Raw genomic sequence first — 72,089 nt, forward strand, 5'->3', positions numbered from 1 at the left:
CAAACATACTGGAGGTTTGAAGCTAGAAGTGTCAGGTCCCTCTGATCCTCACAGACTCCCTTTTCTACAGCTTGTTTTCTATTTAATGAAACCAAAGGCAAAAGGTGGAACTGCTTGTGCTCCTGTAACTTGGTGCTTGGGCATAAAGTATTTGTCTACCTTTTGGGGATATCCACAGAGCCTTCCAAGCACAAAGATTTCCAAGTTCTGAGCCTCACCTCTCCCCTGGGAAAGACACCATTGCAGGTTAAGGATTGTCCATGGAGTTTTCACTGAAGATCACAGAGATCCATTCTCTCCTGAACCATTAGCATTTCAGGAATATCAAATGTTGAAGATATACAAGTCTCCTTTGGTACCTGATAAAGGTATTAGTGCATTTATAGAGGGAGTGGGAATAGGGGACTGAGACTAACAATCTTTCTATTCATCAGCTACAGGTTTTCTGAAAACCCTATCAACAAGGTCTGATCTACTTGAGCAAAGCAAAGACTTTCCAGGGAAGAAGCTGAGAGGGAAATTGGAGGCCAGCAGTGAAGAGAATGGTTTATTTCCTTTTGAGTCTTAATCTCAGAAGCAGCCCTGGTGTCCTGAGACATGGATTTTCAGAGGTATTAGGAGACTTACCCAGTAGGGCTCAACCCCATACAATCCGCTACAGTTGCTTCGAAGCTGCCCAGAGGATCTTTATTATATTAACTCCTGGTAAAATCCCTTCCGTGGTTGATCACAGAGGCTCAATCTCCCTCCCCATTACCTCTGCTTTGAATCTGGAGGGATTTTCCATTTGTAGAAAAACTGCCATCAAATTATTCCGTGATGAATTTGGAGTTTAAATATTTTTAGAGCCCCTTGAAAATTTCTTTTTTGAAGTTATAGAAGTACCTTTCTCCTTTTAATTCTTGTTGCTGGATTATCAATGTTTACCTTTAAAGGCCTAACTTTTCAAAGTCTCCAGGTACCTTGCACCTACTGTACACCTCCCCAAAATTCACTTTCCCATCTGTCGCAAACTTGGCTTTGACCGGCTGGCTTTTGCTATGATTTTGCCGTGCTTTAGGCTCACCTGAGTTCCTGGTCAAACAACTTTTTTTCCTTTGGAAGGGATTCATGGCCTTGCCCATTTCTCCTCTATTGCTTGGAATCAGAAGTCATCTTAAGTTTGGTTCAATTTTTAAGCATTTCTGGAGCATTTATAATTATGGGGCACTGAACTAGGTGCTGGGAATACTAAGACAAGAACCAAACCAGCCATGCTCTCAAGGAGCTTATATCCCAGTGCATGGATGCCCTCCCTCCTAAGGGATCACAGAAGATACAGATATCTTGCCTCTGTCAAATCAGTCACTCCATCAAAAGTAATATAGCTGTCAATAAGTCCTAAGGAGAATTGGAGAACTCATGGGAGATTTGGTCAATGGCAATAAAACTGATGGCATCACACAGGAGATATGAGGAATTAGATAGAATTGGTCACATCCTCTACGGTTGTAGTTTAAAAAAAAACAACCCAACTAATTTGGGACCAGGCACTAGAATGGCGATGGGTTGTCAGAAGGCAAAAACCAATTAATGAAACCATTGGAGACAGAATAGTACTTGGTGGAAGGGAAAGGGGGAAGAGCGTTTTTCTGTCTCTTCTTAGGGGTAGTTTTGGTGGCACAGTGGATAGATCACTGGCCTGGAGGGATGGACCTGAATTCCAATCTGACCTTAGGAACTAGCTGTATGACTCTGGGCAAATCAACCTGTTTGCCTTATTCTTCTCAACTGTAAAATGCATATAATAATAATAATAATAATAATAACACTTACCTTTCAGGGTTGTGGTGAAAATCAAGTTAGATGATAATTAAAAAGTGCATGGTAGGCCCTATAGAAATGCTGGCCAGGTGATGATCTTGGGTCTTGCCCAAAATTCTCTGTTCACTAGAGTAAGCCCCAGACCAGGAGCGACCCACAGCTTCAGGAGCTGAGAAATGTGCTGAAGTAACAAACTGAGAGAGTTCCAGCATTCCCAGTCCAGAGGAAACCTCTGCTTGATGGGAATTTCTCAGAACTACACAAAGGCACAGAAAGATTTCCAATGATCAAGGACTCCTAGTCAGACCTTGATTCTGGGCTTCCTTGTGCTTGAGTCTTATTACAATTTTACCATAAATTGAAATTTAATAATTCTCACTTTAGCTGTGTTACTAATTTACTTTCTTCCTGTGACCCTCTCTGTAAAAGAGAATGGGATATTCCTATCTGCTTATTTGGGGGCTTTTTTGTTTTACATTTAAAAGATTACATAAAATTTATTACTAGTCATTTGACAGTAATTCAATTAAATGCATTTTCAAATGATTTTATCTAAAAAAAATGACTTTTTTCTTATGTTTGATATTCTATATTTCCTTAAGTTTTGATTTACCGCAATTATCCTCATTTGAGAACTAATGTCACTGTAAAGAGCACATTGCAATTAAGATTCAGTACAAATCAAATCTGGATTTATAATCACCAAAGGTAATCAATCATACTAAAATCTCATTTTTTACCCAAGGGTCATTAGCTGTCAATAGCTCAAATTTCAGAGGCCCATGTTTCAGTTAGCTTCTTTCCAACACATGTTTCTTTTATGAATCATATTGGGAGAGAAAAATCAGAACAAAAGGAAAAAAAATATGAGAGAGAAAAAACAGAAAAAATAAGTAAGTATAACATGTGTTAATTTACATTCAATCTTACATTCAATTTTAGTTCTCTTTCTAGATGCAGATGGTATTTTCTATCCAATATTTATTGAGATTGCCTTGGATCCCTGAACCACTGAGAACAATCAAGTCTTTCATAGTTGAGCATTACATAATCTTGAAATTACTGTATATAATGTATTCTGATTCTGCTTGTTTACAGTATCAGTTCATGAAAATCCTTTCAGGCCTTTCTAAAATCAGCTTATCATTTTTTATAGAACAGTAATAATCCATTACCTTCACAAGCCACAACTTATTCAGCCATTCCCCAATTGATGGGCATCCACTCCTTTTCCAATTCTTTGCTACCACAAAAAGAGATGCTGCAAATATTTTTGTGCACATGGGTCCTTTTCCCTCTTTCATGATTTCCTTGGGACACAGACCCAATAGTAGTAGGATATGCACAGTTTTTTTAGCCCTTTGGGCACAGTCCCAAATTGTTCTCCAGAATACTTGTTAGGGGCTGATTTTTAACAACTGTCCTTCCTTCTCATGCTTCTTTTCCAAATTCCCTTTATAGAAGTTAATCAAATCTGACTCATAATTTGTGGGAAGCAAATAATGGGGGATTCATAAATGAAAGGATTAGATGTTGCTCCCCTCCACCTATCCCCATCCTCTAAGAGCTATTGCTAGATCCTGAATAGAACAGTAGTAGTAGTCAGCCCCTGTCTATAAATCCAAACTGCCCATGGGAGTTCGGCTCAGAAGAATAAGTGCCATGGAGGTGCCATGTCAAGATAAATGTGTATGAGTGAATATATATGTGTGTGTGTGTGTGTGTGTGTGTGTGTATACTTTTCTATATATATGTACACACACACACATATATTAATTTGTCAATTGAAAAGTAGGATTTCTAACAGCCATCACAGAGTGCTTCACTACTTGAGGTGGTCTTCATGGTAGGACCCCCTCTTCCTTTGGCAGAACAATGTCTTTGGGTTATTTCTCAATAATAGGCACATTTAATCACAGTCTCTATAATAGAGAATACCGACTTTAAAATGTGAGTAACCAAAAACTTGGCCATTTGACAAGAACATGGTAAATGATTTCTCACGTCAGAGGGAGCAGAGACACTTCATTCTCCTGCCTCTACCCACTCTCAGCCTCCTCCTCTCCAGCCTCTGGCTGCCTCTTGGAACACCAATGCCTGTAACTTGCTTAATATATTCAATGATAATTTGGCACAGAAAACCAATTAACGGAGCTGTGGGGAATGAAAGTGGCCGGCTTAATTGGAGGTGAAAGGAGGAGGTAGACTTAATTCAGCCAAGAGAAGGGTGAAGTAGGAGGTAGCCTGACTATTTAGTGTTTGCTTTAGCCTTTTCTTCCTGCTGCCCTAATATGTGAGGCAGTTAAGTTTACTGTCATCTCCATCAATGTTTCATCCCAGATTTTCATCTAAATTTGACATCAAGGACATCGAGTGATAGATCTTTGATTCAAATAGTCTCAGGACTTCATTTTGATCATCAGAGTCATTTGGCAAAACTAAAGCTGGAGGGATGACTCAGGGAGCAGTCTCTGCTTTTGGCATTTGTACAGTCCACATCATTGTATAGTTAATTGGTTCTTGACTTTCTGAGCAAGATTGTGAAATAAGGAAGGCTATGAGTTGGAATTTTGGATCCTTCTTTTGGTTTGTGCTTTCCAAGTTTCCACATGGCCTCCAACTCCCACCTTTCCCCCAATCTGGTTTCCCTTCCTGGGCTGCACTCTGGATTCTAAAAGGATTTCCCTGCCCACCTGCTTATGTTTCTTGGACTCTCTAATGGGACAGTCAACTGTTTGGAGCCAATAAAGCATGTAACCGATGCTCTCTTTTCTGGGCTACCTTAAAGTTCACAGAATTATAGACAGTCTCAGAGTTACAATGGCCCACAGAGGCAGGAAGTTGAGTCCAACGCTCCCTAAACAAGTATCTCTTCTAGCCCATCACCAAGAAGTCGTCATCCACATTGGGGAACTTCATTGTTGTGTGAGGCCATCCCTTCCACTTTGGGTTACATCAAGCTGTTATAAAGTCCTGGGCTTGGAGGCAGAAACTCATCAAAGAGAACAATTCTTGGGTATCTACTCCCTCTCAGGAACTAGGATTTTTCAGTGAAAGGAATGCTGCATTTGGAGTTAATGAGATCTGAGTTTGAATCTTTATGCTGCTATTTATTGCCTTTATGCCCTTGGGACACCCTCGGCTTCCCCAACCAAAAAATAAGGGGTTTCTATTAGATTTCTGTGACTTTCTTGTCAGCTCTAGCTTTTGATCTCTTGTGATGACCACGTATTTTAAAATCAGCCGGAGTCAGGAATTCAGGTTAAGGGAAAATCTTCAATCTTTATTCTTTTTGAGGTGAAGGGAGATTAGCAATGTGAGCAGCTGCAACAAGATGCCAACCAGCAATCTCTTTCTGCTTCTCTCTCAGCCCCTCTGCCTCCACCCACCAAAATCGTCATTTCCTATACAACATATCAGGACTTGCACAAAGAGTAGGTGGGGGCCATTCTTTCTCCAAGCATGTATATTAATAGAGTATGGTCCAATTACTATTTAGCCTCACATGCTTGGGACCTCAGTGGATCAACTCGAGCTTTAGCCCATTACCATCTCTTGCTCCTGTTGATCCTCTGTTCTTTTTAGGCCTGTCTCCCTGGTGTATCAAGCAATCCAGGTAAGCCTTGAGCTTTGCCTTCTTTTTGTGGCCCAGCCATAGCATATGTAAAATCCTCTGTAAATATTGAAGTGCTGTCTAAATGCTGGATATTATCACAATTGATCCACGTCTAGCCTTGGTCTTTTCTCTCAGTTGATTCTCTTCAGTTTTACCCTCGAGATAGAGTTGGACAGGAGTACACACACTTACTCTCACAATCACACCATATCCAATACGAGCCAAGCCCAACCCACCATTTGTGTGATTCTTATAACACTCTTTCCTTGCAATCCCCTTCTAAAGTAGCATTTACTTTCTAGTGCTCTTGTGAGGATCTATGAGATCAAATTTGTAAAATACTCAGCAGTACTTAGCCTGGAACCTAATAGGTATTTAATAAATGCTGATTACTTTTCTTTAAGTGTCTGGGATTCAATATTTTAATCAGCTTTGATTTTGCTATTGCATTGATTTAAGGAGAGGTTTTCTCTGAAGATGCAGATCAGATCCTACTACCCCCTCTGTTTCTTGTGAGACAGTTTTCATTATGAGAGAGGAGTATTACTAAAAAGGGTGACATAGGTAAGGTTGTCCAGGTGGCCATAGGAGGAAAAGTACTGTCTATTTAGAAGATATACTTTTATGAACAGATCTAGAAGCTGAAATTCTCTTTGCCCAGAATAGTTAATCTGTTATTTTCCTTCCCTTGTAAAAGGTGGAGGAGAGAACAAGGGCATATACTCTTCACGTTATAATTTTCATCACTATGAAGGAACTTCTTGAAGAAGTAAACTTGATGGGAATTTTTTGAGTGGCTGGGCCAAAAGTATGGTTCTTAATCCTTTGAGATCAACCTCAAGAGAGGTTGAGGTCTCTGTCGAAGTACCTTAGGGACCAATGCATGGATGTGGGCTATGAAACATTTTCATCACTGATTTAGATGTTGTCATCATTTGTCCATCCTTCTCCAAGGGGATCAGAGACATCAAGAAGATGATATCTTGACTTGCAAATGAACTGGCTGAAGTGAGGTAGGACTATACAAAGTCACCAGCTTCATTCTCTCCTCCAGAGTCCATCTGGGTCCAATGTCAAGACATAGGTGAGGATGACTGGCAAGAGTCCCAGATGCAGGGAGGAGCCTTGACCTTTTAAGCTAAAGTCCCCCCCCCCACCCAAGGTTTCAGTTTGTCTGTGGCAACACCCATTAAAAGCCTGGCAAAAGATGATCTAGTTTGTCTTCCCAACACATTCAGTCTGGGAGGGGAAGCTCCTCAGAGTGTCTGGCCAGAACATCAACATTTCTGATTTAGATAAAGGCCAAGGTGACATGCCTTCTGAATTGCAGATAAACCAGTGTTTGAACAGGGAGCTAATCCATTATGTGCTTGCCATCATGCTTGTTACTCCACACATCAAATCAATTGTCAAGGCCATTCAATTTTCCCCTTTCCAATATCTCTGTATGTCATCTTCTTCACTTATTGGCCCCACTCAGGTCCTCATTACTTCTAACGTGAACTGTGGTGATGATCTTTCAGGAGTAATCCTTGCTGTCAATCTCTTCTACCTCCTATCTCTCCTCTGTACCACGGCCAAATGAATATTCCTGCACGAACCATATCAGCCTCCTAATTGACATTCTTCAGAGATTTCCTTATCTCCTTTAGGCTAAAATCAAACTTCTTGTTATGACATTCAAAAGCTCCATAAGCTGGCTCCGTCTATCTTTCTGGCTTTGTTTCATATAGTCAGATGGCCCAATAAACAGAGCACTAACTCTAGAGGCAAAAAGACCTGAGTTCAAATCTGTCCACAGGCACTTACTAAGTGTGTGGCCCTGAGTAAGACCTCTATCCACCTCAGTTTCCTCAACTATAAAATGATTGTTAGGATGAAATTGTTAGGATCCTTTTTTAAAACGCATTTTGTAAACCTTAAAGTATTGTAGAAATATTAGCTGCTATTATTATTATAAGTTGTTATTGATAAATATGGAGTCATATCAAGGTGAAAAATCGATCTCACAAATGCAAGATAGATAATTAGGTTGGCTGAAAATAATCCTAGGGCTGTAGAAGCTTCCTCCATAATTAGATAGCTAGAACATTTATTAAGCACTTACTGAGGGCCAGGCACTGGGCTAAGTGTTAGGAATACAAATATAAGCAAAAAAGAAAAAAAAACCAACTTCAGTTTTAGGAGGCAGAGGTAGCACATAAAAGGTAGCTCACTGAAAAGTTGTTTCTTGGCACTCTATCTTAGGAAAGATATTGATAACTTGGGGATCCTATGGATGAGACTGATCAGAATGGCAAAATGCCTTAAAACCATGCCTTGTAAGGCTCTGATGAAGCAACTTGGGCTATTTAAGGAAGGTCAGAGAAGACTGAAGAAGGCTGTGTTATTTGTCATCACATTTTTGAAAAGCTGCTGTAGTGATGAGGGATTAGATTTGTTTTGCAAAGTTTAAAGATTTGGTTTCTAAGGGTCAAAGCTTGTCAAAGCTTAAATACAATACCACAGAGAGCTGACGAAAAGTGGAACGGACCAACTCAGGCAGTCCTGCATTCCCTCTCTTCAAGGAAAGATGCTTAACCCATTGTTGTAATATTGAAAAGACAATTCTTGCTCAGGGACAAATTTGATATGATCATCTCTGCAGACCCTTGTAGTCCTGGCAGTCTTCACTATGCTCATGTTAGGGGATGAAGCCAGACTTTTGAATTCTAAGTTCCTCCTAAGGTGTTTATGAATGGTAGTGGATCCATGGGCTACTTTTGAGGAAACATCTACATTTGAATGGGGATTTTCTGGAGGTGAAGATGACTTACCTCCCAAAGATATTTCAGTTCCATCTAATTTTCAGTCTGACTGGTGAGAAACGTGGCCCCATGTGTTTGGAGGAAGTACATTGGCGTCATGGGTAGGACTTCTAGCACCTCTCAAACTACATTCAGAGCTGCTATTTGGCAGCAGAGTAAATAGTAGCAGGCACTGTTTTTTTTCTGATTATGGGATCCTCCTATAATACATCCTTCTCTCTGGTCCCACTTGTGCAATGACTGTGATTTATAAAATGATGAGTCCAAGTTGGGTTTAGAGAGGCACAAATTATGGTTGGAAGCAATTGGACCAGAGTCAAGTACTTCGGTTTCGTCATCTGGCAAATGGGTTTAGGAAGCCTCCTTCATAGGGCCATTGTTGGAAAAGTGCTTTGTAAATCTTGCAGGAATTTGAAGACATGTTGTGAACTGGGTTTTTTTTTTTTTTTTTTTTTTTTTTTTTTTCTGAAGCAATTGGAGTTAAGTGACTTGCCCAGGGTCACACAGTGAGGAAGTGTTATAAATTGGTAATATTTGACCTGATGGTAAAGCAGCTAAACAATCTGCAAAGCAAAGTGAGTGGAAACATCCTAGTTTTTCCATCACTTTGCTTTTGTGCCCATAGTGCCCTGGTTCTTTGGAGATGAGCTTTCACTTCATCATGAATGGAGTCATGGTTTTCCTTCCAGGCCATTTAACATTACAACAGCCAGGTCTTCATATTCATTTCATCCCAGATCTAATGGGCTGACTCCCAAATAAAATGTAACCTCCTCCAGAATAGGGACTGCTTAACCCACTTTTATTTGTATCCCCAGTGTTTAGCCCAATGCCTGGTACCTCATAGGTACTGAAAAAATGCTTTATTTTTCTATGTTTCTGAGAAAATGAGGCATGGTCAGTATAAATATCAGCCTTCTCCTAGTAAACTAGACCACATATAAAGAACCTTTCATTTAGGAAAGAGATTTCTTGTACATCATTTCAATTGATGTTCATAGAAATCATGAGGTCAGGAAAGTAGATATTACTGTTCTCATTTTACAGTTGTGGAGACAGGTTCGGATCATAAATTACAAGTATTGAGTTGAAAGGGATCTTTGAAGTTAGCTAAGTCATGTTTATTATTTTAGATATGGGATAGTTAAGACCCAAGATAAAAACGAAAATGATGTCTCTACAGGGAAGGCTCCAGAATTGGAACCAGTAGAGTTTTCACTCTAGCTCTCTTCTTTTCCAATGAGTGTGAAGACTTCACTGTCACTTTTTCGTTTTAAGTTCTATCTCGCTCATCACGGATTGATTTCCTTGGCAAAGATGCTCAGGGGAAGTAGTTTCTCATTTTCTTCTCCAGTGGATTAAGGCAAGTAGAAATTAAGTGGCTTGCCCAGGGTCACACAGTTAATAAATGTATGAGGCTGCATTTGAATTCAGTTCTTGAATCCTCCAATGCTCTATCCACTGAACCAATTAACTTCCTAGTGGGTGCTTTTTATGTTGGTCAATTGTTTTAATTGTGTTTAAATCTTTGTGGAGTTTTCTTGGAAAAGATATTGCCATTTTCTTCTCCATCAATTTACAGCTGAGGAAACTGAAGCAAATAGTAAAGGACTTGCCCAGGATCACACAGCTAGTGAGAGACTAGATTTGCATTTGGGTCTTTCTGATCCCAGACTCTGCATTCTATCCACTTTGCCACTTTTTTATTCTATAAATATATGTGTGTATGTGTGTGAGCATGTACATTTTTAATGACTATGGTAGCCCTTATTCAATAAAACTTTGTCTTTATGCCTCATCATGGCATCATGATGTAGAAGTCTTTTTTGGTGTTTCAAGGTGATGGCACAACACAATCACTGGCAAGTCCTAACCCACTGGAAGGGGTTCAAGTTCAAGCCCAATAATGGACCATATATCTATTGCTATAGTAACCTAGGGTTCAAAGGTGAACCCTGAGATTGATTACAAATGCTAGGTTGATTTTTTTTTTGTTGTTGTTACAACAACTAATGAAGACAATATAACAAAGTGGAAAGGGGTGATCATCTACACCAGTAAAGGACGTTCCTAAACCAAAGGAATCATGGGTCAAAGGAATATTTTAAAATAAGTATTAAGCCATTATTACTTGAAATGGAACATTTTAAAGTTATTAACCTCTCCTGAGTGGACCACCAGGACTGACCTAAAGGACTTAGCAAGAGAAGGCAGCTGGGTCATGCTCATGTTTCTGAAAGGGAGTGAGCTTCTCTCTGCATCCTGCCTCATTGATCCAGCCCCATGCTGTTCATAGCATGCCATTTCTCATAGCCTCATTTAGAGACAGCAGGACTGCTCTAATTGCTTCGCTCTCCCTTTTGGCCTTGCTGTTGCAGTCTTATTGATTAAATGGGTTATCTCAGCTCATTTATCATAAGATACAGGCTGTCATTTCATTCTGTGAGGTCAGCCCTCAATTTGTCAATCTTACTTGTGATTTTAATAATGGTCCTTTTAAGGAAAGTCTTTAGGATGGGATCCGTATTTCTTTAATATTTTTAGGCAGAAGTAAAATTATAACATGAAAACAGTGGAAAAGCTTATTGTTGAATCTCCTCCACCTGATCAGTAAACTCTGGCCAAAGAAGCTTAATGATGATGAACTGAACTGTTTTTTTTTTTTTGAAAATTGGAACATCTACTTAAAGATAACAATCAATGGAGCCAATATGGTAGCAAACAGCAGAGATTCACTTGATTTCTCCCCAAGACCTCCAAATGCCTTTAAATAACAACTCTAAACAAATTCTAGAGCAGCAGAGCCAACAAAAAGATGAAGTAAAACAATTTTCCAGCTTGGAAGCTTAGTAGGAAAGGTCTATTGCACTAGGGCAAGAGTGGATCCCAGTTCAATGCAGGTGGAACCAATATAGACCAGTTCCCCAACAAACCAAGAGCTGGTCTTGGGAGTCACCAAATCAGTAGCAGTGGTGGCTGCTTCCAGAGCTCTCAGCCCATAAATGGTAAAAGGGTCTCACAATGGTCAGAAGGAGAATACAGGAATGTATTTTGCTAACACTGAGGCAGGACCCTGTTGCTTTGTTCATACTTGGGTAAAAAATGCAGTCTTCGATGGCAGTCTTGGGGTGAGGAGGAACACTAGGACATCAGAGTTTATGGCCATAAGTGGAACAAGGATTCCTTTCACAATTCTAGGGCAGAAAAGATATCACACCACTTTTAGAAGAACTGAAAACTTAATATCTCTAGAAGTATCTCTGATAATAACTGCACAAAACTCTTGAAATTTGGGACAGTGCACCATCCACTGGGGAAGCAGAGCCCTTCTTTAACAAAGAGTTAAAAGTCAAGTAATAGGCTAGGAAAATAAGCAAAAACAAAAAAAAAAAAATGGCCATAGAAAATTACTATGGTGACAAGGTAGATCAAAACCTATACTCAGATGAAGATTAAAAAAATCAAAATTCCTACATCTAAAGTCTCCAAGAAAAAAGTTAATTAATCTCAACTTATGAAAGAGCTCAAAAAGGATTTTAAAAATAAAGTAAGAGAATAAGAGGAAAAACTGGAAATAGAAATGAGATTGATACAAGAAAATAATGAAAAACAAGTCAACAACTTATTAAAGAAGACACAAAACATACTGAAGGAATTAACACCTTAAAAACAGACTAGGCCAAATGGTAAAGAAGATACCAAAAAAAGTAGGGAGCTTAAAAAAAAGAATTGTCCAACTGAAAAGAGAAATACAAAACTTCACTGAAGAAAAAACTCCATTAAAAGTAACATTGTTTAAATGAGAAAAGAAGTAAAAAAAAAAAAAAAAAAAAAAAAAAAAAAAAAAAACTCACTGAAGAAAATAATTCCTTAGAAATTAGAATCGAGCAAGTAGAAGACAATGATCTTATGAAAAGTCAAGAAGCAATAAATCAAAATCAAAAGAATAAAAGAAAATAACATAACGTCATGTCTGATTAGAGAAACAACAACAACAACAAAACTGACCTGCAAAATAGATGCAGGAGAGTTAATTAAAAAAAAAAAATGAATGTCCTGAAAGCCATGATTAAAAAAGACCTATGCCTCATTTTTCAAGAAATTATGAAGAAAAGCTGCCCTGATATTCTAGAACTAGAGAGTAAAATAGAAGTGGAAAGAATCAACTGATCATCTCTTGAAAGAGATCCCAAAATGAAAACTCACAGGAACATTTTACTCTAATCCCAGAAATCTCAGATAAGGAGAAAATATTGCTAGCATCTAGAAAGAAACAATTCAAATATCATGGCATCACATTCAGTATAACACAAGAATTAGCAGCTTCTATATTAAAAGATCAGAGGGGTTGATATATGGTATTCCTGAGGGCAAAGGAGCTAGGAGTAAAACCAAGAGTCATTTTCCCAGAAAAACAGTATAATCCTTCAGAGGAAAAAAAATGGTCATTCAGTGAAATAGAAGGCTTTCAAGCCTTCTTAATGAAAAGACAGAAATGAATGAATGAATGAATGAAAAGCTGAATAGAAAATATGACTTTCAAATACAAGACTTAAGAAAAGCATAAAAAGACAAATAGGAAAGGGAAAAGTTTAAGCTGTTTACATTGCTACATCGATAGCTGATACTTATCACTTTCTCATTTTTAGGACAGTTATAAAATATATAAAGGACATAGCTGCAAGTTGAATAAAGTCATCATATGGAAAAAATAAAATTAAGAGCTAAGAGAGGAATGTACTGGGTCAAAGGGAAAGAGACAGGTAGAATGGGGTACATTATATCATACAAAAGTGACAAGAAAAAGCTTTCACATTGGAGGGGAAGAGGGTAAAGGTAAAGAGAAGTGAGATAACCTTTCTTTCATCACAATTAGCCCAAAGAGGAAATAACGTTATATTCAATTGCATGTAAAAATCTATCATACCTTACATGAAAGTAAGGGAAAAAGAAGAGAAGAGAAGGGGGAAATAATACAAGAGAGGGAAGATTGGGGAAGGGGATATTTAGAAGAAAAACACCTTTGAATAGGGGTAAAGTAGAAGGAGAGAGCAAGAATAGAATGAATGAGGATGGGAAACAAGTTAGGAGAAAATACAGTTAGCAATAGCAATTGTGAATAAAAATTTGAAACAAGTTTCTCTTATTAGGGCCTTATTTCTCAAACATGTAGAGAACAAAGTCAAATTTGTAAAAAATAGAATTATTCTCAAATTAATAAGTCATCAAAAGATATGAACAATTTTTAGATAAGGTAATCAAAACTAGCTATAATCACATGAAAAAAAAATTCCCTAGTTACTATTGATTGAAGAAATGCAAATTAAAACAATTCAGAAGTACTATCTCAGACCTATTATGTTGACTAATAGGACAGAAAAGGAAAAACAATAAACAATAAAGGAGATGTAGGCAAAAGAAGGCATTAATGCATTGTTGGTGAAATTACGAACTGATTCAAATATTTTGCAGAGCAATTTAGAACTATCCTCAGAGAGCTATAGGACCATGCATACCCCTTCACCTAGAAATACCACTACTAAGTCTGTATTTCAAAAGAGGCTATACCAAGTAAAAGTACTATCTATCTATCTGCACATCTATCTATCTAAGTATCTATGTAAATTTGAAAACATTTATAGCAGCTGCATTCTGGAAGCAAATAATTGGAAACTGAAGCAAAACCAATCAATTGAGGAATAACTGAACAAACTGACATGTAATTATAATGTAATATTATTATGCTATAAAAATGATGAGCAATATGCTATCAGAAAAATCTGGAAAGACAAATGTAATGTGATACAAAGTGAAATGTACTGCGTTTAAAGTAAAACCAATATTGTAAGATGATCAGCTATGGATGATTTAGCTAATCCCATCAATGATCTAAGACAACTCTCAAGGACTTAAAAACGCTATCCTAATGAAGAGAAAGAATGGATGGTGTCTCAGTACAGATTGAAACATGCTTTTTTTTTTAAATTTTCTTTCTTTTTCTTGAAAATTTTTTTCTCTCTGTTTTCTTTAACAACATGACCATTATGAAAGTGTTATGAATGTTTACTTACCTGTAGTGAAGTGCTTGCCTTCTAAATGAGGTGGAGTCGGGAGGCAATGGGAAAAGAGAAAATTTTGAATTCAAAGTTTTTAAAATGTTAAAATTTGCTTTTTTGTTAAAAATTGCTTTTACATGTGACTGGGGAAAATTAAAATACTAAATAAGCTAAAAAAGAGCTAGTGAGTTATTTATGTCTATCTCCAACTGATGGTCCTGTGTGAAAGACATGATATGGATGATACTTTCTTTTATAAACTAGGTCTAGCTGGCCTCTGAAATTATCCTTTTGGATTTTGGAAGATGGTTTGGGTACCTTTGAGTTTGGGATATGGGAAATAATCCCAGACTGAAGACTTCAATGAAAGGAGTATGGAAACACTCATTTCCTTCTCCTTTATATTCCTAATCTGCAGAATATACACAGTCTGATCTGGAAAGTTTATGAAAAGGATTTATTTCTATTATACTTAGTTTTAGAAAGAAGGTTCAGAGAGGGGAAATGAGCTATATGTGGCACAGCCAGCCTCTTAGTTCTAAATTCAGGGTTCCCTCTATGACACACTAAGATGGAATACCATTCCCAAGATTGGATTTTTCAACATTTCAGGGCTTCTCAAGGCACCATAATAATTTTGAAGAAACATACATTTTAGTTCCTATTATAAAAATAAATAGCCTATAGGATTTTCCAAGAAGAGGCAAGCGGGTATTGTTCTTCCCCTATGTCTAACAAAGAATGATATGATGCCAAGAATCTAGAAAGAGCTAAAATCTGCTCTGTAATATACCCTCTTTCCTGTTTATTTCTAGACATCCCATTTTAGAAAAGTTATTGATATGTAAGGGAATGTTTGGAAGAGGGAAATCAGTATGAGAAAAGAACCTGAATCTATGTCACATGAGAATTAGTTGAAGAAAAAAGTTATTTTCAGATTTAAGAAGATTTTGGGGTAGCAGCATAAGAGTTATTTTCCCATACATAAATGATTTTTGAGAGAAAGATAAATTAAATTCATTATATTTGGTAACAGAAAGCAGATCCAGAAGCAATGCATGGAAGTTGTGAAAAGCTACAAGCATACCCCTTGTCAGGACAATCTTGAAATCAGAACTTTCCCAAATGGAAGGAGCTCTTCAGAAACAGTAGGTTCCTCTTCTTTGGACACTGATGGACATGGCCACTTATCTAATATTTTAGGACAGGGTTTCTTTTTTTTAAGGGTCTGAGAAGTTGGCCAATAAGGGTTTTTCATATTTAAAGTTCTGGGAACTGTGTTGTGTGAATGCCTCATGAGCAGAAACTGGAGTAATGAAGTGTGTTGGAGTAGAGAATCTATTATACTCAGTATAAAAAAGCAATAGCCCTTATGTTATAGAAGTATCCTATGCCATGGATCAAAGATCAAAATGTTGGGGCAAACACACATGGCTCCTATAGTATTTCTGGTAAGTTTTAAGAAGAGTATAGAGAAGGGAGAAAAGGAAATTCTGTGTGTGTGTGTGTGTGTGTGTGTGTGTGTTTTTGGGAGGATTGGGGGAAAACACAAACAATAATATAAACCTTAAATAATAAATTCATGTTTATGTGGGTCTGAAAATAAGGAAATTTCCCTAATGAGCTCAATAAAGGCTATAACAAGAGAGATGGTTCAGCAAGCTTATCTTGGGGTTAAGGATAGCTGGACAAAGGTGATTAGAAGAGGTCACCAATCATCCCAAAGAGAAGAGTGAGTATAAATAAAAACATAAGGAGATCCTTAATTGGCTCTCAGAAAGCACTGAAAAGGCTGCATTATATCCCTTAGAAAAATGAGTTCTGAGCTATCCTGTTTTGCCTTTCTGATGAGTGTCAAGGGGTCCAACAGAAATAAGGACAAGGAGAAAGCAATTTTTGGAGACTAATTCAAAGTGAAACTCCACATTAAAGTCTTCCTCTGAGGCCATGGTCTGGAGAGGAACCAGTTTCTCAAGGGCTATACCACAAAGAACAGTTAGAGGTTCCTTCAAGTTAGACAGGAACTTAGGTATGGGTTTACCATTTGACCTATGTCATTGGATGATCAGGAAGCTGTCCTATCTAACTTCAGATTGGCTCATCATAGTGGGTGCTGCTTTGGGAGGAAGGGAAACATAGCCACCCCTGAAGATTACCTACTAAGTTATATATTAGATGTAATGTGTTTCTAAAGAAGCAAGACATGGTATTAAAATAATTAAAAAAAAGAAAAATGTGTTCTAAGGGAACTTTTTTGCGATGTATAACCTAACAAAAGATCCAATTATGGGATTTCCAGAGTCACAAGCAAGGATTTTAGCATTGAAACTTAGGAAATGAGTAGAAAGAAGGGAAATCAGAATCACAAAATTTATAATTTGGAAGGGGTATTTGAAACCACTGAGGTTAAGCAATATACAAAGTAATCCCTGCCTTAATATATGTAACAAAAGATTACCCCAAACTCTTTGAAGACCTCCAAATACCCCCAGTGTTATTCTAGCTCTGCAGATTTCAGAGCTTTATAGTGGGCTCTGGTTATTATGTGCACTTGTATATTGGAGTTTATTTATAATGTATAAATAACTTCATTAGGACAGAATGTAGTTGAAATAACTGTCTGCCAGATTAGCATGGGCTTAAAGAGTGAAATCCTTTTTTATTAGTCCACTGAATCCAGGGCCCCTACATGTTCCTAAAGGTGAAATCTGAGCTCCAAACCATCCTAGGAACCCTCTCATTTACAATAATGACCAAACATAGTCTCATCTCCAATATCCCTCTCCCATTTCCTAATAAAAAACCCACAGATGTAATATCTACAGAGGAAACTTCCATTACAAAGGTAATGTGACTAGAAATATCAACTTTGGTGATCTCAGCAGGGAACTTCTGTCTTCTGTTCTAGTTGCTCAGCTTCCAGTGCCGACTCATTGGTTTCTTTTCTACTCTGTCTTTCCAATATTCCTTGTGTTTCATCCTAAGTTGCAGTCGCTAACCTTTGTAGAACATGAAGATTTTGCATCCATGAAGGATGTGTTTTCATAAACATACTCCATTTGAAATTTATTTCCCCCTGAAGTTTATTTAAATGTTTTCAACAGTGAGACAAAGACTGCATGATAAAGTGAATTTCTTCCAAAATACTTCACCGAAATAGACCTTCATATATTGGTCCACAAGCCCAAATTGAGAGCTTAGTTCACTGCAGAGGCCCCAAGGCAAGGCAAGTAATATCTGCCTATGATCAGAAAGAAGACGTATGAAATCTTGTTTCCTTCCTGCTCTCTCTAATTGCATGTGCGGTCACTCTGGCTCATGTTTGCTAGAGAAAAAAAAAATTCTCACCAGGAAGTGGCTGCAGTTTACCATCTCCATCTCTTGGATTTATGTCAATGACATCTCTAGAGCACCATGCTATTGCATTGATGTTTCCTTTTTCAGGCCTCTTTTTAGATAGAAAGGCCCTTCCCAGCCTTGCAAAGGAGCATTAGGTGAGAAAGAGAATGAGGCATGTATTACTCAGACCCTCATGGAGACCACTCAGGACCATAATCCAAGGAGTTATTTCTAGACCAGTGTCTGCAACCATTGTTTGGGGAAATAAGTCTTGTGGATATGTAGCCGACAACTGCTCCTGAAGGTGACCCAGTTACATCCTCAGAAGAGCTACTAAGAATGTCCCTGTCAACAAAGTCTTTGGTATGGTTATATGCTGCAGCATCAGAAACCGATATGAATAATAATTTCATTAAAGAAGAGAGCTTGTCAACCGCTTTGCTGCTATACTGTAAGGACTATACGGTAAGGACTATGGGAGCTTTCCATTTCACTTGCAACTGAGTTCTTCCCTGTGTTCTGTCTCTAACTAGAATGTGAGCTCCTTAGAAGCAAAGATTGACTTCTTTTCTTTTTTCTTTAATATTTTGTTTTTTCTCAATTACATGAAAAATAATTAGCATTTTTTAAAATGTGGAGTTCAAAATTCTCTCCTTCCCTTCCTTCCTCCCCTCACTGTGAAGGAAATCAACCAAATTTTGCTGTGATATTTCACAAGCTTTCATGACTGACAGTATCAAAGACCTCTCTCAGATTGACAAACATCGTGTAAACACTTCTGTTCTGCTCCTGACATTTCTTCCGGAGTTGTTGGCAGCAAACACCATATAGGTTATTCTTTGGCCATGTTAGTCATGTTGTGAAAGCAAAAATGGACCAAAAAAAAAACTCCAAGAAAAATAAAGTATAAGGAAATATGCTTCAGTATGCATTCAGATTCCATCAGTCCTTCCTCTGGATATGAATAGAAATTTTCTTCATAAATCCTTTATAATTGTCTAAAATCACTGTATTGCTGAGAAAAGCTAAGTCATTTTCCGTTGTCCATCAAATAATATGGCTGTTACTGAGTACAATGTTTTCTGCTTCTGCTCGTTTCACTTTGTATCAGTTCAGTAAGTCTGTATCAACTTCTTTTCTATATAAATTCTCAGCACTTGCCCATGGTAAGTTTTTAGTATTTATTAAATGAATGAATTCATTCATTCATCGTTAGATTATCTTTTATTTCAAATGGGTTGCTCCCTAAATCTCTATCCCTATTTTATTCTTCTGATGTCATTTTTTAAAAAACACAAGTGAAGATTTTATATTTATTCTTTTACATTTTATCTTACTTGAGTTAATGAATCAAAATCTTGATTATGGTGTAGGATGATGAAGATGATGCTTCTGCTGCACCATTGTCTGGTCAGCCTGTAGCTACAATCCTGAGCTGCAATCCTTCATGATTTATGAAGTTCTTAGCAAGTAGGAGAGCAGCTACAACATGGTAACCAAAACAGGTTAGGGTTACGGGTCATTCTGTATCAGAGTTAGTTGAAGTAGGGGGGATACTCAGCCTGGAGAAAGGTCTCAGTAGAGGTAGGATGATCTTTGCAATCACTATCTTTAAATGATCTAAATAAATAGGAAACAGAATTAATCCTGGTTGACTTGGACATAGAGGACCTGCGTAGGAGCACAGAAGTTCCAAACAGGGAACTTAACATCAATCCAAGATGGGAGGGCAGGAGAATCCCTAACAATTAGTTGTACCAAAATCAGATGGGATGTCTTGGGACTCAATGGACTTTCCTTTGCCAATGCCTGAAAGCATGTCTGGATAACCTTTTGTAAAGTATGCTATGGAAGTTTTGGGGTAGATCGACATTGGATTAGGTGTCTCTGAGAGTCCTGGTAGTTCTAAAGTTCAATGACTCAGTGAATCTAGACACATTGTGACAAGATATCTACTATCATTAGATTATTTTAAATGAAAGGTATGAATTTTCTTTATTAAAAATTCTTTAAAGATCTGAAGATATTTTCCTTGAACGTTCAGGAGTGGTACAGTGTTTTTCTGGGGATGGCTTGGGACTTGAAAAGTTAATGAAATGCACATCAAATATTGTTATCCCTTGTTCCCTAAGTGTATTAAGATTTTACCTACTAAGTATTTCTCAAGCATACAGATCTAATAACAGTTTTCTATTTTAAAGAGGAAGGCAGAATCTCAAAATTGAAGCAAGTATTTCTTTACTGAGGTTTTTCTTATGGATTTAAAAACATATTTTGGTCACTCAATAAGTAAAGAATGGGCATCAAATAGAAAGCTCTAAGTACTGTTGTCTTCTGTAATCCCGCATAAGAATGATACTCATATGGCTTTGAGAAGTTCCCCAATCTCCCCAATGTCTCCCTCTTCTTATGCACAACCTTCCATCACCCAAACTGAACTGCCATGGACTCTCATAGCATGAACCCGTTACAATAAGCTTTCCATACATCATTTCACTATTCAAAATCATCTGTTTGGAGAGCTTTTCAGAGCAGCACTGAAAAAAAAAAAAAACCAGACATATCTTAAGGAAAGAGCCATGAAGAGATTTCAAGAGTTTTTTTTTTCCATTTAAGAATATGAAATCTATGCTGTGAAAAATAACTTCCTCATCAGCCAACCAATAAACTGTTATTCTGAGATTAAATATTATAAAAATCAACTCCCAGACATTATCCAAAGAGAACATAGCTTGAATTAGCCATGCACAAGTTTAAGATGAATGATTATAATGAGATGGATAACAACGAGGATAATAATAGCAAGAGAAGAACATTTTTCAATGTCTTGTTATTTTTGGTCTTCAAAGAGCATTCTGGCTGGGAGCGCCTCAGTATTCAAGTGATTTAAGGGGAGAGTTCAGAAAGTGGGGGCCTGTTGTTTTTCTGTACAGCAATGAAAACTCTGAGTCTCTGCCTTCTCTCCTTCGGCTGGGCATAGATTAGCACAGCTCCCATTGCCTCCAGGTCTTCACAGGACACGGCAACAGAAAAAGATGGAAGGAAGATGAGAGGAAGCCGACCTCACAGTCGGACCTCTGATGATAGGAGCTTAGAGGAGAGCTGGAAAACATAGTCAGAAGTACAATTGATTCAGTGCAACCGCCTTTGCTTCAGTGCCCATCATGTGCAAAGCCCAGTGTTAGACACACTGGTCCATTAAAGGCTTCTGATTTCTCACCAAATTGTTACAAGGCATTTCCTTCAGTGTAAAGAGCCCTTCGGGTTCTGAGACATGTGCCGAGCTCTGTCATAGCCTTAGGGAGCTATACCCACGGGGACAGAAACCACCCTTTTCTGACTGAGGCACGTGGGCTCACCCAGAAAGGACATCCCTGATTTCAGCTCCAACAGATGATATCAGAGACTGTCCCTGCAGATTACAAAGGACTGAGCAGGATCCAGGTCTTTTAACAAGGAGAAGCTTATCTGCTTTCCATAGTCTTCCCCCAAATGACATCTTAGGGAATCTCATATCAAATGTTTTTAATTTTGCTAGAAACAAGCTGATCCTACAGTCTTCTCTGTGTCCTAAGATTCGAATAAAAGGGCATCAGACAAGGGGGGGGCACATGATAGGCACATTCGAATTTCAAATGTATGATTAGAAATAGAAGGAATGATAGAATTTCTGGGAAATTGTAGTTCAAGATTGCTCCCATAATTATCAATTAATAGGATCGTGGGCCACTTCCTGGTCAAAGCAACAAGGACTAGCACGGAGGACTTGGAATTCAATTATTTTTTATGTATTTAATTGAGCAAAACTTTTAATCTCCTGTTAGACCTTGCCACCAGAAAAAAAAAAAAAAAAAGAGTTTTTTTTTTTTTTTTTTAAACGTTTATCTGCTTTCCATCAGCACCAGGAGGGAGACTGTTAGACTGAAAAGGCCAGGTTTTCTCTTGCTATTCCAAACACAGCAACATTTGACAGGCTTGCTGAGACAGTGGGTGGATCCACAGCCAAATAAAACCTGTTTCTAAACTTTAGCACAGACTCTCAGCCCGGCTTTCCATAAGCTCTTTGAAAAGCATCATGAGAGTTACTCTGTTTGTGTTTCAATGACTTCCTTTGAAGGTGTATCAGGTTCATGTTTCCCAGGACCATCATCAAGATTTCATCTAAGGACTCCCTTCTGGGAGTCAGGTATTCATGTCAGAAGCTTCCTCCTGCCAGGAAGGAGCAGCAGATTCTCTCTCTCTCTCTCTCTCTCTCTCTCTCTCTTTCTCTCTCTCTCTCTGGCTCTCTGTGTGTCTCTCTCTATGTCTCTCTGTGTCTCTCTCTGTGTGTCTCTCTCTCTGTCTCTCTGTCTCTCTGTCTCTTTCTCTTTCTCTCTCTCTCTCTTCTGTGTCTCTATCTCTGGGTCTCAGTCTCTGTCTCTCTCAACTTTCTAACTCTGTCTCTATTTCTCTGTCTGTCTCCCTGTGTCTCTGCCTCTCTGGTTATCCACCTGTCTCTTTCACTCGTCTCTCTGACTTTGTCTCTGTTTCTGTCTGTCTGTCTCTCACTTTAACAGCAATATTTTTACATGTTTGATTGCATTATATGTAACCTTTAAAAATTGTAATTTATCTCCCATAAGTCATAGGCACTAACAATATTTTGAGTAGGGAGAATATCAGTGTGTGACCCTCCTCCAGAACATCCCCACCAACTCCACCCACAGGTATTCAGCTTCAGAAGCCTCAGAACCTAAAACAGGGTTCCAGGACGCTAGTGAGCATTGAAGCAGCGCTTTAAGGTTTGCCCAGGACATCACACCTGCTACTTCACCTGATTCTCACAACATCCCTGGGAGGTGGGGGCCATTATTGCCCAGTTTTATAGTTGAAGAGGCACAGAGTAGGGTCCCATGCATAGTAAGTACCCCAGGCAACATTTAGACTTGGTCTTCCTGAGTCTAGGGCCAGAATTCTCCTCCCTGGGCTCCCCGGCTGCCATGATCCCTGTTGCTCCTGACTGTGTCTGTTTCTTTTCACCCCCCTTAGATCCCATTGCTCCTTCCAGTCCACAGGGTTCCTTGTATCCAGTGGGGCCCCCTCTTGCAGCTCAGCTCCAAGATCCCAGCTCCGAGGGCTCAGGGCTGACTTCTCCAATTCTGTCTTCTCCCAGTGGACACTGCTCTACCCCCCAGTCTCTCTCCCAATGTGTGTAGAGATGATTCTGGAGCCTTTGGTCTAACATGGACACAATACCCCAGGCCTGAGGCCTAGGAACTTTGTTTTGTTTCTGTTTATTTATTTTGCTTTTGTTTGTTTTGTTTTGTTTTACAAATAGCCCCCAAATTCTGGTTTCCCCCAGAGAGGCTCTTTGGGCAGCGGGCGATGTCTCCATCTTGGTTGCTTGCACGAGTGCCCTTCCTTGCCCAGATGACTCAGGCTGATGAGTACATTTGCCAGCTCTCTGCATGGATGTGAGTGTTATGCCCCTCTGGCACTGGTGCCCCCTGCCCTGCGCTTTGGAGAGAACACTCCAGGCTTCCCTCTCCTTCAGCTTTGCAGCCGCCACCTTTCTTTGAAACATTGGGCATGATTGACAAAGGGACCTCTGGCTACTTCTCCCAGCGTCCTTAGAAAGGAGAGGAGAGACATGGACTCCTTCATGTGGGCATGGCCAGGGCCAAGGGAAGAAGACAGGCCTGATTCATGGGTGGGGACTGGGGGGGGGTCTGTGCTGAGCTGGAAGAGGCGCTCATGTGTGGGGGGGAGAGCTCCAGAGGACTGAGGCAGGGAAACACCTCCGGCCCCCTGTTCACCCGGGCCAGGATCTGAGAAAGATCCAGGGACCAAGTGGGCGCCATGCTCATGTGATAATGGAAGCAGCAAAAGGAAAATGGAGGAAGGCTTGTCAAAACTCCAATGAGGCTGTGTCTAAATCACAGCTATGGCCTGTCAGTTTTACTCTTTCATCTGCATCTCCTCATGTTTAATTTTGCTTAATAGGTTTCTCTCTCTGTCTCTTTCTGTGTCTCTCTCTGTCTCTGTCTCTTTGTTTCTGTCTCTTTATCTCTGTATCTCTTTATATGTCTTTCTCTCTTTCTTTCTCTCTCTCTCTCTCTGTCTCTGTCTCTGACTCTGTTCTTTCTCTCTCTGTCTCTCTGTCTCTGTGTGTATGTGTGTGTGTCCCTTGTAGATGGCACTCACCTGCCTTCAGGACAGGAAACATGTCTTAGCTTAGCTCTGTGTCTCCTCCATTGCTGTCCTGCTCATTTTAGGGATCTATGTTTATGGAAGGAAGGAAAGGGACAAGTCAGGGAGAGCTGGTCCATCGTCAGGTCTCTTCCTCCTTCTTCCTGCCCATTTAACTTGATGATCTCCCATGACAGCATCGCGGCTCAGCACGGTTCCGGACCTCGATCTGCCCTACCTGTGGTGGGCTAATAAATCCATGGAGCATCCAAGATCAGAGACGTTATCGGACAAACTGAACAAGGAAGAATGAGAGGGGATTAGCCAGGTGGCAGGAGGCAGGAGGGGCCGACTCGGGTGAGCTTTGCAGGTTATTTTACTTTTTTTTCACCCATTATCTCCTAGGCTTTGCTGCCAGTCATCGCCCCCCTCCTGGTGGTTTCTCATTTGTTCTTCTCCCTTCCGTGGCTCAGTGCCCTCTATCGCTCTCCCATGACGCTCTTCTCGGCAGTGGATGTGTTCTCTGGACAGTCTCTGTATAAAACTCGGGTCTGTCTATCATGACATTGCCTGCCAGTCTCAGATCCCCTGGCAAAGAGTGTGTCACCGGAGGGCTCGTTAAGAGGGCAGCTCAGGCTCCTTGCCAGCCCCAGCATGAGCCCAGTGCTGCTTCCTGGCTCCCAGTGGCCGTTTCTCTGGGTGATGAAAGCACCAGGTAAGGCTCACTCAGCTCGTGATCCATTAGCTTCTGGCTGGGGGTCGTCAGGGCCCACCGGCTAATTGCCACTCTCCTCTTCCTGCAGTCGGAAAGGGAAAAACTGTCACTGGAACTGAGAATGGCGTTGCAGTAAGGGAGGGTGCGATGCTACAGGCAGAAGCACCGGCCGTGGTTGTGGCCAGCCCTGAATTGTGGGGGCTCTTTTTCATTTTATCAGTGCCGGCATCCCCAAGAAAAAAGTCCAACACTGATCTGCACCTGCTCTGTGGTACCAACCTTTGAAAGTTTTCATGGGATACAGAGGTCCCCAAAGTCCACGTCAGAGGAAGGCTCTAGGGAGACATTTCCTTTCCCAAGGGCCCCTGGCAACTTCTCCACGGCCTATGGGCTGGGACAGCAGCCTTGCCGTATGGATGGCGCTTAAGGGATTTGCTCAGGCTGGGAGGGAGATGGGAAGCCAGGGGTCAGACATTGATGTTAGTTCCCTCTTCATGACATAGATCACAGCTGTCTCCAAGGGGGAGCGGAAACCGGAAATCCTGGATTGTTTACTGCTTTAGCAATGGCTATTTGTGATTGGGATGAAAAGTTATGTCCAAGTGTTGCTCATTAGACCCAACAGAGCCCTCCCTGTTTACAGCAATCCCACAAAGTACTTGGTCCTGGAAGGCCTGATGGGAATAATCAGGTGCTAATGCTTTACATGGCCAATGATATCATGGGTTCCCCTCCCTCTCCAAATGCAATCCCCCTTTGATAGTCCATAGATGGAGCTTGACTATGTTGTGATCAAAAGCCTCATGGCCCCTCAGCTGGCTGAGGCCGAGCCTTGGAAAACTGGTCCAGACTGGACCCTGGCTGGAGCCAGGCCGGCTGACTCTCTGGGCGAGGGTCTTCTCCCTTCCAGTTAGAACCTAATTGTTTTTGTGGTTTTCCATCCTTGTCTGACTCTGTGTGACGCCCACCTGGACACTGTAGGGCTCTGCCATTTCCTTCTCCGAGCATTTTACAGATGAGGAAACTGAGGCAAATAGGATTAAGTGATTTGCCCAGGATTGCCCTGCTAGTAAATATCCGGGGCTGGATTTGAATTAGGAATGTGGCTCTTTCTGACTCCAGGCCTAGTATTGTATCTACTGGATCACTTTGCTGCCCTCTGAAGCTTATAAAGTACTTCATGTATCTCAGTGATTCAGTGGAGTAGGGCTTGGTTTTGGTGTCACAGGATCCAAATTCAAATCCTACCTCAGTTACTGTATAACCTTAGCCAATAAGTCTGACTTCTCTGGGCCTTGGATTTCTTACCTATATAATGGGGGAGTTAGTCTTAATCTCTAAATTCCCCTCTAATTCTAAATCTCTGTATCTTTGTGTCTGTTTCTCTATCTCTGTCTCTGTCTCTGTGTGTGTGTGTGTCTCTCTCTTTCTCTCTCTCTCTCCTCTCTCTCTCTACTTTTACTCACACACACTCTCTCTTCTGTCCCACTTTCTGCAGTCTATGTCTCACTTCTGTCATTTAACCCCTGCACGACTTCTGAAACAGAGCTCACTTCTGTGGGCCTCAGTTTCCTTACCTTTAAAATTAAAGGGGTTTGAATGGATAATTGCTCAGGTGCATTCTAAGTATAAGTCTGTATTCTTAGAACCTTTTCCCAATTTACAGACTGAGATGCTGAGAAGCCATGAGGCTGAATAATTTGCTTGAACGTGCCATCCCAGTGAGTAGATCATGGAGTCAAAATTATAAATGACTTTCCTTCCTTCTAGTCCATTATTGTCTCAAAAACATTGCCCAGAAGATTCCAATAATGAAGACTAAGGAAATGAAGATAATTAAATCTTGCCTGTTACCTGTAAGTAAAGTTATTGGCTAATAGGAGATTTATTGAGATGCTAAAAGGCACCCATTGACATGTCTAAAGGTAATTATGATCTACAGCTCCAATCACTCTATTCTTAGCCCCCTCTTTAGAATCCCTCTTCTTGGGTTGCCCATTGCTGAGGGAGGCAGTGGGGCCCAGTGGAAGGAACCCTTAATGTGACATCAGAGCACTATGGACTAGGTTAGTCACTGGCTACCTGACTTTATAACAAATCACTTTGGGCTTCAGCTGACTCACTGTAAAACAAGAGGTGAAACAAGGTCATTTATAGCTGAAACCTTTGTAGAAAATCTAGTCTTCAGCTCTGGACAGCAGTGCCAGCCAAGCTCTGAGGATGTGGACATGGGCCCATTAAGACCACTGGCCAGCTAAAGGTGGGGAGCTCCCCATCAGAAGCCTGTGTGCCAGAGCTATATTTTTGCACCATACTTCTGAAGGATAATTTTGTCAGTCATAAATGAGCTAGGAACGGTATGATTGGATGAGGAGATTGATCCAAGACAATCAAAGATCTGTTGGTGGCTTGAAATTTATTTCAAGTTATGAGCCAACTAATGGATACAAGAGGCAGTGCCGGCCAGTGGAAAGGCCTTCAAGTCAAGGAGATCTGGGTAAAATTCTGATTTGATTTATTAGCTGTGGGATTCTAGCCCAACTTAGACTCTCTATATACCCAGAAAGACTTTTAAATCCTGTATTTCAGATTTGGTAAAGAACTTCCTCCTAGAAAAGGGAATTATTTCATTTGTGCTTGATCATAGGTCCTGTCAAAAATGGATCCAAAAACTATTTTTATTTCAGGTGTTGTCATAGGCTAAATGCAAAGGGTACTTAGAACCAAAAAATGAGTTGAACCTATAAGAGAAAGGTGGACAAAAAGAAAGAGTAACTGGGCTAAAAATATCTTAAATTATAGTTATTCGCACACAGATATTCACATGTACAGACCCTTATGCAAGTAGGGTATGTATATGTAAATAGCAGACATATAGACAGATCTATACACATATAGAAAGACTGACAGAGATGGAGAAACAGAGGCAGAAATAGATAAAGAAACAGAGAGATACAGAGAAAATACGGCACTGAACTTCTCTATATTACACATAATATTAGAGAAAATAAAGTCCTTGATCTTCCTAGATTCTGAAAAAGTTATCTTTCTCAAAATTCCTGAAAGCAATGGATTTATAGACATCTAAGTCTGCCAGTGTCTAGTGGGATGGTCATGTGATATTGATTTGACTACTCCCTATAAATGATAAAATGATGGAAGTAAAAGAACTTCTGGGTCAGCAAGGTAAAAAAAAAAAAAGGCTGATTTAATCACTGTTTCAAAGAGGGAGAAGAATTAAAAGTCTTGTAATCTAGCAGTGATGACATTGTCAGTATGATTGGTTTCCTTTTGTACATCTCGGATCTGCAGCAGGGAATGAGGCACAGCCCCAAGATTAATGGCCCGGGGATGGCAGCTTTCTCTAGAAGGTGGATAGCTTCTTGGACAACCAGATAGATGAATGTTTCCATCTAGGGAGAACTTTTACTGCAAAAGAAATAAATGATAGCCATGAAAGAAACAAACTTAAGTACTTTGATACAGAAGATCATTCCTTTCTAAACTTTTTCATTCTTTTTCAAAACTTTCAAAGTCTGTGATTTCATTGATGTGGGTGTACCTTTCCCCCCTAATAGTGGGATGCGTCCCTTAGGTAATGGACTTCTTCTCCTAGGATTGTGGGGATGGGTGGGGTACTTTGCTCACAGCCAGTGTGGTGTGTCTCCCTCAGCTTAGTAGGGCTGCTCTCCACATCAGACTCACAATGCATCACCAGATCTCTATTCAGCACCTGGACCAAGGTGTTCCTTCCTATCTCACCCCCCCCCCACTTGAATTATTTTTTGAGCTGGACAGAGTCAGAGTGTTTTAAGCAAGTGGGAGCTAGCCAGCTGATCCAACATTTAGGGCAGGAGACAAAGAAAACTTGAGTCAGAAGGTTTAGCAAACTGCTTTCTTAACTACCCCCAATTTCCAGGATACTCCTTGCTGCTTTAAGGCAGAGCAGGGATTATATCCCTACTAGAAAAATTTTCCATCATTGGTGGAGAATCCCGGCTGTCACACCAGGAGTGTTCAATTTCCTAGTGTTTCTGACAGTAAGAGAGCACGCCCTATAGTCAGAAATGTCTTTGCTAGCCAGGATGGACCAGTAAGACTACGACTTTACTTTACATCAGGTATAAAGGATCATGGAGAAAGTCTGCAATGCTATCCGGCATGGCCAAAGAACTTCCCAGGCTAGCCAGGAGTCACAAGTGAGACTTTTTGGAGACTCCACTCTGATCATTCTCCATTCAGCTGGAGAATTCACTGTTTCCAAAAATCTCAAGCCTCAGTCACTAATTTTCCAGTGACTTTTCATTTTCATCCTTAACTTGATGGATGTTTGGTACCATCCTTTTTACCCTCATGTTCCAGAATGCAAATGGAATCTCAGTGGTAGACCACATCTTCAGGATCACCAGCTGTCGATGGTGGAGGAGTTCTTATTTAATCAAAGGCTCCAACTGGTAATGCTTTTATAATGAGATTTATCCGATTTTGGCAGTGATATTGATTATTTTACTTGGTTAGGATGGCAATCTCCGGGACGCAGTTGTTTCTGGTCATTGTCTGCCATCCATCCCATCTCTTGCCTTGGATGACCATGTGATTTTGCCCTGGAGTTGCTGTGACTTGAATCATTCATAACCACGCCTAACCACATTGTTGGGGTAATTGAAGATGAATGATTAACTGAGTGAGTCATTCCACCATTGTTTCCCACAAAAGGCAGAGTCTGCCTGTATCATTCATCAGCATGATAATACACCGCATTGTGTGTTGGTGGGATGGCAAATGCATGGAAACAGTGAGAAATCCGAGCCTCTGCTGTTTGTGGGCTCTGCACTTCAGTGCTAACTCCTCTTCCACACTGCCTTTGAAACTTCTGGAATACTTAGAGGTTGGCTCCATTTTGAGATTATTTTAAAGGTATGTCGAGTACTGGGTCAGGGAGATTGCATGGTAGATAGTGCCCTGGACTTGGAATCAGGAAGACTATATTCTTCCTCAATTCAAATCTAGTTTCAGACAGTTATAAGCAGTATGATCCTGAGCAAGTCACTTAACCCTACTTGCCTGTTTCTTCCTTTCAAAGGAGCTGGAAAAGGAAATAAGAAATCACTCTGGTATCTTTGCAAAGAAACCCCCCAAATGGGATTACAGACAGTCAGACATGACAGAAATGACCAAACAACATGTAAAATGCCTTGTAATTGTTCATTGTTCTTTCTTCCATTTCTGTTTTGATCTCTAGTCATATCATGTAAATAAGATAAATTCAACCAAGCATATGGCTTTAGAATGAGGAAACCGGGTTTAATATGTTCCATGTTGCTTTTTAGTTACTTTTACATATGAAATGTTAAGGGCTTGATCAGCTCTGTGAATGGCAAAAATGGACATTGAGATGGCCCAAGATGAAAACACTTGAGGTATTTGCTACCTCTGCCCTCTTGGTTCTAGTGCAATGACATGGGGAAGTGGGACACAAGTCTTACAATTATTCAGAAGCTCTCATAAAGTTCTTAGTGGAGAGAATAATCAATCAACAAATATTTATTAAGCAATTACTACTTGACAAGCATCATGATTAGCACTGGCAACATAAAAACAGAAGAAATCCTATAAAACTGTTTAGAATAAGTTTGTTTTATAAAATATTCTAAAGTATACAAAGAGATATTCATTCCTTACCACATTTGATCCTCACCACAGGACTCTGAGTTAGGCGCTCAGTTTTGTTTTGTTCTGTTTTGCAGGTATGCAAATGAATGAATTGAGGCTCTTAGAAATGGGGCCATTTCTCTAAGGTTTCACATTTAGCACATGGGAGATTCAGGAATATAAACCAGGTTTCCTGATTCCAAAATTTGAAGGACAGTTCTTGGCACATAGTAGGCCCCTAAGTAATATTTATTGATTGACTGACTATCTAAAACCTATTAGGTAAAATGGGACCCAAGAAGATGCATAGAATATTGCACACATATATGTATATGTACATACATGCATATGGATATATACACAATATCATAGGTACACTCAGCTAAGCCAGCTTTAATAACTGAGCACAGTCCCCTTGTACTCATAGCTCAGATATCTTAACAGAGAACTTTGCAGTATCATAGGATCCAGAATTCGGAGGGATCTTAAAGACAACACGGTACAGGATCTCCTTTCCCAGAAGAATTGTTCCATGACAATTTAAGACAATCGTCTGAGTTTCTCATACATACAGTACATAAAGGACATAAGATTGGAATCTTTGCTTTGCTTTTCTAAATTCATCACTCTTTTCATTACATCAATGCATCCATATCTTGAGATTAAGGGAAAGAGAATAAACAATAAACAAGGACTGTCAATACCAGGGTCAAATTTTAAAAGTGATGAAACACAAGCCAGTAATATAGTAAGACAGGGAAAGAACTGATATTCTCTGTGTAGAAAATGGCAATTTGGATCAAGTTGTATTTCTTTTTTCCAAAAGATAAGTTTCCTTGGAAAACTGACTTATGAGCCAAAGGGCACATGTATCAGCAAAATTCTCAGTGTGGGCAAATGACATCTAAAGATATAGTATAAAGAGCCATTTGTAAGTCAAGTTGTCTTTGTGACATTTGTGTCTCCTATATATGAGTGTGTGTGTGTGTGTGTGTGTGTGTGTGTGTGTGTTCTTTACTAAAGTATGGGAAGAGTTGTGATCTCCCTTTCTGGAGGGAATTCTTATGCTGATGAATCATTAAGGGATTGATGGATATTATCATTTCACTTTGAAAGACATTTTTTATGGACTCTTCCAATATATGCATGATAGTGAGGGAAGACTGCTCAGCAGTAATGGCTAAATATTTTGTTTCGGACTCTGACAGAATTTAAATTCAGTAAGATATTTTTTATCCTTTTTTTCTCAAATTATAACAGTCTCTATGACATAGTGGGAACTCATTAAAGACTTGGTGAGTGGTTTATTTCATATATTTAAATTTATTTTTCAGGAGAAAGATGAATAATATTAATTGAATAAATCTAATAGAGCTAGGGTACGGATATGCAGGTCCTGAAGGACATATGAATGATCACAGGGATGTGATGGGAGTTCAACTATGAAATAATCACCTATGGATGCTGCTTTGTCCTCTGAGTAAGCCAGCTATAAAGGTCCAAGAGGCAGTGAAATGATTGCCTCATTTGCACTTGTCACTAGATGCATGGAATTTTAAGCTAGTAGAAAATTAGAAACCATGTAGTTGAACTTTCTTATTTTCCATACGTGGTAATGTGCCCCAAAAGGCAGAATCCCTTGCCTAAGGCCACACCAGCTATGAGAAGCTGAGCTAGGATTTGCGGGGTTGCTCCTGAAGTTGGACTGTTTCAACTTCAAAGACACTGAATACTAGCCATTTCAGAGCACTGACTGACACTGTGAAGGATCCCTCTGATAACACTCAGAGAAATCCATCAGTAAGCAAGTATTTCTTAATTTAAGTTGATGTTTGGTTTTCCATTTTTCTTGACCCCATTTAGAATTTTCTTGGTAAAGATACTCCAGTTTTTTTGCCATTTATTTCTCCAGTTCATTTTACACTTGAGAAGCTGGGGCAAACAGGGTTAAATGACTTGTCCAGGATCGTATACCTAATAAGTTCTGAGGGTAGATTTGAACTCAAGAGGATGAGATTTCCTGACTTCAGGCCTGACACTCTTTCCACTGTACCATTAGCTGCTCTATCTTAAGTACAAAATATGTGCTAGACACAAGGTTTTAAGTACTTGGGATATAGGTTCAAATAATTTTTTGCAACTCTTGAAACTTACCCATTGCTTATTTAAGGGAAATTTAGTTTAATGAATGGACTCACTAAGAAAGTTTGATTTTATAACATATATTCAAAGGATGGAAGCAAGGACTGGTTTCAGGAGAACAAATATCAAATGAACAGCATCAAGTAGCACCATAAAAATGGTGTCAGCCTTGCTCCAGTGCTGAAATGAATAAAACAACAAAAAAGGTGTTTAAAACCATGTTAGAATCAAGAAGATTGAAGAAGAGTGAAGGCTACTACTGAGAACTGGGGTGATAACTGGCAAGAGAGAGAAGGCAGAGCTGATTAATGTTTATTTTACTTCTGTTTTATCACCTAAGGAGGATGATGTTGGAGTTGGAAAGGACAGAACATAATGGCCAATAGTGAACTGATACAGAAGATAAGTAATGAAATAGTAAGACAATTTAGTTTGATGAGTTTAAGACATAGAGCCTCAATGACCTACATCACTGTGTTTTGAAAGAAATAATAGATGTGAGTGCTGAGGTATTGCTAGTAATATTTTCAAAATACAAACACTGGGGGAGTATCACAGGACTGGAAAAGGATTGTTGGTGTATTAATTTTCAAAATCAGGAAGAGAATATAATCAACAAATGTTAAATCAGGAATTGCCTTCAATTCCTGGAAAAACTTCAAAACTGATATTACAGTTGTTATTTATAAACCTCTAGAAAATGAAGTGGGGATGACAAAAAACAACTATTGGCATAATCAGTATGTGATACCTGGCTATTTTATTCCTTTCTGACTAATTAAACTGATAGTTTGAGTCAATATTGTAGATATATGATTTTAGAGAAACATTTCCTTAAGCCTTCCCTGTTTATTTTTACATTATTTTTTGTGTAAATCATTATTTTTATATTATAATCACATTGTTATTTTAATTATTATTCTAGAATAAGTAATAATGATGATTAAACATTGAATACATTATTTTTATGTAAGATCTAAAGAAGCAGTAGCTAGAAATACCTTTGGAGCTGGTAGAATGGGTCATTTCAAAGATTTGTCATTAATGATTGATATTCACTTGAAGGAGGCACTAGTATTGTGGCTTAATAGCCTTGCTGGGTCTTGTTTTGCTTAACATTCATCAAATCCTTTGATGAAAGCAGTGAAGGCCCGTTTATCAAATATGCAGATGAGTCAAAGGTAGGAGGAAGAACTCATCCTGCTGACAGAATCAAAGTGTTTTTTTAAAGATTCATAGACTGGAATTTACAGTGAATTGTCTTGGGACCAAGTATGAAGGCTTATGCTTTAGTTTCTTTTTTTGTTTTTTGATTTTTTAATTTAATAGCTTTTTATTTACAGGTTATATGTATGGGTAACTTTACAGCATTAACAATTGCCAAACCTCTTGCTCCAATTTTTCACCTCTCACCCCCCCACCCCCTCCCCTAGATGGCAGGATGACCAGTAGATGTTAAGTACATTAAAATATAAATTAGATACACAATAAGTATACATGACCAAACCGTTATTTTGCTGTACAAAAAGAATCAGACTCTGAAATATTGTACAATTAGCTTGTAAAGGAAATCAAAAATGCAGGTGGGCATCCATATAGGGATTGGGAATTCAATGTAATGGTTTTTAGTCATCTCCCAGAGTTCTTTCTCTGGGCGTAGCTGGTTCAGTTCATTACTGCTCCATTGGAGATGATTTGGTTGATCTCATTGCTGAGGATGGCCAGGTCCATCAGAACTGGTCATCATATAGTCTTGTTGTTGAAGTATAGAATGATCTCCTGGTCCTGCTCATTTCACTCAGCATCAGTTCGTGTAAGTCTCTCCAGGCCTTTCTGAAATCATCCTGTTGGTCATTTCTTACAGAACAACAATATTCCATAATATTCATATACCACAATTTATTCAGCCATTCTCCAACTGATGGGCATCCACTCAGTTTCCAGTTTCTAGCCACTACAAAGAGGGCTGCCACAAACATTCGTGCACATACAGGTCCCTTTCCCTTCTTTAGTATCTCTTTGGGATATAAGCCCAGGAGTAACACTTATGCTTTAGTTTCAAAGATCAAACCCACAAAAGCGGGTAGAAATGCACAACTGGACAACAGTTTGTCTGAGAAAACAATCTGAGAAATTTCATGACCTCATGAATAGCATGTTTTAACCACCAGATTTTTAGTTTAACTGTCAAGAAACCAAATGCAAACTTATTTGCCATGAAGACAATGTTCAGGAAAAAGAAGAGGATTATACTGATGTGTGTGGTCTGCCCTGATGAGGTCACATTTGGAATGTTGTGTTCATTTGCATTTTTAAAAGGCTATTGATGAATCGGACATGGTCTTTGGGAAGGAAACCAGGATGGTAAAGGGCATCAGATTTGTCGCACATGGGGACTGGTTGAAGGAGATGAAAATCTTTAGCCTGGAGAAAAGGCATCTCAGTGGAATCATGAAAGCCATTGAAAATAAGAGGGGAATTAGACAAGTTTTGTTAGGAGCCAGAGACTAGCACTAGGAGCTCTGGTTGGGGAGGGAGGGAAGTTACAGAGGTGAACTTAAGCTTGATGTGAGAGGAAAGGAAGAATCCTAGAAACTGCAAGTACTCAAAGTGAGGCTAGAGTGACTGAAAAAGGAACGCTATCATTAAGGATGACCATCTCTTTGATATGTTGCAAAAAATTTCTGTGCAGGTAAGTCCTGGCTTAGATGACTGTAGAAGCCAAGCTTTTTTATAGCTCTGTTTCTGTGACACAAATTTCCTCTTAAGAATTAATATTTCATAGTATTGTAATAGAGAATGGGTAGCACCCCTCTGTCAGGAGAAACATTGAGAAAGCTTGACTTTTAATTGTTAGGGATGGAAAGTTTGCCCAGGATTTGTCTCTCCTGTCAGATATCAGGGTATGGAGATTTGAGCCCCACAGGTTACCATAGATATTCATATCCTCTGGATTCTAACTGTTGGATTTTGAAAATTGGCTGCTAAGTTCTTTCTTTTTTCTTTTTTGGGTAATTTTGCTGAACCCTTTGACAGTTAAAAACTCAAATTCATGATTTTCTGTTAGAGGGGATTTTACTGTATAACAATGTTTCTTACAATTTTAGTTTGTGAGCTTGTAGTGTCATAGAATGTTGGACACATATGCAGAAAGTTTCCTCTAATATAAGTGGTCAGGAAGAAAAGTATGCATTGTGGGATTATGTCAATAGTTGCTTTTTGCGATCCCCAATTCTTTTTCAAGAGATTCGTCAGTTATTACTATAATATAAGTTAGAAAGTTCTTCCAGGAATTGAAGGCAATGCCTGGTATAACATTTGCTGATTATATATTCTCTTCCTAATTTTGACTTGTTTAAATTTCAGAGCTACTCTCTTCTTTATAGTTACATGTTATTGAAACTGCTCCTATTTTCAACCACTAAGTCAAGAATTCTTTAATTTCTAATTTTTAGAAAAAAAAATTAACATTAAATTTTTATTTCCTAAATCCATTCGAAGATAGTTTTCAACATTCACCTTTCAAAACCTTGTTTTCCAAATTTTTCTCCCTCCCTTCCCACCTTCCTGCTCCCTGAGACAGCAAGTAATACAATAGAGAGTAAACGTGCCATTCTTCGAAACACATTTCCACAATTATCACGCGGCACAAGTAAAATCAGATCAAAAAGGGACAAATGAGAAAGAAAAAAAAAGCAAATAACAACAAAAAAGATGAAAATGCTATGTGTGAGTCATAATTAGTCCCCATAGTCCTCTCTCTGGATGCAGATGGGTCTCTCCATCACAAGTCTATTGGAATTGGTGAGGCAATAATTCTTAAGATGTTCCAGGGAATGGTCTTTTATTCACTTATTCAACTACATAGACACACAAGTCACATGAAAACCAAAACCACAACAAAAATGCTTGAATTCAAGGAATTTGCTTTTTGTTAACCAAGTGAAGCTGAGGCAGCAGTGCAATGTGCTTGAACCTAGTACAGGATGATGGAAAGAACTATGGATCTGTAGTAAGATCACATGAATTCACATCTTCCTTGTCCCTTGGGACTTCATGTCCTTGAGCATTTAGATTTCTCTGGCCCTTTATTTCCCCATTTCTAAAGTGAGTGGTCAGACTCGTTGGCTTCAAAAATCCCTTTCAGTTCTAAATCTCTGAACAAATGCTCACATGACTACACTGAATAAACAGTAAACTTATTTTCTAGAAAGAAATATTTTTGTTGCCCATCAATTGGAGAATGGTTGGGGAAATTGTGGTATATGAATGTTATGGAATATTATTGTTCTGTAAGAAATGACCAGCAGGATGAATACAGAGAGGGTTGGAGAGACTTAAATGAACTGATGCTGAGTGAAATGAGCAGAACCAAGAGATCATTATATATGTCATTCAGTTTCAATTGATCAATGATGGGCAGAAGCAGCTACACCCAAAGAAAGAACACTGGGAAATGAATGTAAATTGTTTGCATTTTTGTTTTTCTTCCCGGGTTATTTTTACCTTCTGAATCCAATTCTCCCTGTGCAACAAGAGAACTGTTTGGATCCGCACATATACATTGGACCTAGGATATACTACAACGTATTCAACATATATAGGACTGCTTTCCATCTGGGGGCGGGGGTAGAGGGAAGGAAGGGAAAAGTCAGAACAGAAGTGAGTGCAAGGGATAATGTTGTAAAAAATTACCCTGGCATGGGTTCTGTCAATAAAAAGTTATTAAAAAAATAAATATTTTTGTTTAATGGATGTAATGCTCCATATATGCCAGTTTTATTCTAATGCCTTATCTTGGCTTGGAATTGACCCATGGATATCAAGTTTATGCCAGTGAAATATAATATTTTATAGAAACTGCAAAGCTCAAAGCCTGGAAGCATGTTTCTCAGACTGCTAACTGAGCACCCACTTGTCTAAAGCTAAAGAAGAAACAGTTGAGTTGAGTCACTACTGAGTAAAGAACGATTTAGCCACAACCAGTGAAACAAAGGAAAGAATAATAATTTTAGTTGAATAATCCTTAGTCCTGGTCTTTCCCTTCTGCTTTCACCATGAAAATTTTAGAGTTCTATAAAGATAGGCAGAGGCTCCTAAGAAATACAATGTTTTTATGTAGCCAACTAAGAAATCTAGAAGTGATTTCTCTGTCAAACCACATAAATAATATTCTTGTAATAATTTGAAATAGTGAGAGTCAAGTTGCAGGTGAATAAAAGAATAGGTCATGGGTCCTTGGAAAGGCAAACAAGGGAGCTGAAAGTTTAGATTTTATTTTATGTCCAAAGACAAGTAGAAACATTATTCCATGGAGAGCTAATCATTGTGGTTGTGTTCTTTTGCAAGCCATGGTGATGTTAAGAAATGTTCTGAATAATTGAACAAAATCCTTCCAACTTTCCATTGTAAACTTTGATATTTGGAGATTTGAGTGTGAAAGTTGGTAAAAAAAAAAAAAAGACTGAAAAAAAAGGACAATGTCACAAACATAATAATTGAAAGGAAGGCAAAGATGTATATACATTGTGTATGAGAGTCATTCTTATGTAATAGGCATAATTTATTCCATTAGAGAGGGGGAAGATTTTGGACATGTCAAGCATTAATTAATAACAGAAAAGTTGAAAAGTAGGAGTGTGCTAGCAGGTCAGCACCAACTGATTACTGATGTGGAAGTCATGTCAAATACTACTATTTCTTTGTAGCTAAATGAGAATATCTAGACTAAAAAATCAAAATCAGTATCAAATTAAAAGAAAGGTGCAAGAAATAATGAATTGCAATCACTGACTTTAAAATGATAATTCATGTGAACCATCAATGAGGAGAGAGAGACTGAGAGACCAAAAGAAACAGAGACTGAGATGGAGACAAAGACAGAAAAACAGAGAGATGGCTTTGTTGTGGAAAATGAGAGGTCTCTGGAATCACTGGAACCAGAAAACCCTTGATCTTGTCAAGGGGAGAGAGATGGTAGACACATGCAATATCAGTTTATGCAACAAACATATTTTGAGACACTATGAAAAAAGATGGAGAGGTATTGCAAGGAATGTCCCTTTTCTTATTCCTCCTTTTAAAACTATTAAATCAAGATTTATTTTAATTTCTGAAAACTGGCTAAAATCATGTCCCTCCCATTAAATTGTCAATGTTTGTATAACAAATCCTTGAAGTTTAAACATCAAAAACTGTAGTGTGCTTTCTATAGCCCCCCCACGCTACGGCACCAAAATATTAGCTAGGCATCTGGCCTAGCTCTCTGGAGGATCTCGGGACCAGCCTCAGTCCTTGGTCTTAGTGGAGGAGTGATGAAGGCAGGAGACCCATGATGATGGTAAAAGAAGGAGTCCGTTTATTTCAAGTCTTCTTAGCCCTTAAATACCTTAATATGATTACATCATTACAGCACACTAAGCATGTGCCAACTACAGAACCATTACATTATCACATCACATTGCACAAGTGCTAACTATAAGCACCCTGCTATTGATATAGAAATACCTCTTACTGTAAGTATCTCTTGCTTCAAGTAGAACACAGGTGGTCACACCCTCCTTGACTTCTCAGGAAGGTTAAGAGCCATTAGGGGAGGTGGGGAGCCAAACCAGACATTATCAGCAGGTTCCCTCTGGGCTGAAGGGTCTTATACTTTACCCAGAGTTCCCCCACTATCTACAGCCCTCTACAAAAAAACAATAAACATCCAGTCAAAAAGTAATGACTTGATACCTTATAAAATACTAGTTACCAATAAAATTAAATACCCCCACAAAAAAACCCCACAGATGTTATAACAATAAAATAAGTGATTCAAGTTGAGTGTCATTTTACACTTATTCTAATAATAAGCATGGGTGCATGTTGCACTTTATAGTTATGTGCTTTGAATATTTACTTTGTAAATTCACTAACATTTTATCACTAGACTATAAATTATGGGTTTGCTGATTAAATGGTGCTTAAATATTAAAACAGGAAAGACAAAAGCAATAATCACACAAATTGCTTTGTTTTGTCAAAACAAGTCTTTAACAAAGTAGCCTAAAACACCTAATTTAAGTGAGTCACCTACTCATCCTCTATTAGCTTTTGACTTAAAAGAAATGATTATTTTTGTCAAAGGATCTCATTGTTTATAATGCTGAACTTTTGTTTTTAATTTAACGTTCACAGAATGTCTATTCTTGAACATTTTTATCTTTAAGGTACTGCACAATGAAGTTCCCTTTAAAATAAATTAACAGAAGTGATTTAAGAATGGCTAAGATCTTTCCAAATTCTTTTTTCTCTTTTGATTTATAAACTAAAGATGATCTATTATTTGAAAACCTAAAGAAAATTATATCCAAGTGTATTTTCCTAAAAATTCAATGTTTGTAATAATGTCTTTTCTTTTTTCTTTAAAAAAAAACATATGTATCCAAAATTCAGCTGTGTCATTTAGAAAGACAAACAGTACATGGGATTAAAAAAGGAGAAAAATTAAAATAAATTTAAACTATAAACCTAAATCTTTTTTTTTCAGTTTACAAGTATTATACACTTGGCATTAATATTGCAATTACACACCTGTAGCAAAGCTTACACTTTTTAACATATATGATTACATTTAAGATAAGTTAATTAAATTAAAAATAAATTATGTAATTCAATTGACGCTTACAAGCTTTTCCTCTGGGAAGCATTAGCTGAACTTTGGCTTTTTCTGTCCAACTAGTTAACTCTGATTATCTCCTTCCCCCTTCCCCCCCAACACTTTGAAAATGAAGTTGTTGCAATAGTTAAAGTTTTGTTTTTCTTAAGTGGAATCCAATCACTTTTACATATTTATTATTGTTTGCAGTTAATCATATTGTGGGGGAAGATTAGATACTACACTTTACATAGATTGTAAATTAGAAAGAATATTAGGAATAGAAATAAAGTTTAAGGAGTAAAGAAAGAATCAATTAATTTTGAAAACAGTACAATTTGGGATGAAAACATAGACATCACATGGAAATTTGAAAGCTATATTTTTGAACTTTTTTTTTCAAAAACCCTTAGAATTCAGGGCATGAAATAAATGTAAAGTTGAAAACAGTGCAATAATTTGGATCTAGTAAGAAACTTCTTTTTAATAAACAATTCCAAGTAAAATGAAGTTTCACAAAATCTTATCTTCAACAAAATATATTACAGTGTACATATCAAACACAAATTCTATCATTTCAAGGCATTAGAAAACAGCAAGTAATCTAATATATGTTAAACATGTGCAATTCTTCTAAACATATTTTCCCATTTATCATGCTGCACAAGAAAAATAAGATCAAAATGGAAAAAAAATGAGAAAGAAAAACAAAGCAAGAAGACAGCAACAGAAAAGATGAAAATGCTTTGTTGTGATCCACATTAAGTTCCCACAGTCCTCTCTCTGAAAGCACAAGTCTATTGGAATTGTTCTTAATCACCTCATTATTGAAAAGTCAATCAGAATTGATCCCTATTTAACCTATATCAAGGTGAGGTTGAAATGAGATCACAATTTAGACATAAAGAGTGATATTATAAGCAAAGTAGAAGAATAAAGGACAGTCTACCTCTTAGATCTGTTGAGAAGGAAGGAATTTCTGCCCAAAGAAGAACTAGAATACAATAAGGAATGCAAAATGGATAATTTTGATTATATAAAATTTAAAAGTTTTTTTTTTTTCAAACAAAACCAATACAGACAAGATTATTTAAGGGAAGCGATAAACTAGGAAAACATTTTTACATCCAAGATTTCTGATAAATGCCATATTTCTAAAATATATTGAAAACTGACTCAAATTTATAAGAATTAAAGCCATCCTCCAAATGAGAAATGATTGAAGAATATGAAGATTATTTTCAGATGAAGAAATTAAAACCACTTTTAGTCATATAAAAAAATTCTCTAAAGCATTATTCATCAGAAAAAAAGCAAATTAAGACAACTCTGAGGTACCACTACACATCTCTCAGATTGGCTAGGAAAAGATAATGATAAATGTTGGAGGAGATGTGAGAAAACTGGGACACTAATACACTGCTGATGCAGTTGTGAACTAATCCAACTATTTTGAAGAGCAGTTTGGACTATGCTTAAAGGGCTATCAAGTTTTGGATACTCTTTGATCCTGCAGTGTCTGCACTGTGATTTCATCCCAAAGATATCATAAAAAAGGTGAAAGCACACACATGTGCAAAAATGTTTGTAGCAGCACTTTTTGTAGTGGCTAGAAACTGGAAACCAAGTGGATGCCCATTAGTTGGGGAATGGCTGAATAAATTATGGTGTGTGAATATTCTACAAGAAATTATCAGTAGTATGATTTCAGAGAGGACCTGGAGAGACTCACATGAACTGATAATAAGTGAAGTGAGTAGAACAGAGAGAACATAGTACACAGCAACAAGATTATGCAATGATAAGTTCTGACAAATTGGCACTTTTCAACAAAGAGGTGGTTCAGGGCAGTTTCAATGGGCTTGTGATGAAGAGAGCCATCGGCACTTAGAAAGGACTGTGGGAACTGAGTGTGCATCCCAACTTAGTATTTTCACCTTTTTTGTTGTTATCGCTTGCTTCTTTGTTTTATTTCTCAATTTTTCCTATTTGAGTGGTTTTTCTCATGCAGCATGATGATTTTAGAAATATATATATATATATAAATATATATATATGAGAATTGTGCATGTTTAACATATATTCAATTAATTGCTTTTAAGGGAGGGGTTGTGGAAAGGAGAGATAAAAAATTTGAACACAAGGTTTTTGCAAGTGTGATTGCTGATTACTATGCATGTATTTTGAAAATTAAAAGCTTTATATAAAAATAAAAGAAAAAATAATTTTGTAGGATTCCTATTTTTCTAAATAGTTTTATAGTATTGAAATTCATTGTTTTTTAAATGTTTGGTAAAATTCACTTGTAAATCCATCTGGCCTGGAAATTTTTTTTAGGGTGTTCACTGATGTCTTGTTCAAATTTTTTTAAAATGGGATTTAGTATTTTATTTCCTTTTCTTCTGTTAATCTGGGATTTTTTTTTTTTTTGTAAATATTCATCTAGTTCACTTGTATTGCTAGGTTCATTGGCATACAGCTGAGACAAATAGCTTCTAATTATTCTTTTAGTTTCCTTTTCATTGATATTGAATTTTGATGCTGAGAATTTGTTTTTTTTCTTTGTGTTTAAAAAGTCAAATTAATCAAAAAATTACCTATTTTATTTTTTCATAATACCAGATCTTAATTTCATTAATTAGCTCAATAGTGTTCTTATCTTCAATTTTTAAAATTAATATCACCTTTGATTTCCAGAATTTTTAATTTGGTATTTAATTGGGGATTTTTAATTTATCCCTTTCCTAGCATCTTTAATTGCATAACCAATTCACTAGTCTCTTTTTTCTCTATTTTATTCATGTAAGCATCTAGAGATATGAATTTTTCCCTTATAATTGCTCTGGCTGCATCCCATACGTCTTGATATGTTGTCTCATTATCATCGTTCTCTTGGATGAACTTATTGTTTGTTTCTAAGATGTGGTTTTTGACACACTCATTCTTTAAGATTAGTTTGTTTAGTTTCCATTTAGTATTTAATCTATCTTTCCATGGCCCATTATTGCATCATGATCTGAAAATGAAACATTTATTATTCTCCCTTTCTGTATTTGATAGTAAGATTATTTTACCCAAACACATCATCAGGTTTTGTGTAGATGCATGTACTCCTAAGGAAAATATTTTTTTCTTTTTTCTTATAATAAAATAAATTTAAAAAAAAGAACAAAAGCCATATTCCTTTCTATCTCCATTTAATTTCTTCAGACGACTATCATATCTAACTTTTCTCAAATTCTATTCACCTTCTTAACTTCTTTCTTATTTATTTTGTGGTTAGTTACATAATTCTGACAAAAGTAGGTTGACATCTCCCATTAGTATAGTTTTGCTGTTTATTTCTTCCTCTAACTCACTTAATTTCTTCTTTAATAATTTGGATACCATTCTACTTGGTGCATATATGTTTAGTATTGATATTGATTCATTTTATGTTTTTTTTTTAGCAAGATGAAGTTTCCTTCCTTATCTCTTTTAATTAGATCTATTTTAAAATTTTTTTTTGTATTTGCTTTGTCTGAGATCAGGATTGCTGTCCCTGCTTTTGCTATTTCAGCTAAAGCATAATAGATTCTGTTCTAGCTTTTTATCTTTACTCTCTGTGAATCTCTTTGCTTCAAATGTGTTTCTAATAAACAACAAATTGTAAGATTCTACTTTTTAATCCATTCTGATATCTGTTTTCATTTTATGGGAAAGTTCATCCCGTTTACATTCACAGTTATGATTACCAGTTGTGTATTTTCATCCATCCTTTTTTCTTCCGTGTTTATACATCTTTTTCTTTTTTACCCTGTTCCTTCTCACCAATGTTTTGTTTCTGACCAACCCTGCCCTCAACTCGCCCTCCCTTCTATTACCCTTCTTCCCATCTCTTTTCCCCTTTCTCTTTCTACTTCCATATAGACTATAATAAAATTCTATACTTAACTGAGTATATATATTATTACTTCTTTGAACAAAATCCAATGAGATGACAATGAGATTAAAGTTCAAACAATATTCCCTCCCCTTTTTTTTTTTATTGTAATAGGTTTTGTGCATTTTCATGTGATATAATTTAATCTATTCTGTTTCCCCTTTCTTTTTCTCCCTGTACAATCCTTTTCCACCCCTTAATATTTTTAAATATTATCACATCAAAATCAATTTAACTACACCCTTCAACTCTCTCTCTCTCTCTCTCTCTCTCTCTCTGTATATATATATATATATATATATATATATATATATATATATATACCTATCTCCCATTCTAACTGCACTAGTAAAGATATAGCTCTCTAGAGCTACAAGTATCACCTTCCTATGTAGAGATGTAAACAGTTTAACCTTTAACCTTTAAATAACATTTTCTATTTTTTTTTCTTTGCTGTTTTTATTTTTATTCTTTTCTTGAACCTTATATTTGAAGATCAATTTTATGTTTAATTCTGGTCTTTTCACAAAAAATTTGAAAGCCCCTTATTTCATTGATCATCTTGTCTTTTCCCCTGAAAGATTATATTGAATTTTGTTGGGTATTTGAGTTTTGGTTTTAATCCAAATGCCTCTGCTTCATAGAATATCATATTCCAGGCCCTCCAATCCTTTAATGTAGAGACCTATATTTCCTGGGTAATCCTGATTGTGGCCCCTCAATATTTGAATTATTTCTTTCTGGTTGCCTGCATTATTTTCTTCTTTACCTTGTAATTCTAGAATATGGTCACAATATTCCTTGAAATTTCCATTGTGAGATCTCTTTAAGGAAGTGATTGATGAATTCTTTCAATGATTCTTTGCTCTCTGGTTCTAGGATATCAAGACAGTTTTCCTAGATGATTCCTTAAAAGATGATTTGTAGACTAATTATTTTAATCATGGCTTTCAGATTACCCAATATTCTTAAATTATCTCTCCTGAATCTGTTTTTCAGATCAGGTGTTTTCCCAATGAAATTAATCATTTTTTCTAGTTTTTTTTTTTTGTTTTTGTTTTTGTTTGTTTTTTTTGCTGTAAAGTCAGAAGCTTCCATTTGCTCAGTGTTACTGGATCACAGAACGTGTGTAACAAGGAATCATGGAAGAAGACTAGAAAGATAGCAAGAGATTAGGTTATTAAGCAAATAAAGCTATCTTCATTTAGCTTACCCCCAAATAATATAAGCATCCAACAAATAAGCATTAATTAAATATTTCTTACATGTTAAGCTCTATGTTTAATGCTGAGATTACAAGTCCCTAGTCTCAGAGAATTTACATTCTATTCTGCATAATTATTGCTTAGAGGAGAGCATTCTCTAGTTATTCTATGTTCAGAGCCCAACAGGCAGGCATACCATCCCCTGAGATGGATGGGCAAGCTGAATTGTGCCCTTTTTTGCCCCACCTAATGGCAGGTCAGTGAATATTTCACTCTCACTCCTTGGCTAAGGAATAAAATCCTTGGATTTTGGTTACTAAATAGAAAGCTGCTTCCTCCCTATTGTCACCAGGGTTTCTTCGGGTCTACTTTCTGAGCTGATGCTAGGTAAGTATAGGCTGCATTAGTCTTCTCATTATTTCGCTCTTTCTCTGGTTGAAAGATTTCCAAGTTCCCTGAGTGTCAGCTGATTTCTTCTAGCATTTCCAAGGATGGCTAAGCAGGCTGACATCCAACAAGCCTTTTCCCCACATAGACATGCTGCAGAAAATTATAAGCACACAATTCTCACAGCTTCTTGAGAGGGCAAGGGGCTGACTCAAGAAGAAGCTGTCTCATATTGGTGAGGTGCACATCTTCAATAAAGCACAGACTTGCACAGGATCTAATCTACACGATTCCTCCTTGACAATTAATTGCTGCTCAGCAGCTTCAAAGGAGAACACAGTCCTGCACATCAGAGCCAGTAGCATTGTCATGCATTGTGACTATAATACAGTGGGCTGCAGACTAGGAAGTGAACCCTAATTAATTTTCTTTCTGACACAATTCATTTCACTGCCACATTTCTCCTAGTGAGAGAACAATAAAATGATGCTCAACCAGTGAATAGGTAGAAAAGGGAAGACATTCTGAGAAGATATCTAGTGCAGACAGATGCTCAAGATTATCTACTTTTTGACTTTGGGGCCTGTTCTTATAAGGACTTTAAAAGGCTATCATTATTCCAGAGAGCATAAGAAGGAGGCTTGGTCCATAAGTTTTCTTGCAGTATTCAGATGGTAAACAATCCCAAACACAGACCATCCATGGATATATATCCATTAGTCAACAAATATTAATAAACTAATAAATATGTGGATAGTGTGGATGTAATTTTCCTAGATTTTAACAAAGCTTTTGACAAAGTATCTAATACTTTATTTTTAGATATAATAGTATCTATTATGGTAGAGAATAGAGATTTTCTAAGCTAAACCATAATGCCATTTGATAGCTCCAGAGTTTTTGTGGTCAAATCAAATTGTAACTGTCAATGATTCAATGTCTAATTTGACGAAGACTCTTGTGGTATACTTCAACAATCTGTGCTTGGATTTGTGATATTTTATAAGATACTTAGATGAATGGATATTTAACATATTTTTCACATTCAAAGATAAAATGAAGTTGGGCAAGATAGCTAACACAATAGATAAAAGAGTCAGGATCCAAAAAAATTCTTAATAGGCCAGTCATTGGACTGCATGTAGTTAGGTAAATTCTAAAAGAGTAAATGTTAGTTCTCCTTTGAATAAAAACATAGCAACAGGCAAACTGGATTCATCAAAAGAAGATGAAGGAATCATGCTTATGTAGCAGTTGTTCTAAGGGGAAAAAAAAGGAATTTGGGGTTTTTAGTGGATCACAAGCTCAATGAGAACCAACAATTTTATGTAGCATCCAAAAAAGTTAATGAGAACTTATGATGAATTAAAGAAGCATGGATAAATGAGATCAAAAATGCGTTTGCTACATGCTGTGGGTTAAGCACTGTGCTTGGCACTAGAAATAACAAATGCAACAAGACAGTCTCTGCCCTCAAGGAGCTTACACTCAGAAAGATAACATTTATAGAATTTTTAGAACACAGGGACAAAAAAAAAAAAAAAAAAAAAGAGGAAGGTTGAAATCAAAGAGAAGCAAGACTGAGGTGGTACTTCCAAAAATGGTGATCCTGAGCAGGGATTCACCAATGACAATAGGAAATTCATGTTGCTTACTAGAATAAGGAAGGCAGAAAACTGCCAATAGTTTTCAATTATTTCAAAGAGAAAAGAGATTAGGCTCATTCCCTTTGGTCCCAATGGGCTGAACTAAGAAATTGGAATAAGTGGAAAAGTGGCAACTTTGGACTCAAGTTCAGAAAAGGAACCCAAATAATATTGAGACCTGTCTCAATGGAAAGTTTTGTCTCTCAAAGAACTGGATTCCTCTTCTAGGAGATCATCAAGCACATCCTGAAAGGTCAATTGTTGAATCTGATAAAATTGTGATTCCTTCTAGGTATGGATCAAGAAAGATGGCTGCTCAATTCTCTTTAAACTCTTAAATTCTGTGATCCAAATAAAGATGATGAAGATATTGGGCCACATTGGACTCAGAAGCCTTCAAATTTCAGCCAGAATAATTCTTATTAGGTATAGCTCTGAAATGGTAAAAGGATATGAACAGAGACTTTTCAGTGAGGAGATTAAAACTAATTTTAGTTATATGGAAAAAAATGTTTTAAATCACTATTGATTAGAGAAATGCAAATTAAGATAACTCTGAGGTACCACTTTATATCTCTCAGGCTAAAATGATAGGAAAAGATAATGATAAATGTTAGAGGGATTGTGAGGAAAACTGGAACAACTAATTGTTTGTGAAGTTGTGAACTGATTCAACCATTCTGGAGAAGAATTTGTAACTATATCCTAAGGGCTATCAAACTAAGCATACCCTTTCATCCAGCAGTGTCTCTACTGGGTCTGTATCCCAAGAGATTATAAAGGAGGAAAAAGGGCCTACTTGCACAAAAAATGTATATAGCAGCCTTTTCTGTAGAGGCAAGAAACTGTAAATTGAGTGAATGAATGCCCCTCAGTTAAGGAATGGCTGAATAAGTTATGGTATATGAATGTAATGTGATATTATTGTCCTATAAAAATGACAATTTCAGAAATGATTTCAGAAAATCCTGATGAACTAATGCTAAATGAATTGAGCAGAAGCAACCTGTGTCAGGCTGCACAGAGCAGTAACAAGAATATGTGATGATCAGCTGTGAAGAACTTGACTCTTATCAATAATGAGATGATTCAAGGAAATTCCAATAGACTTGTGATGGAAAAAGCCTTTTGCATCCAAGGAGAGAACTATCAAGACTGAATGTGGATCACAGTACAGTATTTTCATCTTTGTTGTTGTTTTTTACTTTGTTTTTTTTCCCTTTTGAGTTAATTTTTATTGTTTAATATGAGGAATATGGATATAGATTTAGAAGAATTACACATTTAAATTATATCAGATTGCTTTCTGTCTAGGGGAAGAGGAAGATGGAGAAAGGGAGAAAAAAGAGGAACACAAGTTTTTTGCTCAGGTGAAAGTCAAAAACTATCTTTGCATGTATTTGGAATAAATAAAATTAATTTTGAAAAATGAATGTTGAAGGCTATATTTACTTATAATTCAAGAAAATAGAATATTTTTGAATAATTATAAAAGGAATAGATCTGCTCATGTCTCTCTTTGTTCTAAAATTTTTCAGACTCTCCTTTTAACCTAGTAGAGCCATTTTTTTTTCCTTCCTGGCATTTCAAGCCCTTTTAAATCTAGGTTGTCATCATATAGCTTGTCAATGTTATAATATATTGAACTTTTCTGTTCTTTGATATTCTCCAAATGCACTGTCTTTTCTTGATTCTATCTTGGCTCATTTTGTTTCCTAGGCCTGAGATAGTTTCTTTCCTTCTCTTTGATTGTTAAACTAAAGATCTATTCAAATGCTATCTCCTCCAGGAAACCTGATCTTATTTTCATGTTCTTCCTGTGACCTCATAATTCACTACATTTTTCAATTTTCTAATTATCTTATCCCATAATATTGGGCATTATAATTCACAGGATCATTTAATTAGGGATTCAAAATGCCTTCCAGGCAATTTAGTCAGCCTTCCTCATTTTAGAGTTGAGAAAACCCAGTCCCAGAGAAATTAAATGTTTAGTCAATGTCTCCATGTTGATTTAATTTGTCCTTCACTCTTGAAGAGAACCATGATATCAGGTAGGTGAAGCCATCACATGCAAGTGAATTGGCATGAGTAATGGAAGATTGTACAAAGTCATCACCTTCACTCTCTCTCCTCCAGAGTCATCTGGGTCTAGTAGACTGAAAATGTTGATAAGGATGACTGGGATAGCTCTGGATACAGTGGAAGATGTTAGTCTTTTAAAACAAATATCTTTAACAGGTCTTAGTATGACTGACACAATGCCTCAGCATATTATCCAAGGGCAGCCAAACAATAACACCATCCAGGACAACAACTTCTTCGTTAGCATATCCATCCCACCATCTACATTCAGATTTCCAGTAGATAGAATCAGGGTTGTACAGAGAATGCATTTTACTTTTCCCACATCCAGGAGGACCAATCAGCAGCCAGACATCATTTTTAAATTTTTTGGGAAGGAACATATTCAAAGTGGTAAGCTAATCCCTCAAGCACTTAAGAAATAAAAGTGCAAGGATGAGCTTGTGCTACATCACACAGCTTCTATGCCTCCAGCAGAGCAGGAGGCTGGCTGCTTCTCTGAGGTCATTTTGGGAATCCTGACCAGGTTGGCGACCAGCTTCCTATAAAGCTTTCAGCTTGGAGCAATATCCTTTTTCTACTGGCTGGAGGCCTTTGCTTTACTCAGGTCAGCAAGACCACACCAGACTTCTCAAAAGGGGGAGGGCTCTGGAAGACTTCTTAAAATTCACCAAATACTATGTAATTAAAATCCCCAGTAGCAACAAGGGTGCTTACATGATCAAGGTCAGTGGATGTTGGGTTGTTAATGGCAAATACCCATGGCTGAGGTTGTGGTACATTGTTTGGTACTGACACCATGCACTCTGTACCGGGGTCTGGGCCAAGTCTGCACATTTACTCATTTGGCAGCATGCCCAGAAGAAGGAGGAACAGAAAAGTTTCTCTCAAGAGAAATGAAGGAGACAGAGGGCTGGAAGAAAGAAATACAAATAGCAAAGGAACAAGTTAGTGAGCTAAGTAAATAGTAGTAACAAGTGATAAAGAGAATGTATCTTTAACTTAGTCCAAAAAATATCAATCTGGGAGAAGAAGACCCCTGGAGTTTCTGGTCAAAACAGAAACAATTACTATTTGCATTCACTCTGAGTCAAAGCAATGACTAAGTGGAGCTTGACCAGAGACCTCTGTTGGTCAGTCAATAAAAGCTAGAGTGATTTGGGTTTAAGACATGATCATTTAGAAAGAAATCAAGTTGATAAAATTCAAGATATCTTGTGAGGTTTTAGTAAGAGAAGCAAAGAGAGAGAAAAAGAAAGGGAAGGGAAGGCAAGGGAAGGCAAGGGAAAGCAAAGGAAGACAAGGGAAGGGAAGGGAAGGCAAGGGAAGGGAAGGGAAATCGGGGCAAGGCAAGGCAAGGGAAAGGAAGGGAAGGGAATGCAAGGAATGGCAAGGGAAGGCAAGGGTAGCAATCTTTATTGTCCAACTGTCCAGTTCCTCTTGCAAAATCTTGTGTTCCAAATATTCCTCTCCTCCCCCTTCCCTAGATGGCAGGTAAACCAATATATGTTAAATAAGTTAAATATTTATATATATATATATATTTATATATATCCAATATAGGAATACATAATTATACAATTATCCATAATTATACAATTATCTAGCTGCACAAGAAAAATCAAATCAAAAAGGAAAATAAATGAGAGAAAAAAATAAAATTCAAGCAAACAATAGAAAGATTGAAAATGCTATGTTGTGGTCCACACTCAGTTCCCACAGTCCTCTCTCTGGGTGCAGATGGCTCTCTTTATCACAAGATTATTGGAACTCATCTGAATCATAGCATTGTTTGAAAGAACCATGTCCATCAGAATTGATCATCATATAATCTTGTTGTTCAATGATTTCCTGGTTCTATTCATTTCACTTAGCATCAGTTCATGTAAATCTCCCCAGGTTTCTCTGAAATCATCCTGCTGATCATTTCTTATAGATTGGTATAGCACTAAATAAGTAGATTAATTTAGGTAGTATTGTCATTTTTATTATATCTGCTTGGTTTACCCATGAGCACTTGATATTTTCTCAATTGTTTAGATCTGACTTTATTTGTGTAGAAAGTGTTGTAGTTGTGTTCATATAGTTCCTGTTTTTCCCTTGGCAGGTACATGCCCAAATATTTTATATTATCAACATTTATTTTAAGTAGAATTTCTCTTTGTATCTCTTGCTGCTGGAATTTATTGATAATATATGAAAATGCTAATTATTTCTGTGGATTAATTTTGTATCCTGCAACTTTGCTAAAGTTGTATATTGTTTCTGGTAGTTTTTTAGTTGATTCTCTAGAGTTCTTTAAGTATACCATCATATCATCTGCAAAGAGTGATATTTTGGTTTCTTCATTACCTATTCTAATTACTTTAATCTCTTTTTCATCTCTTAATGCCAAAACTAACATTTCTAATGTAATATTGAATAGTAATGGTGACAGTGAGTCATCTTGTTTTACCCCAGTCTTATTGGGAATGGTTCTAGTTTGTCCCCATTTCATATGTTTGCTGATGGTTTTAAATAGATACTATTGATCATTTTAAGGATAAGTCCATTTATTCTTATACTCTCAGTGGTTTTTTTTTTTTAATAGGAATGGGTGTTGGATTTTATCAAATGTTTTTCTGCATCTATTGAGATGATGATATGGTTTTTGTTAATTTGGTTATTGATATAGTCAATTATGCTAATAATTTTCCTACTATTGAACCAGCCCTGCATTCCTGGTATAAATCCTACTTGGTCATGGTGTATTATCCTGGAAATGGTTTTCTGTCATCTCTTTGCTAATATTTTATTTAAGATTTTTACATCAACATTCATTAGGGAGAGTGGTCTATAATTTTCTTTCTCTGTTTTCAACCTATCTGGTTTAGGTATCAGTATCATGTGTGTATAATAAAAGGAATTTAGTAGAAGTCCTTCATTCCCTATTTTTTTTCAAATAGTTTATATAGTATCAAAATTAATTGTTCTTTAATGTTTGGTAAAATTCACATGTAAATCCATATGGTCCTGGAGATTATTTCTTAGGGAGTTGATTAATACCTTGTTCTATTTCTTTTTCTGAAATGGGACTATTCAAATAATTTATTTCCTCTTCTGTTAACCTTGACAACCTATATTTTTGTAGCTATTCCTCCATTTAACTTAGATTATCAAATTTATTGAAATATGGTTGAGCAAAATAACTCTTAATTATTGCTCTAATTTCCTCTTCATTGGTGGAAAGTTCTCCCTTTTCCTTTTTGAGACTAACAATTTTATTTTCTTCTTTCCTTTTCTAATCAAATTAACTAAAGATTTATCTGTTTTATTGTTTTATTTTTCAAAAACCAACTCAGTTTTATTTATTAATTCAATAGCTTTCTCACTTTCAATTTTATTAATCTCCCCTTTTTTATTTTCAGAATTTCAAATTTTGCATTTAATTGAGGGTTTTTAATGTGTTCTTTTTCTAGCTTTTTTAGTTGTAAGCCCAATTCATTGATCTTCTCTTTCTCTATTTTATGCAAGTAAGCATCTAGAAATATAAAATTTCTCCTTATTACCGCTTTGGCTGCATCCCACAAATTTGATATATTATCTCTTTATTGTCATTCTCTTGGATGAAGTTATTGATTGTGTCTACATTTTGTTGTTTCACCCATTCATTCTTTAGGATGAGATTATTTAGTTTCCAATTCCTTTTTTGGTCTATTTTCCCCTGGCCTTTTATTGAATGTAATTTTTATTGCATTGTAATCTGAAAAAAAAAATGTATTTGCTATTTCTGCCTTTCTGCATTTGATTTTGAGGTCTATATGTCCTAATACATAGCAAATTTTTGTATAGGTTCCACGAACTGCCAAGAAGAAAGTGTACTCCTTTCTATCTCCATTCAGTTTTTTTTCCAAAGTGCTATCATACCTAACTTTTTCAAAATTCTTTTTACCTCCTTAATGTTTTTCTTATTTATTTTGTGGTTTGATTTATCTAGCATACCTTTTGGGGCTTCATCTAAAGTTGATTTGCCTTTGGGAACCTCAGGGTTTGAGGTCTGTTCTCTTTCTCCATAAAAGTTGTCTATGATTAGAGTTCTTTTTACTTTTTTGCTCATTTTTTAAAATTTATTTTTTATTTTTATTATTTTTTAAAGTTGAGGTATGCTCTTAAGGCAAAGGAGGGACAGCTGCTTTAATTTCCGTGGGGCCTGTGTTTCTGACTGACTTCCAGTGCTGAGTAATTGTTACCAGGTAGCTAGTTCTTCCGTGGCTTAATGCCTTACAATTTGTCTTTTATATTGGCTTTTGGGTGTCTTGCAGCAAATCTCATAAACTACCCATCTGCAAACAGGGCAGAGTAATCTAAGAGACTCACAAAAGTTCCCTGCCTGTTTGAAACAGACCTGTTCTGAAGTTCTTCCAAGGTATCTTCTTCTGAAAATGTGTTGTGCTCCAAATATTTGTGGGTTCTATCACTACAAAACCAGTTTATTTTATTTTATTTTTTTTTTTTATTTAATAGCCTTTAATTTACAGGATATATACATGGGTAACTTTACAGCATTAACAATTGCCAAACCTCTTGTTCCAATTTTTCACCTCTTACCCCCCCCCCACCCTCTCCCCTAGATGGCAGGATAACCAGTAGATGTTAAATATATTAAAATATAACTTAGATACACAATAAGTATACATGACCAAAACATTATTTTGCTGTACAAAAAGAATCAGACTCTGAATTATTGTACAATTAGCTTGTGAAGGAAATCAAAGATGCAGGTGTGCATAAATATAGGGACTAGAATTCAATGTAATGGTTTTAGTCATCTCCCAGAGTTCTTTTTCTAGGTATAGTTAGTTCAGTTCATTACTGCTCCATTAGAAATGATTTGGTTGATCTTGTTGCTGAGGATGGCCTGATCCATCAGGACTAGTCATCATCTAGTATTGTTGTTAGTATATAATGATCTCCTGGTCCTGCTCATTTCACTCAGCATCAGTTCGATTGTAAGTCTCTCCAGGCCTTTCTGAAATCATCCTGTTGGTCATTTCTTACAGAACAGTAATATTCCATAATTTTCATATACCACAATTTATTCAGCCATTCTCCAACTGATGGACATCCATTCAGTTTCCAGTTTCTAGCCACTACAAAAAGGGCTGCCACAAACATTCGTGCACATACAGGTCCCTTTCCCTTCTTTATAATCTTTTGGGATATAATCCCAGTAGTAACACTGCTGGATCAAAGGGTATGCGCAGTTTGATAACTTTTGAGCATAGTTCCAAACTACTCTCCAAAATGGTTGGATTCGTTCTACAACTCCACCAACAATGAATCAATGTCCCAGTTTTCCCACATCCCCTCCAACAATCATCTATTTTTCCTGTCATCTTAGCCAATCTGACAGGTGTGTAGTGGTATCTTAGAGTTGTCTTAATTTGCATTTCTCTGATTAATAATGACTTGGAGCATCTTTTCATATGACTAGAAATAGTTTCAATTTCTTCATCTGAGAATTGTCTGTTCATATCCTTTGACCATTTTTCAATTGGAGAATGGCTTGATTTTTATAAATTAGAGTTAATTCTCTATATATTTTGGAAATGAGGCCTTTTATCAGAACCTTTGACTGTAAAATATTTTCCCAGTTTATTGCTTCCCTTCTAATCTTGTCTGCATTAGTTTTGTTTGTACAAAAACTTTTCAGTTTGGTATAATCGAAATTTTCTATTTTGTGATCAGTAATGATCTCTAGTTCTGCTTTGGTCATAAAACCTTCCCCTTCCACAGGTCTGAGAGGTAAACTATCCTATGTTCCTCTAATTTATTAATAATTTCATTCTTTATGCCTAGGTCATGAACCCATTTTGACCTTATCTTGGTATACGGCGTTAAGTATGGATCAATGCCTAGTTTCTGCCATATTAGTTTCCAATTTTCCCAGCAATTTTTATCAAACAGTAAGTTCTTATCCCAAAAGCTGGGATCTTTGGGTTTGTCAAAGACTAGGTTGCTATATTTGTTGACTGTTTTATCCCTTGAACCTAATCTATTCCACTGATCAACTAATCTATTCCTTAGCCAATACCAAATAGTTTTGGTAACTGCTGCTCTATAGTATAGTTTTAGATCTGGTACAGCTAGGCCACCATCATTTGATTTTTTTTTCATTAATTCCCTTGAAATTCTTGACCTTTTGTTTTTCCATATGAACTTTGTTGTTATTTTTCTAGGTCATGAAAATAGTTTTTGGGAGTCTGATTGGTATAGCGCTAAATAAATAGATTAGTTTAGGTAATATTGTCATCTTTATTATATTTGCTTTCGCCCTATCCAAGAGCATTTAATATTTTCAATTGGTTAGATCAGACTTAATTTGTGTGAAAAGTGGTCTGTAATTTTGCTCATAAAGTTTCTGATTTTCCCTTGGCAGATAGATTCCTAAATATTTTATATTATCAGTAGTTACTTTAAATGGAATTTCTCTTTGTAACTCTGACTGTTGGATTTTGTTAGTGATATATAAGAATGCTGATGACTTATGTGGGTTTATTTTATAACCAGCAACTTTGCTAAAGTTGTGGATTATTTCTAATAACTTTTTAGCAGAATCTCTGGGGTTCTCTAAGTATACCATCATGTCATCGGCAAAGAGTGATAATTTGGCTTCCTCATTGCCTATTCTTATTCCTTTAATCTCTTTCTCAGCTCTTATTGCTATAGCTAGCGTTTCTAATACAATATTAAATAGTAACGGTGATAGTGGCAACCTTGTTTCACTCAGATCTTATTGGGAATGGTTGCAGTTTGTCTCCATTACATATGATGCTTACTGATGGTTTTAAATAGATGCTGCTGATTATTTTAAGGAAAAGTCCATTTATTCCTATACTCTCAAGTGTTTTTAATAGGAATGGATGTTGGATTTTATCAAATGCTTTTTCTGCATCTATTGAGATGATCATATGGTTTTGTTAATTTGGTTATTGACATGGCCAATTATATTGATAGTTTTCCTAATATTGAACCAGCCCTGCATTCCTGGTATAAATCCTACTTGATCATAGTGTATTATCTTGGAGATGATTTTCTGTAGTCTTTTTGCTAATATCTTATTTAAGATTTTAGCATCAATATTCATTAGGGAGATTGGTCTATAATTTTCTTTCTCTGTTTTCAGCCTACCTGGTTTAGGTATCAGTACCATGTCTGTGTCATAGAAGAATTTGGTAGGACTCCTTCATTCCCTATTTTATCAAATAATTTATATAGCATTGGGCCAATTGTTCTTTAAATGTTTGGTAAAATTCACATGTAAATCCATCTGGTCCTGGGGATTTTTCTTAGGGAGTTGTTTAATTGCCTGTTCTATTTCTTTTTCTGAAATGGGACTATTCAAGCAATTTACTTCTTCCTCTGTTAGTCTGGAAGTCTGTATTTTTGGAGGTAGTCATCCATTTCACTTAGGTTATCAAATTTATTGGCATAAAGTTGAGCAAAATAACTCCTTATTATTTCTCTGATTTCCTCTTCATTGGTGGAAAGTTCTCCTTTTCATTTTTAAGACTACTAATTTCATTTTCCTCCTCCTTTTTCTAATCAGATTTACCAAAGGCTTATCTATTTTATTGGCTTTTTCATAGAACCAACTCTTAGTTTTATTAATTAGTTCAATAGTTTTTTACTTTCAATATTTTTAATTTCTCCTTTTAATTTTAGAATTTCCAATTTAGTATTTGATTAGGGGTTTTAATTTGGTCTTTTTAGTTTTTAGTTGCAAGCCAATTCATTAATCTTTTCTTTCTCTGTTTTATTCAAGTAAGCCTCTAAGGATATAAAATTCCCTCTTATTACCGCTTTGGCTGCATCCCACAAATTTTGGTATGATGTCTCATCATTGTCATTATCTTGAGTGAAATTATTAATTGTATCTATAATTTGCTGCTTCACCCAATCATTCTTTAAGATGAGATTGTTTAGTTTCCAATTACTTTTTGTTCTATTTCCCCTAACTTTTTGTTGAATGTAGTTTTTATTGCATCATGATCTGAAAAGAAAGCATTTACTATTTCTGCTTTCCTGCATTTAATTTTGAGGTCTTTATGTCCTAATATATGGTCAATTTTTGAATAGGTTCCATGAACTGCTGAGAAGAAAGTATATTCCCTTCTATCTCCATTCAATTTTCTCCAAAGATCCAACATACCTAATTTTTCTAATATTCTATTTACTTCTTTAATTTCTTTCTTATTTGTTTTGTGGTTTGATTTGTCTAATTCTGAGAGTGCAAGGTTGAGATCTCCTACTATTACAGTTTTGTTGTCTATTTCTTCTTGCAACTCTCTTAACTTCTCCTTTAGGAAGTTGAGTGCCATACCACTTGGTCATATATGTTTAATATTGATATTGCTTCGTTGTTTATGTACCCTTTAGCAGGATGTAGTTACCTTCCTTATCTCTTTTAATTAGATCAATTTTTACTTTTGCTTGATCTGAGATAAGGATGGCTACCTGCTTTTTGACTTCACCTGAAGCATAATAGATTTTGCTCCAGCCTTTTTACTTTTACTCTATATGCATCCCCCTGCTTTAAATGTGTTTCTTGTAAACAACATATTGTAGGGTTCTGACTTTTGATCCAGTCTGCTATCTGCCTCCTCTTTATGGGGGAGTTCATCCCATTTACATTTACGGTTAGAATTACTAAATCTGTATTTCCTGCCATCCTAATAACCCCAGATTGTGCTTTACTTATTCTTGCCTCCCCCACCCTCTTTCCCCTTTTAAACTTATGTCCCCCTCTTGTATCACGATACTTATCCTCTTTATAATCCCTCCCTCCCCCCCCTTTGAGTCTTTCCCCTTCCTTCTCTACAAAACCAGTTTAGACACTTGATCTACTGATAGTTTGAATGAAAGGTCACAGGAAGTCACTAAAAGTCATGCCTTCTCTCTGCCATATTGGCTCCATCCCCTTGTCCTTGATTCTCAAAGAGAACCATGTCATAGGAGAGGTGATGTCATGAAAAAACGTAGTGAGGTTAGGAGGATTACAAATAAGGTCCTTAGACTTTTCCCTGGGCACCATTTGTTATTTTGAGGAAAAAGCTCATTTGCCTACAAAACTTTCAAAGATGCAGGAGGAAAGAGTCCTTTTTCCAACTAAACTTTGGGTTTCTTGAACTGCCAAGCACAGTGCTCAGTAACTCAATAAATATTTTTTGATTTCATGGGAGAAATGATGTTCAGTGAAACAGTAGTAGATGGGATAAAAGAACTGATTGATAGTCTCCTAAATATTTACTAAATTCTAAGAGAAAATTGACTACATGTTCACTGGGTTGAATCTGTTTTTGTGATTAATTTCCAGATACTAGCAGACAGAATTCACTGAAAGCTACTGTTTTTGCAACATGGACAGAGATGAGACTTTTTGAAAGAACATGGTTATATGGGGAATATTGTCCAGTGCGATCAATACTTAGGAATGACAAAATAATTAGAGAGTTAGAGAAATCCATCTACCTTATTCAGTGAGTAATCTCTGCTAACACATCAGAGAAAGAAAACAGGTCATCTACAGACTTGGTTTCAATAAAATCAAAAGCAACTGAAAGATAAGAGAATGTTTTAGAAAGACGAAAAAAAAAAAACCTTTTGGACTTTTCAAGTGTGTTGTCAGTAAGGTGAGGATTGATTATCACTTATAGTCAGCAAGAAGAAATGTAAGATTGTAAAAAGAGGATTGCGATATGCATATCTTTTTTTCACTGCAAATATAAAATGTTAAATTGTGCTGTGGTCAGAAATGAAAAAAAAAAAAAGGAAACAAAGGGTGAATTGTAGAGTGAATTCCCAAGGATAGAGATATTCTATTAACTATTTGCAAAGAGAATTCTTTGATAAATCTTGGATTGATTAAAATACATTATATTATCTTGCCATAGTTCTCTTTTATTGTGCTGACCCAATTTCCCTAATTGTCCTATTCATTTATTCTGCCTCAGGTTATAACCATTCCCTCTTAAAGTTAGGATAGAGATCTTATATCTTAGACCTTAGGCTATAATCATTCCCTCTTAATGTTTGATGGGATAAGTCTTTATCCATTTGAGACATCATTAGAATATCAGGAGCCTCTCCAGAACTTTCCTCCATTATGTCATCCTAGGTGCCTGCCTACATTATGTCATCCTCATCCTAGGTAACTCTCCCTACTAGGTCATCTCCATCCAGGTCATTATGTCATCTTTCTTGTAACCCTGTAAAAGAATCTTGTATCTGACATTCATTGCTGGATTCTTTGAGATAATAGTCTCATTCAGCCCTGGGACCAAACCATGGATCCATTTGGTCCCAGTAAATCTCTCCCATTTAATAAATTATTAAATATTCTTTAATCTCTATCTTGCTCAGTTTCTCCAGCATTACAATATTTGAGATAAAAGCAATCATGACACCATGGATGACAGAGTTAACTGGTTGCTTCTCAATTTTTCTGCTTTCTAAAGAAGAAATTCAGAGCTGAATCCTTCCCAGGTTTTTCTTATTCCTTCACGAGAGATAGCTTATACTATCTTCTGTAGTCCACACTTTCTCCTTCCTATACCTTTTCTTTTTGGAGATTTATACAATAGCAAACCTGGGCAAACCCATGAAACCTGAACAGTCTACCAATGCCATGTCAAGAAATTAAATTACTTTCATTTGAATTGTCTTTGGAGTATTCTGAAGATCACCTGGCCAGGTGATCACTATCTTATCTGATAGTAGACACTGAATTTCTTTGTAGAACTAAACTTCCAAGTATTCCAACTCTACTGCAGAGAGCCCAATTCAATTGAGTTGAATGCATTGTTCGAATGTCAAATGTATGCTTGCCAAAAAAAAATAATAAGAAGAAGAATTCACACAGGGCAAGTGCTCACAAGATGTTCAGAAAAAACAAAAGAAAGCAAAACAAAACAAGACAAGACACTTTCAATGTCTCTCTTAAAAAATTTTAGAATTATTTGTATGACATGGGAGACAATGGATCAGGACCACTTAGCATGATGTGTTTTCATTAACAAAGCGCTCTATAAGCAAGGCACAATTGAATTGGACCAGGAAAGAGAGAGAGAGAGAGAGAGAGAGAGAGAGAGAGAGAGAGAGAGAGAGAGAGAGATTTAAAATTAGAGTAGCCATCCAAAATGTTCATAGGGACTAATTGTGTCTGATCTGTGGCAGAGCACTCTGAGCTTGTCTTGGTATGATGAGTCAATGTTGGACAGTGTAACTCAACTAATATAATGAGGTCATTTTGGTGCTCTTTCAGAATGAGGGACAACAACCAAGCAATCAATGTAGAAATTTAGTCAATCACACCTTGTTACAATAACTAGCTCACTTTTTAACTCATATTCAATGCAATGGCTTTCAGGACCACATGATATCCTTTTCTTTTTATGACATCTATATTAAAAGAAAAATTATAAATTTAATCATCATATCTCAGTGCTTCCAGATGAGAAAATTTCTAACCGTCTAGACAAAGGTTTTCCACTCTTCCATAATATAAAATATGTTTATCAAGACATAGCTCAGTGCTTGAGAACTTAGATTTATTACTTAGAAAAAATTATAAATAAAATGCTTATTTATATATTATATATGATAATTATTTTACATTTGTTTATATTTGCCAACACATCACAGTGCCCACTGCTTGGCATAGTGCCTGACAAATAGTAGATACTTTGTAAATAGATGTAAATAGATGGTTTGACTAATCTCTGACTATGCCTTGACTTTGTATGTTCAAAGTAAAACATGATAGGAGTGGGATTGTTTTTATAAAATAAAAAAGCAAACATATATCACAGTAGCTCTTATTAATCAGGGATGGAGAAAAGAAATTGAGGAAAGATTGGAAATTTTCAGGAACTTCTCTCAGTAATTGACAAAGTGATTACACTCTGTAAATGTAGTCCAAATCCTCGGTCTTTGCCTTCTTTATCATATCTCCATCTTCCTCTTCCTCCCTCTTTTTACCCAATGTTCGTGTGCCTCCAATTCTTTCCATTCCTGTTTGTTAATTCTGATGAGGCTCTGAGGATTTTCTCCAGGGCTATTTCATTGTCTCAGCTCTTGTGTTACCACACTCCCTTCTGTCAGTCTGTTTCCTTTCAGACTGTATATGCATGTTTTTTTAATAACCTTAGGTCAAACTCAGGTCTACCTTCTCGCTTTAAAACTGTGATCATCTGAAATCACTCTTGGGGATGAAACAAAATTCTTGCCTGTTGTAACCCACAAATCCAAAGAAATCTATGCCTTTTCAAATTGTTATCCTACACTTAAAAGAACTAATGTAATCTTTGGAGGGGTAGTTTTAGTTTGCAGAAATGAGACTTCATGTAGAGAATTGTTTTCAGCTCTTGATAACTATGCTTCAAAAAGGATTGACAATCTAGAAAGAACCCAGGCAATGGAAAGCAGAGTAGAACCTAAAGTTCATGTATCATGAAGATTTTTTTTTTTAAATTGGGCATGTTAATCTCAAGATATTCAGGAAGGCATTAAAGCTATGTTGAATGACTTAGCATTCATGGGGAACAGAGAATAGACTTGTTCTCTCTAGCCACAGAAAGGACTCTAAGCAATGTAAAGAAACTGAAATGCAACCAAAATTATGTTTTGAAGAGCAAAGCAGTTGAGGCTGCATCCAAGAATAACTTACCCAGAAAAGTTAAGTATAATCCTGAATGAAAAAAAAAATGGATATTTGATATGCTGAAAGACTTTAAGATGTGGGGAAATTAGCAAGTAGTAACTAAAACATTGAATGTGGATGGAATGTTTATAACAGCTGTTTTTGTAATACAAACAACTGAAAATTATAGGGACACTCATCAATTGGGGAATGGCTGAAAAAGTTAGGGTGTACAGATGTGATAGAATACTATTGTGCTGTAAAAATAATGAGCTTAATAATCTTAGAAAGACAATGAAAAACTTGCATGAAATGATGAAAATCAAGGTGAGCAGAACAAAGAATACTATATAGAAGGAGTAATATTGTTTTAGTTTTTGTATGTGTCACTTTATTATATAGCTTGATAATGTTCTATCAATGATATTTGATGAAAAAAATTCCCCACTCATCACCCCAGGTATTTTAATAGTTTCTTATTTCTATTTCTATTTCTGTTATTTAATTTTTAATGCATTTATTTATTTAAAACAAAAATAGAAAAAAAAAAACAGAAAAAGAGAGAAAACATTGTTATGCATAGCAGAATATAAGAAAGGATCCAAACTATGTAGCAGTAAAGTTCCATTTCAAGAAAGCATATAGAATAAGAATATATTGTATTTAGAAACATCTGTCTTTTTTTGTTGTTGTTGTTGTTGTTGTTTGTTTGTTTGTTTCCTTGTAGGCTGTCTTTTGTTCTTTGCTGTGCACTTTTTTACTTTATTCTTTGTTTCTCCTTTCTTCCTCCACACCTCTCCCAAGGTAGTATTCTATCCCACCTATACACCCCAAAACTAATTTTTTTTGTTAAATTTGTACATTTCACTTAGATTGATAGATTTTTGGCATATAAATTGGCAGAATAATTTCTAATATTGCTTTCATTTTCACTTGATTGGTGGTAAATTAATCCTTTTAATTTTTATACCAGTAATTTGATTTTTTTTCTTTTTTAAATATCAAATTTACCAATTTTTTAGCCCTTTTCTCATAAAACCAACTCATTTAATTAGTTCAATGGTTTTCTTACTTTCAATTTTATTGTCTCTTTCATTTTCAGGATTTTCAATTTAGTGTTTAACTAGAGGCTTTAAGTTGTTGTTTTTATTTTTTTAAGTTAATGGCAAATTCATTGATCTGTTTTTTTATTAGTGTAAACATTTAGAGATAAAGAATTTCTCCTAAAACAAATTTTATCTAAGTAGCTACATAAATAAAGTAGAAAAAGAGATCAATGAATTTGTAGGCATATATATGTATATTATATATAAAAGCTAGAAAAAGAACAAAATTAAAGAACACCAGTGAAATACCAAATTAGAAATTCTGAAGGTCTAAGGAGAGATTAATAAAATAGAAACTAAGAAAACTATTGAACTAATAAACAAAACTAAGAATTGGTTTTATGGGGAAAAAAACTAACAAAATAGATAAATCTTCAGTTAATTTGATTAAGAAAAGAAAGAAAAACCAAATCACCAGCATTAAAAATGAAAGGGGTAAACTTACTACCAAGGAAAAAGAAATTAAAGCGATAATTAGGAGCTATTTTGCCTAATTCTATGATAGCAAATCAGATAATCTAACTAAAATGAATGAATATTTACAAAAATATAAATTGCCCAGATTAACACAACAGGAAATTAAAAAATAAAAACTTAAATAGTCCCATTTTAGAAAAAAGTACTTGAATAAACCATTAATGAAATCCCAGTGCTAAGGAGAATGAATGTAAATCAACACATAAAGCAATGTATATTACAAATAGATAAAGACACAGAATAATGGGGTGTATATAGTGCAATAATAGTGTGGGAGGCATATAATATAATAATAGTGTAGGAGGTAGGGAATGAAACATGGAGACAAGAAGATATCAATCCAGACCTGCCTATGACAATGAAGATCTGTGTGAGCCTGGGCCATAAAAGTCACTTATCTTCTCTCAGCCTCAGTTACCTTCTCAGGTACCTTTAGTACCTATTACTCAACTCAGAATATCCCTGATTTTTCAATTTATTAAGGGTAGTTAGAAGTTCTCTTACTATCTCATTTCTCTTGGAAATGGCCTCCCTCTTACCTATATTTAGTCAATCATTTCCAGTGTAGTTGTCATACCCTTTGTTAGAGAAAATAGAAGAAAATCACTCTCCTATCCCCATTATAGTTAGTCTTGAGAAGCACAGCCTTAGTTTGGAGAAGCTGTCCAAGACTCTTGCCTTTGCTCCTTCTGCTTCTGTGGGATTGTTTCATGAAGCTAGCTACCATGTATCTACCAGAACCTTCCTTCATTTTTGCAGTAGAAAAAAGAGGCATATCACCCCTCCTGCTCTTCCTCTGTGAACTGTCCCTATGATCCACTCCATAAACCCTAGTGATCTTACCATCTCTTAAAAAAGCAGAGGGAGAAATGGAAAGCTTTCTGGACACATCTTCTCTTAAAATCTTAACTACCTCTTTTCTTAGTCCCTTGTTGTGACTTTTAATGGCTTTTATTTCCTAATGCAATATGCTTTCACTTTTTCTTTCTACAATTCACCTGATTTTTTTTCTCCTAGTTATTATATCCACTGTTCCTGGGAACAGGCTGTAACAAATGAAATAAAAAAGAGGGATTGAAAGAACAAAAGGAGTCAAATATATCACATGGAAAATGTATGATGTCATAGAAAAGGTTAAGGGAAGACTGATAGATGCATAGTTCTTGCTCTCCAGGTGTGCCCTCTGGATGATGGGAGAAAACAAGGGGGAGTCTAGTGGGTTGAATGGTTTCCTCAGGGGGTGGAGGTAGCTCACGTAGAGACAGCATACAGGGTGGGCTGAGATGGATAGGTTATGACAAGCAGCATTGGAAAGAATGCTCAGATTAAGGAATGCTATAGCCCCTTGAGAAGTATTTATTTGTGCATCTTTTTGCCTTCAATTTTTGAATCTAGTAATGCTTTCTTTACTTTTTCAATGTCTCTCAGTTTAATAGGAGAAAATCTACCAAAAAAAAAAAAAAAAAGAACTCTCCCTCACACACATGCTGCTCGCTAGCCGTAGGCACATGGAAACACTTTGTTTCTTAGTCTTTGATTGATTGCCACTTTAAGTTGTTTAACATTTTCCTGTTTGGTCATTTTGCATGTTGAACATAATGGGTAGTTTTGTGTTCTTCTGAAGATGAAACTGGAATTGTTGCCTTTTGCTGAATAGCCAGCTATTTTCTTTGATATTTAGCATAAGCTTTGCAAGATATGTGATTTTAGGAGAGAGGTTCAACAGCAAATCTTTGCTTCCTGGAATATCATATTCCGATCTTCCCTTTTAATTTCTAGTAAGTAAGCTATAATTCTATTATTCTATTTCGTAGCCCATGGAATTACTTCAAAATTTATCTCGACATGACCAATGGTAAATTATTTTCTGTGTTATTGTCTTCTAAAAAAGAGATGAAGGCACCCAACCCTAGGTTCTCACAGATTTTATAAAGTCTATAGCAGAGGGCAGCATCAAATGATCTTAGAACTCACACAATTGAACTGGCCCTTGGTCTTGGTACTTAAAAAGGAGATGAGAAATTGGAAGAACACACACACACACACACACACACACACACACACATTCACTCATATGCATTCGCAGTGAAGAGAAAGCTACAGAAACTTAGAAGGGAAAAGAACACAGAGATATTGGGCTGCACATGAATCTAGGGAGAAATCTGAGCATGCAGGTACTGTTCAGAGTAGGTATCTTACATAGAGAACGGTCCAATATGATTTAACCCTATAATATGTAGTCTGGAATAGATTCATTAATCAGTTGTGGGGCTGAAATGAACAAATTAAGGAATTACTTTATGCTTAGCACTACAGTAAGCAATTAATGAGAGAGAGGGAGGAGGGGAAAAGAGGAAAGGAGAGGGGAAGAAAGGAAAGGTGAGGGAAACAGAGTAAAGGAGAGAGAGGGTGAGAAGAGAGAGAGAAGGAGGGGGAGGGAGAGAAAAAAGGCGAGAGACAGAGAGGGAGGAAGAAAAAGAGATTTAAAAAGAGAGAAATAGGAGATGAGGGAGGGAAAGAAGAAAGGGACATGAAAAGGGAGAGGGGGGCATAGAAAGTAATCTCAAGAGATTAAAAAAAATTAATAATTGAAAAAAGATGAGAGATAAGATTCTAAGGGTCTTTCAGTCCATACCACCTTTATAACTTAAAAGGGGAAAGAAAAATCATCATGTCAGGGAGCCACATGCCCTGAGAAACAAGAAAAACATATTTCTTTGCTGATACTTTTAATCATGCAAAATTTCTAAATCTAGCAGGAGCAAGGGGAATTTAGAGGGAAATGCTATTTGATGTCATCAAGGAAAAAAGCATCATTTCGCTGACTGCCAATGGACTTAGACAGATTTCCTTTATATATACATTTCTGACTACATGAAAAAAGTTCTTTTACCTCATCTTGTTAACCTGAGAGCTTTCAGTGGAGTTGAGACCTCTTTGAGACAGTCTTGGGCCAAGTACTGAAGGGAAAGTTCTTTTTGCATTGAAACAAGCCCAGGAATCTTTACAAGACTCTCCTGGGAGAGAACTGAAAGCTGAGCCCAATTTATTGCACCAGTGACTGGGGTCCAATTAGCAGCCATGCTGCACTAGTGCCATGACTATCTGTGTATTCTAGTGCTTGCTCAGTTGGTCCCCTTAGGCTCCCATCTCTTAACTAGTCATCTTCTTTTTAAAAGACTCTCAAAAAAAGATGGAAACAAAGCTCTAAAAAAGACAACGTGCTGTGAGTATGATTTCTGGTGTTTTGATGTTCATTGTCCTGCTTCAAGCCTATTTGACCAATTATTATTAGCATCATTGCTAACCTAAGCATGACTGTTAGTGTTTTAATGTACCCTATGGTCATTGGTGATGAAGGGGGAAAAGGTCATTAAAACAATATTCTAAAGCTCCACTGCACGAATTTCTTGACCAGGGTGACCAATTTATATAATGCAAAACTAGGACATGATTTCTTTTCCAGAAAGATTGGGGGAAATGATCAAATATCTAAAAAATTGGGAAGTGTACACCCCTCCACACTGGTACATGCAACCAACCAGATTCAAGATCATTTAAACAACATTTATTTTTTTTTTAATGGAAAGACATATGTCTCATTTTCAAGTATATTCTTAATTTGTTCCACTTTTGCCTCCAGATGAGCTCTTTTCCGGGTGAGTTCTTTGAACAGAATGGAAAATGCTAGGTCTTTGTTTTCATTAAAATTCTTAATTTATGATCAGAGGGCAAAGGTTGACCTCCCAGGTATGAATCAGACCAAGTGGTTTCTAAATCCTTTATTCTTCTGACATTTTATGATAGCAACAGAAATGAGAGGGGTTCTTTTTGGGCAAACAATTAATTCAACAATCTTTCTTTAATAGGAAGGGAAACTGAGGCCCTGACAGTGGAAATGGATTATGTAAGACCATACAGTTTGGATACAACTGAGCTGAGCTACAAATCTTTGGACTCCAAAGTCGGCCAAGATTTTTCTTTGGTAGTGTGGCATGGCTTCAATCCATCTTCCAGCTGGTATTCCAGAATTCAACTCTTATTGGGCAGCACAGCCTAAAATCCTCCTCTTGCTGCTCTTCAGTCCATGTGTTTGCTGGGCAAACCATGTACTAACTCATGTGACTTAACATAGTAAGGGCAATAACTATAATTCAATAGTTTTAATATTGACTTGGAAGAAGATATCACAAAGAGAATACTATTCCTGGAAAATGTAGTCATCACCCAAACATGCAGGCACATTGAGTCATTTTCCAATCTACCATTCCATGAATGATGATTTGGAATGATTCCATTCCATTTCCCAGCAGTCACACATCTCTGTCAAGGATGTCTATGGAGATGTTCAGGTCCATAGGAAGAATGCCTCTATATTTGCCCTTATTCTAGGAAGGAACTGTAATGAGCCTCTTTGAGGGTGACTGACTCCTTGATCTTCAGGTTGTTTTATTATGATCAGACAGTAAACAGATTTAATTGGTTTGGGAATCCCTACTGCTTGGGAAGATGGGCTCTCACTCTGCCAACAAAATCTCAGAATCTATTTGTAAAGAAATCACTGGGAGGATTATTACACTTCAAGGGGAGATAAAGACAAGAGACAAAATGTGCAGCCACTACTCATAAAAGCCATCCTGCCTAATGTTGTCATTAAACAGAGCTATGGAAGCTAGCATATTGGGGCTGGAAACCTCTGGGGTCTGATTGTCTGGGGCACAGCTGCTTTCTGGTTGGGTCAATAGCAACGATAGCTGGAGACCACAAGGCTTGGGCAATAATCTCATTCTAGATGGAACTCTGCACTCTATGGCTAAAGGGAGAGGGCAAGAATAGTGAAAGGAGGCTTGCCAGTTCTACATGTCTTCATGTTGCTCTGATTCCAATTCTCTAGGACCCTTTTCCAACCCAATTTCATATGGTATCCATAGCCAAAGCAACCTTTATAGTGATGTACCTAGAGTCAAAGGTATTACACAGTGCATAGCAGAGCTCCCTGCTGATTGCTCAGATTTGCTCTTCATGCTAATACTTTCCAAGAAAGTGCAAAACTTGAAAGGTACATACATAATTACTAGGGAGTGGTAAATAAAATCAATTCATAATTTGGTTAAGGAGGAAAATATAAACTTTTTAAATTAAACAGAGATATTACAACAATCACCAAAAGCATTCATGGAAAGGCCATTGAAGATTGTCTCATGAGAGCTACCATCTCAAATTTCCCAAGGGTTACCATTCAGGGTCACAGATAATTGACTTTTTAGAGATAGCAGAGAACTAAGAGATTATGTATTTCAATTATTACCTTTATTTTATAGAGGAAGATTGATTCTTACAGAAGTTTGTTGGGTTTGGATTTATTTTTCCCCAGTGTGCCTCAAATCAAACCATTCTAGATAGCTGAGCACCTGGTTTAATAGAAAATCTAGACCTTCTCCAATTTCCCACTCATGGTGGAATGAGATGAAAATGAACACTTTCACTAGAGAAACTGAACTCTAATTTAATGATTGGTCCCTGAGCTTTTTGCTCTGAGTCCCTATAGAAACTATTGTAACCTGAGGCCCATTAGGAAAGCTCTTGCAGCCAAGTTTCAGTCTGGGAGGATTCTTAATTATAACAATAGCTCATTTTGCCCCTAGCCAAAAGTTCCAGGGGAACATATGACTATGGCTCATTCTGAGCTCTCCATTAGGAATTTTCTCTTCTCTTGCAAAGTGCCAGCTAATTAGGGATGAGACAAAGAAATTGTTTTATTAAAATGTATGTAAATAACAAAGAATTGAGAGACTGGCCCATTTAGTTGGGGAAAAAGTATTATTTCTTTTCTTACTCTTGCATGTCAAAGTCCAAAGAATTGCCTTGTGAATTAGGGGTAAGGAATCATATACTCTCAACTTCAATAACATAAGAAAAGATGAGGAGTTCAGTAGAGCCCCAGTTGGCACATCCATGACTTGTTCCTTAGAGCTGATGGCAGGGGGTTCTCTAGCACCATAGTTGCAATGTCTATGGATCCATTTATTCTCTGAGTTCTAGGGTCCCTTAGCTCTATGGCTCTTTATCTGAAAAGCATTGCCAGGTCCTAGGACTTCTAAATCCCTAGCTTGACTGTTTATGTCTTAATGCCTTGCTTGGGATTCTGTGCTTATATTGTTTTTCTTATCCCATGGCTCTCCTCAAGCATATTCTCTAGGAAACCCTATGTTCCATTCTCTATCCATTTCCTTTAGGTTAGCACCATCATGAGAATGAGTTACTCCTTTCTTCATGGGTAGCAAGATTCTTTACCAGGGTTCAGGTCCTTTCCTTGGTAGCACTACCCAAAAGAGAATGACTAAGCCAAACTTTTCCCTGTGCAGAAAGAGCATCATCTCTTCACATTACACCACAATGGCTTGGATTATAGTCAAAAGTTGAATTTTTAAAAGAACTTATGTATTGAAAAGAGAATCAGGCTTGGAGCCAGGAAATTTGGCTTCAAACGTCAGTAATGGTATAATCTTATTCAAGTTATATTCTTTCTCTAGCCTTTAATTTCTACCACTGTAAAAAAAAAACACACATGCAACAGATTGTATAAATTTTATGAACATTGAAGAGCAAGGACTTTGGACAAAAGAGCACCAAACTATTTCACCCAAGATATGTTACAGATATTGGAAGAGAGGGAAGCAATTAATCACTTCCACGCCTTCAACTGCCTCAAATCAGTTAAATAAGATTGAGAGGGAGCACTAATGGGTGCCACCAAGTACAAGAATTGTTGTGAGAATTGTCATTAAGTGGAATCACAAGAATATATTTTAAAAATTCAAAAATTATAAAGCCATTAATAAAAATCCCAATTTTGGGGGAATGATGTAGTTGTTTCTCAATGAAAGAAAGCAAGGAACACTCCTCTTAGGGTTATGTTGACTTCTGATCTCCTAGAAAAGATGGAAAAAGGAGACAATTAGATCATGACCATCACTGCACAGAAAAATGGAGGAACTACATTGCTTACCACTGCTCCATACTCCAAAAGACATGTGACAGATGTGAATATTCTTCCCCAATTCAAACAAGAAGAAAGAAGGAGAATGATTAAAGAGAAGAGATGTGAGTTTTGAAATCATCCCTACTGTAGATTTGCTGCATGTGGTTCCTGAGTATTTTCTGCTGTTTATCCTTAAGAGGGAAGGGAATCCCATCTTTTGTGAGATAGATGCATGGGGAACTAAAAAGAGTTGAATTTAAATCTTATCTCTGACATTTGTACTTGTTCTGAAGCAGTAAAACTATCTAGATTGAGATTAAGATTAAGAATCAATCTATCTAGAAGCTAGATTCAAATCTGGACTCTGACATTTACTGTCTACATGACCTCAGGTAAGTTAATTAACCTGCCTGTGTCTCAGCTCACTCATCTGTCAAATGAGAGGAATAAACTAGAGAACACTGATTTTTTCCACCTCTAATTTTCAGATCCTTGGTCTCAGGGGCAAATTATGTAACATTTCTTTTAAAAAATTCTTTCATCTTTATACCATTACTCTTTTTTAAATGTAAAGCTTTTTATTCTCAAAACATGCATAGCTAGTTTTCAACATTCACCCTTGCAAAATCTTGTGCTCCAATTTTTTTCTCCCTCCCTTTGCTCCACTCCCTCCCCTAGATGGCAAGTATTTCAATATATGTGTAACATTTCTAAAGCCAAATTTCCTAAATTGTAAACCTGGAGCTCTAATCCCTGTATAATACATTTTCACTGAGATATTGTGATGTTTCCCTATGATAATGAAAGTGACACATTCTGAGATATTTAAAGAGCTCTGTTCTTCTCTTTCACCCTGCCCCCAATGCCATATTTCTGTCTCCATTGGATTACTGGAACTTCCCCTAGACTGTCCCTGCATGTGAACTAGCCTCTCTGTGCTCTCCCCCATTAACATGTGAATTCCTATTTCACTCTCAAGAGTGCTTACTTGATCATTTTTTTCATTCATTCACATTCATTTATTCTTAATATTTTCATTGTCAGAAACAATAGAACTCAAAAATTTAGTGTTTGATAAGTGGAAAGGAAAATGTAAATAACTTAGGAAATAACTTCCTATTTGATTAAAAAAAAAAACTGCTGAGAAAACTGAAAGGCAATCTGGCAGAAATTAGGCTTAGACCAACACCTTATGCCATGTTTCACAATGTATTCTAGATGAATATGTGATTTTAATACTAAAGCTTATTGTTAAACTTATTAAAAGAAAATCAAATCATACACCTTTCATAGTGATGGGTAGGAGATAGATCCTTAATGAAAGAAGAAATGGAGGCAATTACAAAATAAAAAATAGATAATCTCAATTACATGACACTGAAAGGATCTTGTACACACATATGAGTGTATCTAGGATAAAAAAAGGAAGTGATTGAATGGGGAAAAATCTTTGTATCAAACTTCTGAGATAAGATATCTAAAAATACATAAAAAATAAAACATGTGCATCATATAGTGCATTTATAAACTATGTTATCAATGACTATATATGTACTAACATATGCACATATATTTATATGTATCTTTTGTTTGATCTATTATTTGTTATGTGGGATGATACTCTAGAAGAGAGAAGGAAAAGGATTCTGGGTATATAAAATAA

The sequence above is a fragment of the Sarcophilus harrisii genome, chromosome 2, assembly GCF_902635505.1.
Source record: "Sarcophilus harrisii chromosome 2, mSarHar1.11, whole genome shotgun sequence".
Lineage (NCBI taxonomy): Eukaryota > Metazoa > Chordata > Mammalia > Dasyuromorphia > Dasyuridae > Sarcophilus > Sarcophilus harrisii.